The sequence below is a fragment of the Chenopodium album genome, chromosome 15 (genome assembly GCF_948465745.1).
Source record: "Chenopodium album chromosome 15, dcCheAlbu1.1, whole genome shotgun sequence".
Lineage (NCBI taxonomy): Eukaryota > Viridiplantae > Streptophyta > Magnoliopsida > Caryophyllales > Amaranthaceae > Chenopodium > Chenopodium album.
The window spans coordinates 52,322,065-52,383,012 of NC_137848.1; the positions used below are offsets into that span (position 1 = coordinate 52,322,065).

Here is a 60,948-nt window from a genome sequence, read left to right on the forward strand (position 1 = left end):
TGGTCGCTAAAGATCTTTACACTTAAGCTAATTCGAAGACAATGGTGAATTGGGGTTCGTCAAGTAGACAAACAAACTATGGTTCTAAATCAATGGATTAAAGACACTAAGGAATGGGATCCACTCAACCAAGGCAATTAGGCAAACGGGGAGTAAAATAGACAAGATATAGCAAGGACTATATGTAAAATCAACCTCATGTAATAAGAAAACAACTCACACTACTAAACTTAGATTCCTCATTAGTCTAGCAATAGATGATACATAATCAAATTGCAATAAGTAATGACATACTAAATTTACACTTCCATGTCAAATTAGGCATATCATGCTATCAAGCTCCTAAGTCAAGGGTAGCTAATCCTATCATGAAGAACTAACAAGCAATCTCATATAATCAATTTAATTGCAATACAAACATCAATGTTTCTCCCACATTTGCATAACTAACCCAAAAGGTTGAGCTTCACCCAACCCCTAGTAAGAAGACTACTCACAACTCATGTTTATCAACATGCTATCAACAATTAGGGTTCTAACTACTTCAATAATTTGGGAAAAGTAGTTAACAATTGAAATAACTATCATCCAATAACAAATTACCAAGAACTAAGAAGATTTAAATAACATGCAAATACCAAATAAAATTTGAAATTAAGTAGAAAAAGGTTGGAGAAATTACTAATTGAAGCTTCAAATGTTGAATACAAATTGCCAAACTTTGAGAATAATTCTTGAATTTCACTAATACAATGATTTGATTTGATGAAAACTAAGCTAAATTAATTAAGAGGAATGTTCAAACTAAGAGAGGTTTCTGAAAACTAGGCTACTGTCCTCTCCTTCTAAAAGACCTAAAGGGGAAGTATTTATACTCCCCGAAACACATGGGAAAATCCGTCAAAAGAAAACGGATTCCCAGCGAGGAGCGCCCGCTCCACTATGAGGAGCGCCCGCTCCTAAGCTAGGAGCGCCCGCTCCTTTCGGCTGCACGCCCTCTCCAGAATGCTTCAATGAAGGATCAGATTTGAAAGTGTCAGGGAGGAGCGCCTGCTCCTCACATGATGCACGCCCGCTCCCCTGTTCCAGCAGCATGGGCAGATTCAACTTCAAAGGGAGGAGCGCCCGCTCCTGGTGAGGAGCACGCCCGCTCCTAACAGCACCTAAACTTGGGCAGAATGTAGCTAGAGTCGAGGAGCGCCCGCTCCATGAGAGGTGCACGCCCGCTCCCCTGGAGCGCCCTCTCCAATCTTCAATCCTCTTGTCTTAAACACGATTCATGCACCGAAAGCTTGCCAAATTGAGTCCATAGACCTGCAAAACATGGAGAAACACAAACCAAGAGGGGGAAAGCCGAGACAAAACATTTTCATTCAAAATTGGGTTAGAAAGAGGGGAAATGATCGCAAAATCGGGTTTAAATTTACACAATAAGTGGTCAAATAAACCACTTATCAAATCCCCCCAAGCTAGCCAAATGCTTGTCCTCAAGCAATTCACATTGCCCAAAAACCAACCCAAAGCTCAATTTGCTCAAAGAAAAGCACATGCATAGATATGAGAATCCTTAAGCAATAAAACTCGAGCATGAGGTATATGCCTAAGATCAACCACGGTCATGACTAGCCAAGGCCTAGCTAACCTTCCCGAATGTACTAAACTTTGGTCCATTCAACCAATCTTACCGCGTCCCCAACACAAAGTTCAAATTCCCCCTAATGGTAGTGTCTCATGACTCCTCGAAGGAGCCGGAAGAAAAATAGACAAAAGAAGGTTTAGAACACTCGACATCTCAATGATAAGTACCCTCTCCATATGCTTGTGAACCAACTCCCTCCACCGTCTATGGCTTCAACTACTCTACTAACATTACAAGACTCAAGGATTACGACACAAAGTTAAGGCATAGAGAAAACTAGAAGTGCTTTGCAATTAAAGTCAAGCTAAGATATATAGCACTAAGAGCAAACCTAAAGAGGTTTCTAACTTTGACCCAAATTACAAACTATGAATAAACTTGAAACAAAAACGCACCCCCAAGCTTGTTTAATCGCTAGGGTGGTGGCTATTCATCACTTCTTTTCTTTCTTTCTTTCTCATTTTTTTTTTCAAACTTGGGCATTTGCATCACAAACTATTATTTATAACAGCTTAAAGATTGAACTAAGGAAACAAGAATGACATGCCTTAACTTTGTGCGAATGAACAATACATAACAACTTCATATTAATAAGAGTAGTTTAGGCCGCGATCTTGGGAGTTAGGACTCAAGTTCTCGATCTAGGTACTAAATCAAAGAGGATCCTTGCCACTCATTCAAAATGTAGTAGGCTTGAAAAAATATTACAACCTCACTTTTGGGAACAATGTGGGATCAATTACTACCTTTCGGGGTTCAAATTCCTTTGATATGGGCGACTCCATCTTACCACAAACCTAGACTTTAAGTTTCACACATTCGGGAAAGTTATTCTCACACTAGCCTAAACTAACCAATTCTATGTTCAACCAAGGGCATCTAAACCATGCTCGAAATTTTATTACGAAAAGAAAACAAACATCCACCACATACAATTCAATATCATCATTGCAAACCGATCAAAGGCAAACAAAAATCTCTTTTTTTTTTTTTTTTTTTTTTTTTTTGAATGCTGAAAATGGGGGAAAGAGAAACTAATTAAAGAATTTGGATATTAGGGTTTTGGATATTAGGGAATTTGGATGTTAGAGGGGTTAGAGGATAAGAAAAATAAATTTGGATAGAAGGGAAACCATCATCATAAATCCACACAAATCATCATCAAAATTCATCATCAAGAAAGACCAAGGACAATGCCAATCAACCATGATACCAACCAACAAGCAAACCTACCAAAGCATAATCATATCAAAGCCATAGATAAGATGCTCCAAATAGCACACACATAAGGAGAAGTGAGACAAAAAACATCAATATGCAATTGTTCTAGCCTAGGCATGCCATAAAAACGTGAAAAGGGAAACAACCAACCTAAAATAGGCATGCAAACTAGAACATAATACCATATGAATCCTACCTCAAGTCCCAAAGGCTAGACTAAGCCTTTCATGCCAAACATTCCACATACAAACTCAAACTTCTCCATACATAGCACATAAAGCATCATAAGAAAGCACATCTCCTATCAAAACCAAAAACTACCCTAGACACAAAGACCCCAAGACTTCCCCCAAGCTAGACATTTGATTACCGTTCCCATGATAGATGGACACAATGAGAAACATCTCCCCCCCAAGCTAGAACTCGACACCGGCCTCGGTGTTACACATGATGGGAAAAGAAGAGAAGGGAACGGTAAAAACAAATGTCCAAAGGCTACTCCCGATCATCCTCCCTAGGCGGCGATGGCATGTAGTTATAATTGAGGTCTACATCGCCGGAAAAGGAAGGTTGATCCACGTAGGGAGGGAGATCATAGTTGGGGCAACTACGGTAATGACCGTAGTCCGATGCATCACTAGTGCCCCAACCACCATTGTACCCGGGCGGGAACCCGAAGTATCCCCTTTGGGGGTGGTTATCGATCTCCTCGGGAGTCATATTACCACATGTCTCGGGGACGTGGTAATATGAAGGGTCCCCCCTAAAATCACAACCCCCGGGTTGTGTATAATCGTAGGGAGGGAAGGATCGTTGCTCCGAAACGGAGCTACGAGGTCCTTGCCAATAGGAGTAGGTGGGTTGGTTGTTGTTCCAACCCGCAACCGGCCCCTCTTGAACGGGGCGGTTAGGATAGTTGACATAGGGGAGAAAGTCTCCCCTCTCAACTTGGTTTTGATATGTCATTTGAGACACAAAACTTTGATATTCATTTTCTTGGAGGATTCTTTGGTTGGAAAGATTTAGGTGGTGAAAAGTCGATTCAAGGTCGAAGGAGGAAGAAGAAGAAGAAGAAGAAGAGGAGCCGCCGAAAAACCTAGGAGCGGTAGAAATACTATGGCGACGAGGTTGAGATGGTTGGTCAAGGGTGGGAACATTCGCGGGGAGTGGGTCAATTGGCACTTGCCAAGTGTTCCCCACGGTGTTCATTACCGTTGCATTAGGGAGAATGCAACGGTGCTTACCCTTGACCAACCAAGAGTATGTGGTGACATTGCCACGGAGCTCCACAAGCATTTGCATTGACGCAAGTCCGGCAAGGTCAAGGACATTGGACCCGTTCACCGGGGTTAATTGCTCAACCCAATCAGTGAAACCCAAAGCCTTGGCAATTATTGTGATCATGCCACCACATTTTATCTCCCCTCTCAACTCCGTACTCCTCTTAATCTCAAGGCACCTTTGGATAAACAAGTATCCCATGTTCACATTACCCTCAAGGTCCCCCTCAAATCGGGAAGCTATAAAGAGGCATTTGATCTCCTCTTTTGTTAGCTTCCCGAGATCTTGTTTCGAGAAACAAGCGTACCCCATAATTCTCATGAATATACGGAGTACGGGGTGGACAATGTGGCTAGCGTGGCTAGACCGGGTGGTGAAATTAGGATACCCCGCGATAGTATTCCACCAATTTTGCTCTTCGTAGCTAGAAAGGTAGAAACTATCGGGGTTGTCTATTTGATTATACACGGGCCACTCAAATATTTCATTGAGGCGAGTTAAGGTTAGAGTCTTTTCTTGATTGAAAAGTCTAAACTTAATTTCGCACTCAAGAGGCTCTCCCTCACCATTGATTCGGCGCATGGTTAAGGTTGAAAGGAACTCGAGAGTGATCGATTCGTAGGTTAGCTCCCTCTTCTTGAGGAAGTTTAACCATCCGAAATTATCGGCCACTCGCCGAATTCCTTCATCTATCCCTAAAAGATGGCAAGTTGTTTGGTCGTAAAATCTTGTTGGAAGGATTTTTCGTTTTGAAAGCTCGGAGTGATACTTTTTGAATTTTTCGAGGATTCTAATGGGAGGAGGAGCATTGTCTTGGTTTTGAGTTTGGGTTTGGTTTTGGTTTTCGGATATTTGGATGCCGGAAGTCTTTCTTTTCTTTCCTCCCGCACCTCCAAATAATCTTAGCACCATTTTGACAAATTTGGAAAAAGGAGTAAAGAGGGTTCACTCAAAACTCCTCACACAAACACCAAAATTCAATAAACACAACCTCCTTAACTTCAAACCCCCAAATTAATCCAAGGTACCTGCTCACAATTCAATAATAATTCCACACAACCAACCAACAATCTTAGCACAACAATTCTCACACAAAAATTCACAAATCCACAAATTATAATCAATTTTTCATGCACAAGCCATTCCCTTACTCCACAATTATCCACAAAAATCAACAATTTAATTATCAAAGGCAAGAAAATTTGTTTAAATCACCTAATCATGCAACTAATTACACAATAATCATGAAATAAACAAATTGAGAGAAATATTGAAGAAAAACCCTTAGGTTTAAGAGGGAAAGTGAAGTAAGGAAGAAAATTATACCACTTAGAGTATGAAAATACTCTAAAATCCTCCAATTCACCCAAATTCCTCCTTTACTAGCAAGCTTGCCCCTTTCCCTATTGATTTTCTTCAATTTCCACTTGTGGGTCTTCGAATTTTTTTTTTTGCCCAAATTTTTGTAAAATTATGGTTTTTGGAGAGAGAATTTGATGTAGATTAAGAATTTGTGAATTTTGGTTGAAGAAAGTTGAGATTTGATGATGAAAATGAAGAGAGAAGTTGGAGAATATGAGGTTTTTAGAGAGAGAAGTAGATGGGAAGGAGGAGAGAGAGTATGAATGTTTGAATGAGTGGTGAGAAATGAGGGGTAAAGTGATAAAAAGAGAGAAAAGTTCCTCCCTTTTTTTTTTTACCCGGACAGGTAGGAGCGGGCGTGCAGAAGGGTAGGAGCGCCCGCTCCTAATCGATTTAGAGTTCCTGCCCTTTTTTTACCCAGCTTGGAGCGGGCGTGCAGAGAGGATGGAGCGCCCGCTCCAAGCCGAAGTTGAGAAACTGACTTTCTGACCCAGCAAGGAGCGGGCGTGCAGGTGAGTTGGAGCGCCCGCTCCTAACTGAAATGGAGTTCCTGCCAGTTTTGCTTGACATTTGGAGCGGGCGTGCAGTTGAGTTGGAGCGCCCGCTCCTACCAGTCTTGAAGCCTACTGTTTCGTTCATTGAGCTTGGAGCGGGCGTGCAGTTGTGTTGGAGCGCCTGCTCCTAGCTGTTGACAGCTTCCTGTTTTGTTTTCTTCGGCTCTTTTTGCTTCAAGTACCTATATCAAAACCACAAGAACAAAATTCAACAATATTGGCCAAAATCAGATATTCCCAACACTCATATTCTTTTCTTCTCTCATTCATTGTTTTATTTTTCACTCATTTTATTTTCTTGACTCTCTCTTCTCTCTCTTTTTTTTTTTCTTTTTTTTTTCTCGGGTTGCATCCCGGAAGCGCTTCTTTAACGTCAATAGCTTGACGACCTCCACACTCAGGAGGTAAGATTACATTGAGTTGATTCTAAAACACCCACATGAGCACCCTCGTAGTAAAGCTTGAGGCGATGCCCATTCACCTTGAAAGATCTCTTGCCGTCCATATCCCAAACTTCCACGGCTCCATGAGGAAACACTTCCTTGACAACAAAAGGTCCACTCCACCTTGATAAAAGTTTCCCGGGAAACAATTTCATCCTAGAATTGTAGAGGAGTACCTTATCGCCTTTTAGAAATGCTTTCTTTTCAATGTTCCGGTCGTGGCAATCCTTAGTGCGATTCTTATAGTTGCTAGCACACTCATAGGCTTCCAACCTTAGCTCTTCAAGCTCATGCAAATCAAGCCATCTTTGCTCTCCCGCGCTAGCCAAGTCGAAATTAATCTTCTTGATCGCCCATTGGGTCCGGTGCTCAAGCTCCACCGGTAGATGACAAGATTTTCCATACACTAGACGGTATGGAGTTGTGCCTATTGGGGTCTTGTACGCCGTTCTATATGCCCATAGAGCGTCATCAAGCTTTTCCGACCAATCCTTCCTGTTCTTAGCAACCGTCTTCTCGAGGATTAGCTTTATTTGACGGTTAGACACTTCCGCTTGTCCACTTGTTTGTGGATGATAGGTAAGGCCAAATCTTTGGTGGACCCCGTGCTTTCTTAGCATCTTTTGAAAAGCACTATGAACAAAATGTGAACCATTGTCACTCACCACTGCCCTTGGAATACCGAACCTTGGAAATATGACTTTTTTAAACATCTTCATGACAACCTTGTGGTCATTAGTTGGGGAGGCAATGGCTTCCACCCATTTTGATACATAGTCGACCGCCACAAGGATGTATTGATTTCCATGAGAATTTGGGAATGGCCCCATGAAATCCATACCCCATACATCAAATACCTCAAGCTCAAGAATCGGTTGTTGGGGCATCTCATTGCGCTTGGATATGTTGCCGGTTCGTTGACACCGGTCACAAGTCTTCACAAATCCCCAAGCGTCCTTGAAGATGTGAGGCCACCACAAACCGCTATGCAAGATTTTCAATGCAATTTTGTTGGCTCCCATATGCCCTCCACATGGATCGGAATGGCACATCTTGAGCACTCCTTGCACTTGTTCATCCGGGACACACCTACGGAGCAAACCATCTACTCCTCGTTTGTAGAGAATGGGATCATCCCATACATAATGTCTTGCTTCCCTTTTTAGCTTCTTCCTTTGATTCTTGGAGAAATCGGGTGGGCATTCTCCACAAGCCAAGTAGTTCACCAAGTCGGCGAACCAAGGAAGCTCCTTTTCATTCAAGATGTAAAGCACATCATCTCTCAATTCATCACATATAGGGATTTCATCATCACTAGCTTGCACATTCTCTAGTCGGGAAAGATGGTCCGCAACCACATTCTCGGCCCCCTTTTTATCACGGATTTCAACATCAAATTGTTGGAGAGATAGGACCCACCGAAGAAGACGTGGCTTGGATTCTTTCTTTGCAATAAGGTACCTAATGGCTGCGTGATCGGTATAAACAATAGTTTTGGAACCAATGAGGCAGTTCCAAAACTTCTCAAAAGCATGAACCACGGCAAGAAACTCTTTCTCCGTTGTGGTGTAGTTCCGTTGAGCTTCATTCAAGGTCTTAGACATGTAGTAAATCACGTGAAGCCTCTTCTCTACCCTTTGCCCCAATACTCCTCCAATCGCAACATCACTTGCATCGCACATAAGTTCAAATGGCAAATCCCATCTTGGCCCTTGCACAATTGGAGTTGAGATTAAAGCCTCCTTTAATTTGTTGAAAGCTTGGAGACACTTTTCATCAAAAATAAAGATGGCATCCTTTTGAAGAAGAGCATTTAGGGGTCTAGAAATTTGTGAGAAATCCTTGATGAATCTTCTATAGAACCCGGCATGCCCTAAAAATGACCTTACTCCTCTCACATTGATTGGTGGCGGTAGCTTCTCAATCACTTCAACTTTGGCCTTGTCGACCTCAATCCCCTTGCTTGAAATCTTGTGACCAAGGACAATTCCCTCTTCCACCATAAAGTGGCATTTTTCCCAATTCAAAACCAAATTGACCTTCTCACATCTTGCCAAGCACTTGCCCAAGTTGGACAAACAATCCTCGAATGAAAGGCCCCCTACCGAGAAATCATCCATGAAAGCTTCCATTTCGGCTTCAAGCATGTCCCCAAAAATACTCATCATGCATCTTTGGAAGGTTGCCGGTGCGTTGCAAAGCCCGAAGGGCATCCTCCTATATGCAAAAGTTCCATAGGGACAAGTAAAAGTTGTTTTCTCTTGGTCATCCGGGTTTATAGGGATTTGAAAGAAACCCGAATAACCATCAAGAAAGCAATAATACTTGTGCTTGGTTAGTCTTTCAAGCATTTGGTCGATAAAAGGGAGAGGAAAATGATCCTTGTTGGTGGATGCATTTAGACGTCTATAGTCTATGCACATCCTCCAACCGGTCACCGTTCTAGTTGAAATGAGATCACCATTCTCATTTTCAACTACAGTCATTCCTCCCTTTTTAGGGACCACATGAACGGGGGAAACCCATCTAGAACTCGAAATGGGGAAGATGATGCCGGCATCAAGGAGTTTGGTGATTTCTTTCTTCACCACCTCCCCCATTTGAGGATTGAGTTTCCTTTGCCTCTCAATGGAAGGCTTAGCACCCTCCTAAAGTGTTATGTGGTGCATACATAAAGCGGGACTAATACCTTTGAGATTATCTATGGTATAGCCTAAAGCACCTTGGTGGTCTCTCAAAACACCACATAACATTTGAGTTTGGCACTCATTCAAAGAAGAATTCACAATAACCGGAAAAGTTGAATTGGGGCCCAAAAACTCATACCTTAGGTGTGATGGTAGAGGTTTCAACTCTACCATTGGAACACCCTTACCTTCTCTTGAAGTAGCTACTTCTAATGCATCATGTGTTGTGATTCCCATGCACACTTGCTCATCGCTTGATTCCGTACTTCCTTCAAGCATCTCTTCATACAATGCCATCTCTTTGCTTTGGTCACCTATCTTTTCCTTGTTCAAAAGGACATTCTCAAGGGCATCATTAGTAGTGAGCAAGTGCTCATGCATGGAAGTTACAATAGAATCAATAGTATCAATCATCATGCAATTATCAAGATTAGAGCTTGGATATTTCATGCTCTCATTCAAGTCAAATTCTATTACCTCATCTCCTACTTTTAGTGAAATTTTAGCACTTTTAACATATATTAAAGCACCCGAAGTAGCAAGAAAAGGTCTTCCTATAATTATTGGAATGTTAACATCTTCGTCCATCTCTAACACAACAAAATCCACCGGGATTACAAACTTTCCCACCCTTAGAGGAACATCCTCTACCTTACCCTTTGGGAATTTAATAGAGCGATCGGCCAATTGTAGGGTGATGTTGGTGGGTAGAAGTTCCCCTATCCCAAGTCTTTGGTATACCGAGTATGGGCATTAGGCTAACACTAGCCCCTAGGTCACACAAAGCATTATCAATTTGCATCTTGTATATTGCACATGGGATAGAAAAGTTACCGGGGTCTTTCAATTTGGGTGGCATCTTGTTCATGATAATTGCACTACAATTCTCGGTGAGATTCACCGTTTCAACCAATTCACACTTTCTCCTTCCACTCAAAATGTCTTTTAAAAACCTAGCATAATTAGGCATTTGCTTGATAGCATCGGTAAAAGGAATTGAAAGATGAATTTGCTTTAATATCTCAAGAAACTTTCCAAATTGCACATCTAATTTGTTTCTAACAAATTTATGAGGATATGGTAGCTTTTGCAATTGTTTTGTTTCCCTCTATTTTTCTCTTTTCTCTTCACTCTCTTTTTCAAAATCATTCTCTTTTTCACACTCTTTTTCTTTCTCACATTCTTTTTCTCTTTCACTCTCTTGATTTTTCTCTTTTTCTTACTCACAATCACTCTCAAGGGGAGGCTCACTCATGTTCACTCTCTCATTACTTTTCTTAGGAGCACTCTCTTCCAACACCTTCCCACTCCTAGTAGATATGGCATTAACGGGCCTCTTAGGATCTAGTCCTTGGGGTGGAAGTTTGGAAGTGCTAGCCCCTTCCTTCAAAGCATTGGCCAATTGTGAAATTTGAGTTTCAAGCATTTTATTATGAGTCATTACTTCATTAAACTTCTTGTCACTCGTGGCCATGAAAGTGTTGAACATTTTGGTTTGACTTTCCATCATTTCCTCTAGATTGGACTTACTAGGTGGTGCTTGGGCATAATAGTTATCTTGGGGAGCTCTATTACCTCTCACATTTGAATTGGAAGCACTTTGATTAGAAAAACCTCTATTGTTATTGTTGTTCCAATTATTCCTATTATTAGAGTTCCCCCCTTGGTGATATTGGCCTTGATTCCCATAATTCCCTTGATTATTATGGTTATGGTTACCATAACCACCTTGTTGGTTGTAGTTACCTTGGGGATTTTGGTCCCTTTGGCTCCTATTACCCCATTGGTTTTGGTTATGGTAATCATAATCATTTCCTCTTTGGTTATAAGCATTTCCCCCTTGTTCCCTTCGATTAGGTGGTAAATATCTTTGATTGTCATTCCTAGGTCTATTATCATAAAACAAAGCATTGACTTGTTCATTTTAATTATCATTACCCTCTTCATAATGGGATTGGGGTTGGGAATCATAATTACAAGAAGAGGTATCATGGTCATATGACCCACAATTTTCACAAAACAAACACCCATGTGGCATGTTATTAGATGTAGAGGGAGAAGAGTTAGAATTCATACCTCTCCCCTTAGATTGGGAGGGATGCTCTTGTTGTGAAGTGGAAGTCTCTAGCTTTGCCTTGATAGATGTCATCTCCTTGCCAAGATTGGCTATTTGAGATGTCAAATTATTGATGGCGTTGAGGTGATCGACGGAGTAGACCGCATTCCCTCCTTTGATTAAAGACTCCCTCTCTCCTTCTTGCCAATCCATGTGGTGTCTCACCACATCCTCAATTATCTCGATGACTTGCTCCTCCGTTTTGTTCATAATCGGGCCACCCGCTCCCGCATCCAAGCTAGTCTTTCCTTGTGGGATCAAGCCCCCATAGAAAATTTGAAGCACTTGATATGATGGAATGCCATGATGAGGGCACTCCCTTTGATATTCCTTGTATCGTTCCCATGCCTCATATATGGTTTCACTAGCCCTTTGACGGAAGCCTTGGATCAAAGCCCTTGCCTCGGTCATCTTCTTTTGAGAATAGAATCTCCCTAAGAAATCCGTGGTGACCTCGTCCCAAGTTCTCAAGGAGTTAGGCCTCACCTCCTTCTCAAGCCATTCAAGAGCCCTTCCTATCAAAGAAAAAGGAAATAGCTTTAGTCTCACAAACTCTTGAGTTACCCCATTTACCTTGATTGTGTTGCAATATTTTTTGAACTCGTTCAAGTGTGCAAGAGGGCTCTCATGTTTTGCTCCACTATATTGCCTCCTTTCAATCAAATTTATCATCGCGGGCCGAATCTCGAAGTCATTGGCTTGAGTGACGGGTGGAGCAATGCCGCTTGAAGCTCTATAAGCTCCTGGAGTTCCCAACTCCTTTAAAGGTCTTTGAGGTGGTGGTTCCGCGTCACCCATTTGATCTCGATCCTCCTCGAAATTGGTCTCTCTAGTTAGGGGAGTATTGAACGGCCTAGAACCGGCTCTTTTTCTCCTTCTATAAGTTTGCTCAATCTCGGGATCGTAAGGTACCAAGATCCTGTTATGAGTTCTGCGCATACACTCTCAACAAACGCAATTAGTACCAAGGCTACAAGTGTATCCAAAAAGAAGCAATCTTTTTGAAATTTTTGTGTTTTATGGTGAACTAGACTCAAGTAATCAATTAGCAATCAACAACACCGCTCCTCAGCAACGGCGCCATTTTGATGGGCGTTAGAACGGTAGCTCATTCCACACTCAATCAAACACATTTATTAACAAACACCTTACAAACCAAGCATAATGACAAGTAAGAGTTCGGTCCACAAGGAACGGGATATGGTCGCTAAAGATCTTTACACTTAAGCTAATTCGAAGACAATGGTGAATTGGGGTTCGTCAAGTAGACAAACAAACTATGGTTCTAAATCAATGGATTAAAGACACTAAGGAATGGGATCCACTCAACCAAGGCAATTAGGCAAACGGGGAGTAAAATAGACAAGATATAGCAAGGACTATATGTAAAATCAACCTCATGCAATAAGAAAACAACTCACACTACTAAACTTAGATTCCTCATTAGTCTAGCAATAGATGATACATAATCAAATTGCAATAAGTAATGACATACTAAATTTACACTTCCATGTCAAATTAGGCATATCATGCTATCAAGCTCCTAAGTCAAGGGTAGCTAATCCTATCATGAAGAACTAACAAGCAATCTCATATAATCAATTTAATTGCAATACAAACATCAATGTTTCTCCCACATTTGCATAACTAACCCAAAAGGTTGAGCTTCACCCAACCCCTAGTAAGAAGACTACTCACAACTCATGTTTATCAACATGATATCAACAATTAGGGTTCTAACTACTTCAATAATTTGGGAAAAGTGGTTAACAATTGAAATAACTATCATCCAATAACAAATTACCAAGAACTAAGAAGATTTAAATAACATGCAAATACCAAATAAAATCTGAAATTAAGTAGAAAAAGGTTGGAGAAATTACTAATTGAAGCTTCAAATGTTGAATACAAATTGCCAAACTTTGAGAATAATTCTTGAATTTCACTAATACAATGATTTGATTTGATGAATACTAAGCTAAATTAATTAAGAGGAATGTTCAAACTAAGAGAGGTTTCTGAAAACTAGGCTACTGTCCTCTCCTTCTAAAAGACCTAAAGGGGAAGTATTTATACTCCCCGAAACACATGGGAAAATCCGTCAAAAGAAAACGGATTCCCAGCGAGGAGCGCCCGCTCCACTATGAGGAGCGCCCGCTCCTAAGCTAGGAGCGCCCGCTCCTAAGCTAGGAGCGCCCGCTCCTTTCGGCTGCACGCCCTCTCCAGAATGCTTTAATGAAGGATCAGATTTGAAAGTGTCAGGGAGGAGCGCCTGCTCCTCACATGATGCACGCCCGCTCCCCTATTCCAGCAGCATGGGCAGATTCAACTTCAAAGGGAGGAGCGCCCGCTCCTGGTGAGGAGCGCCCGCTCCTGGTGAGGAGCACGCCCGCTCCTAACAGCACCTGAACTTGGGCAGAATGTAGCTAGAGTCGAGGAGCGCCCGCTCCATGAGAGGTGCACGGCCGCTCCCCTGGAGCGCCCTCTCCAATCTTCAATCCTCTTGTCTTAAACACGATTCATGCACCGAAAGCTTGCCAAATTGAGTCCATAGACCTGCAAAACATGGACAAACACAAACCAAGAGGGGGAAAGCCGAGACAAAACATTTTCATTCAAAATTGGGTTAGAAAGAGGGGAAATGATCGCAAAATCGGGTTTAAATTTACACAATAAGTGGTCAAATAAACCACTTATCACACCCCTAGCTTTTGAACTCATTGGTCCACACACATCTGTATGTATGAGTCCCAAAAGATCACTAGCTCTTTCACCTATACCCGTAAAGGGTGACTTAGTCTTTTTTCCAAGCAAGCATGACTCACAATTTTCAAATGATTCATAATCAAAAGAAGATAGGAGTCCATCCTTATGGAATTTCTGGATGCGCTTTTAGTTAATATGACCAAGCCTACAATGCCATAGGTAAGTTGGGTTTGAACCATCTGTTCTTTGCTTTTTATGATCAATATTGTAGATATGAGTTGCATAATCTAAGATATACAAACCATTAATTAATTTAGCATTAGCATATAACATATTTTCTTTAGAAATAAAACAACCTTTGTCTCTTATTTCAAAAGAAAAACCTTCAGTATCTAAAACGGAAACTGAAATAATGTTCTTAGTAATTGTTGGTACATAATAATAGTTATTAAGCACCAAAACAAGTCCAGAGGGAAGTCTCAAGTGATAGCTTCCAATAGCAAGTGCAGTAACATTTGCTCCATTTCCTACTCGAAGCGTTACTTCCCCTTTTGCTAACTTCTTACTCACTTTTAAGCCCTGCATGTTATTAACAATGTGAGCACCACAACCGGTATCGAATGCCTAAGTGGAAGATGAAGTAAGATTAATTTCTACAACAAAAACATCAACTCTTTACCTTCTGTTTTCACTAGTGTATGATGGGGACACCCTGGTGTATGGCTAGGCCAACCACCGCAAAAGAAGCATTCGCTTCCTCTCCTCTTCAGGTACTCTTCAGCATGGTTGAGTAGAAGGTTGATCAATGTCACCGATGACCCCTCATCATTATGAGAAAGTCTTACTACATCAAAGCCATCGTGGAGTGAGAACAAAATAACATCATGGGCGGAGTCATCATCAAACGGTTTCCCAAGGACATCCATCTGATTGAATAAATCAAGTTCCAAGACATGGGTCCTCACTGACTGACCAGGCATGAGTTTCTTAGCCATTATCTTACAATGCACTTTGTAAGTCTCATACCTTATGCTGTCAGTCCAGGAATAGTAAATCTGAGGCATCGAATTAACGACATCTCTTACATTATGATCGTTGAAGATTCCTCCACTTCCTAGTGCTCCAATGCCACCTCGAAAGATGGCACGAAGACACTCATACAAATTGGTCAACTCATATTTTCTGAACCTTATTCTCCAACCATTTGGAATAGATCCTAATATGAGATTCCTAATTTTCACTGCATCCGAAACATCGTTCGCATGCCTTTCAGGAGTAGAACCAACAGTGTATTTGCTCTCAATGGGTATGTATAACCGAGCTTCAAGCTTTTGAGAACATTTCTCAGCTCATTTTCCCATTCCCTGAAGTTTCTGAGATTTAGCCTTAAATTTAGTTTCGTTGGCAAAATAGTGTCGTCAATAGAGTTATTCATCCACAAACAAAAACAAAACGAGGCAAAGTTCAATAATTATGTTTAATAAATTTTTAAAGTACCATAATCGATATTATATTGGTAACTTTAAAACATTAATTCAATTTAAATGATCCCTATTGAATTTAATGATTCCAAGACCCTTTATTTGTGTAATAGTTGACCGGACTTTGGCCCTACCATCAAGCATTACATTTTCAAGGTGAGTAAACTATTTACTGATTACAACTCTTGTAATTCTTGGTTGAATAATTAATCATCACATGTTTAATTATTACACTTAGCTTCAAGGTTCTAAACTCTTTAGGTAACCTTGTTGAGTATAACCAATCAAAATTGTAAAATTTGTTTTACCCCCACTTCCCCAAGATATAATATGACACCCAACTTTGGCATGACCCATCACATAAGATCGAAGGTTTCGTCGGGTTTTTGATTGAAAAGCAACCTCAATATTACCGGGATCTAGATTTATTATGTTGTGATTATTTAGTGAACTCTAACGCATCATCAATCAACATAAATTAAATCTAAACATGCATAATCTACTAATGCATAAATAAAACATGACATAGTATGGCCCCTTAATCCTAAGAAGACTAATAAAGCAATAAAGCTCCCACTTGAATCTTCATGGATCTCATCCATCTATTCCTTTGGGCCTTCACTTCATTTGCTTCTTGGATCAACTGCAACCTGTAATACTATTCTATTCTATCTACTACTTAAACAAAATAAAATAGATTACAAAAATACTTAACGGTACGCAGACCGTATTTAGATTACAAAAATACGAAACGATGCGCAGATCGTATTTATAATCTATGAGCCATACTAGTCTATACATAGCAATAAATAATATCATATATTAAAAAATGCCACATAATAAATCACTCATCATGCTTTCCTAAACTACAACATCAAATGTTCACAATTAAGGAACACATGGCTCTAAATATCTCATATTTTAATTAAATTACTTGTAATTAGATAATATCATATATTATTCAATACCAATCATGAAATATCATATATTTTAATTTAGGTACGAGATAGAATCAAATCTTATTTTAATTATGGAAGATAAATCATATTTAAAATCCATGATTATCCTAACTAACTTAGGAGATTCTATCCTAATTACTAGCCAATCACATATTTTAAATCAATTATTATCCAAAAATAATTATGGGATAATCACATTATTAAATCAATTATTATCCAAATAGAATCTTTTGCTCCATCATTATCCAATCTTAACAAACTTTATCCAAAATTAACAACTTAATTTAGGATAATTATCAAAATAACAACTTTAATATTTGTACTTATCTTTTCAAAATCAAAACTTATCACTTTAATTTTAATTTTGAAAAAACTGATTTTATTAAAATAAAATAATAATTTTTTTTATTAAAACAGCGCCCAGCCACCATGGTGTGGCCAGTCGAAGCCAGCCACGGTGGCCGTACACCGTAAGGTGTACACTGCTTGTGCAGCGACGCTGGAAACAAGCGGCAGCAGCCCATGCAACGCTTGCGTATGCTGCTGTCGTTGCTGCTGTTGCTGCTGCTGCTGTCCACCTTCTGCCCTCCCTGCCCCGCCGCCTGAACCACCTGCAGCGGCAGCCGCCGTGGCTGCGCCACCCAGCCGCGGTTGCTGCTGCAGAAATTTTATTTTTTTTAATTTTCGAGTTTAATATAATTTTAAACAAAACAATTTTTGATAAAATTAAATTAACTTAATGTGGTTCAATTAATTCCAAAATTAAATCATATTCAATCTTGAAATTAGGGTTCTTCATGAAATTAATCCCCAATTTAATTTAACTCTTAAATTAAATAATTTGATCATGAAAAATTCATAATTTAACATGAAATCAAATAGATTAAATTCATTAAAACATGGGAAACGAATTAAATCAAAACCAAAACACAAATTTCATAAATTAGGTTTAGGGTTTCGAATTTTCGAAAAATAGGGGTTAGGGTGTTCGAATTTTTCGAACATAATAGGGCAAATTTTCGGACCTTTGATAATTAATTTGGAGCAAATTAAACAACTTTTAATGATTCTATATTGTTAAATCACATTTAAAATAATAATTGACCCATAATTAAATTATTCTCCCTCCTAATTGAATTAAAATTGTGGACTATCAAAGTATTAATATTCAATATATGTACATGCATAGGCTAACTGATACCACTGTAGGAACTTATAGGCACAATATGCGGAAAATACATGAATCATATTCATGAAGCACCTTAAACCCAAGATCATGCATAACACATAAAGAATTAGAATTAATACCTTTGAAGCGTGATTCCACAAGTGATCGAGCAAGAACAATAACAAGGGAGATAAAGAACCCCAAACGTGATTCCTCTACTTGGTCCACGGGCACAGATTAAGACCTCCACTAATGCTAATTAGTTGCAATTGAACCCTTCAATTGACCTTCTATGGAGAAGAACGCGCAACGAACCAACCACGAACCACCACGAACCACCACACGCGCCACTAGGAGTGGCCGGCCGTGAGTCTTGGTGAGGGAGAGAGAGAGCCGTGAGTTTGAGAGAGATTTTGGGATTTTGGGTGTTGGTTGCTTGATGCACAATTAACTGTTAATTGTTATCTAATGCAACCCTAGGCATGGATCTTATTTATAGATCCCATCTCCAAATAAGAGTCCATGTCTTAAGCCCAAATCCTAGTCCCAATCTAACTAGTCTAACTCTTTCCTATTCATGATTGATTAAGTGCTCATGAGGCCCATTAATGGGCCTCCAACTTGCTTAATCCAATATCCTTGTTGTGTGACCTTATAGGATCCATTCTAGTGGGCTTTGGACTATTTAACTAGCCCAAAGATCATTTGTCATATCTAGCACCAAACAAAGATGACCCAAAAGAACGAACTTATTATCTCCATAATAGTGATCCTTGATATATCTAGTAATTTCACTTATCGAAGACATAACTCCTTCCGTTTATGTGTATTATAACATGTGAGGTCCACTTTTCTTAAATACCGTGATAAAGTGTGTGTTGCAACTACTCCCTCTGTTTTTAAATAATTGCTCCTCTTTTCTTTTGCGGCCGTTTTTAAATACTTGCTCCATTTCCTTATTTGGAAAACTTTTATAATATTTAGGATTTTTTTGAAATAATCACCCCTTAAATCACCTATTTTGAAATAACCACCCTTTTTTCGAATATTTAAAATAACCACCCATTAAAAGAAATAAAGTTAGAATTCACCACTCATTGCCTGAGTGACTGAGTCCGACCAATTTTCCGTCAAGTGGGCCCACCTAACATCTACTTTTTTTCATTTTATATACTCCAAGTCTTGATTCTTTTTTCCTCACTTCATTTTTCCATTTTCATAAACCTTGGTTCTCAATTTTGGGTGAAATTTATTGTTGCATACAACAGTTAAACAATTGAGTCAATAATTGCTCGAACAACAACAAATATATTGTTGCTCATTAATTAGGGCTTCCTTTGTTTATTTTGTTGATTTGCGAAGAATTTAAGAGAATTTAGAGATTTTTCAATATTTTTGATTTTCTTATGGTTGTTGTTTTGGGGTTTTTCTGGTCCCTCGGGAGAGTTACAACACAAGGTATGATCCGGATGCGCGCCTGTACCTGCAAAACAACGAAGACTCCGGGTGTGTGGAGCTCCGCCTCCGACGATCAAGTTAGTACTTGAACAGGAAGGAAAAAGGTGCGGAAATTAAGGTGAGATTGTCTCGAATTCCGAGAAGATCAGGAGTTTTCTCTGTTTTCGAAAAAGTAGGTGATTTGTGAATAATTTGTAGATGCCCCCAAAATGGGGTAAACCTCCCTATTTATAGGGTCATGGGAAAACGTGCCCATGATTAGGTCATTTCCCTAATCATTGGTGGGCTACGCCGTTTTACGGTTGCCTCGGGAATTGGGCCTGAAGGCCGCCATTTCCCCAAGTCTGCGAGGTGACACGTGTCAAAGAGGCATTGGTCCCATTGAGGCCAATGTAGGAATTTACCCAAAACATTTGCCCCTCACAGATGTGACGTGGCGCGCCACGTGGCATCTGTGACATGTGTCACTCTTGCCAAAATAAAAATAATATATATTTTTTTTAAAAGACGACTTTTCACATTCCAGGGAAATTACAAATTTGCCCCTGAATTTACCCTTCTATAAATACGAGGGTCGACCGTCTCATTTGGACGTTTACATAAACTTTCTAGAGAGATAAAGCTCACAGATTCTTAGAGAGAGAACGTCTGACTTCCGCCTGATACAGCCGGTAGTTCTCCGTCTGACACCTTAGCAAGCCATCCCAGTTTAAAGAAAACAGATACAACCGGTCTTCAACCGTCTGTCCCCTTAGCAAGCAAGTTCAACTTTTAGGAGCCTATCACAGCCGGTTTATCAACTGCCTGTGACCCTTGCAAGCAATCCTCATTTTGAAGAACTAGACGCAGAAGGCCATTCCAGCGTCTGTGACCCTAGCAAGCAATCCTCACTTCAAGCAAATCCACTTTCAGACTTCTTTGTAAGGTACCGCCTCTACCCCTTTCAACATTTTTTTTTACATCTTTTTACTTTTAATAAATGGGCTCATCACCAACACACACGGCACAGCCTAGGTCAGTAGTCAGCCGGTCTCCAGGTACGGCTGAGTCTAGGACTGGGAGTGCCGGCTCTGGGTGCATGAAGCAATTTAGTACCCCTCCACGATGGCCAAGATTAAGCAGACCGCCTACAGACGGCGTAAAAGAGACGGTACAATGGAAGTGCCGTCTAGTGAAACTGCTCCGGTTGAGGAGGGGAGGGTAAGTCAAGATTCAGGGGAGTATTCCCCGTCTGGGATCCCTAAAACTCCCAGCGACTCAATCCTTGATGAGATTAAGGGCAGAGACGGTGAGGAAAACGTCTCGCAGAGAAGAGCTCAAGGAGCTGCTGCTTTAGTCTCTGGGTCATCCGGAGAGTCCTCCTCTGATTCAAGTTCTGAGGATGACGATCTTACCCCTCCCCGCTTGTGGATAGCGAGGCAGGGGAGAGGAAAAAATGGACAGAAAAATATGACCCCTTCAACATCCATGTCTCCGCCAAGGACAGGCGGAGTATGCTTAAAAATGTTGAGATTTTCTTCAAGACGCGACCCTTAGGCGAGGGACTCAGCGTTCGGGTGCCGCCTGAGATGGGCACCATTGCCTGGAAAGATGACCAGCCGAATGCCAATTCATATTTTGGCTGTTATGAGGCGGCTTTCCTAGCTGGTGTTCGCTTCCTGCTTCATCATGCGGTGAAGGCCATACTGAGGGGGTATGGTCTTGGAGTCTGGCAGTTGACCCCAACTCGTGGGCCAACATTTTGGGGTACGTTGCCGCCTGTGAGATGCAGGGCTTGAACCCCGGCTGGGAGGTGTTATCACACATGCACTATCTCATCCGTAACCCAGGCGGTTGGAGGGCTTGGTATACCCTGACTACTCTTCCCCAATATCAGATGATGCTTGACAAAGTGTCAAAATACAACAGTTGGAAGAGTAGGTTCTATCTTTTGTCTGCCTCAACGCAGAGGGAAAACCGGGAGCTTAGGCGGTATAATAAGAAGCCTGAACTTCTAGGCAAGAAAGCCGTCTTGCCTCGGATCCCGCCAGGCGATTATGACAAGATTCTGGAGACTAAGTTCTCCGAACTGCGGACTGAAACCCTGTCAAATGGGAGTGTGATAAAGGTCCCTAGAAACTGGATACCCATCTGCGCATGGTTTCGTGACGAGGCGTTCTTGTCCGCCTGCAGTCTAAGCACCATGTTTCCAAAGCGTACGTTTGCTACACATCCGGTTATATACCGTCTGTGATGCTTTCTTGCAAGTTTACTGATTAATGTTGTTTGTTTTGCAGAAAAGGCTTTGGAAATGGTTGATGAGAACAAGACCCCCAGGCGGTCTGCTGCCCAGATCAGGAGAGATCTGGCGGAACAAAAGGCAGCCAAGTAGAAGGCTGCGGTAAGCAAAGAACCGCCTGAGATCCTGTTTTTGAAAATTCAATTTTGCCGACTGCTTTATCTTACTTAAACTCTTTTTGCAGGGAGAGGAGACTTCAAGATCCCTCGCAAGGAACCTTGCGAAGAGGACGCGGGACGACTCCGCCTCCACCCCCCAGGGCACCAAGTCTGCCCGAACTGGCTCAGCCACAATTGGGCCAAACAGCAAGTCCGGAACCCGCTTGACGGTAGCCGGGAAAAGCCTCAGCCTTACAGGCGGGGTTGGCTTTGACCTTACAGGCGGCGCCTCAACACCCGGGGGTAGCATTGCCCCTCCACCGGAAGGTACATATAATCCTTTTATTACCCCTCCGGAGTTGGGATGGCCCCTTCGGGTGAAATCTCACTCCCAGCAGACATCTTCATCAGACAGTCGGCATCAAATTGGTGCCGCCTATATAGGTCACTCACCTAGTTGTACATTTGGTGCAGATCAAACGCCTAGGTGGCCGGACGTGTAGGCGCATGCCTCGGCTATGCTGGCGGCTGTCCCCAAGCGGGAGAAGGATGCCATTCCAGGCATTGAGTCATTCAACCTGGTACGGATCACAAGCCTGCTGTCTGAGGTAAGCTCATTTACTTGTAATTTTATGGAATAACATTTTATCCCGGATGCCTAATAAAAACTTTTTCTTCAGGCACTGCTGAGGGTGGATGGGCTCAAGCGGCCCTTCCAACGAAAGAAGGATGAGGTAAAAAGGGCCGAGATATCCGCCAGAGAGTCTCTTAATGTTGCTGAATATGAATGCACCATTAATAACTTGAAAACTAAAGCCAAATTGATGAAACAGGCGGATCGTCTCCGGGAGGCTGCTCAGGCTCTTAAGGCGGTTCAGCAACAACGCGACAAAGCTGAGGAGGAAGCTAAAAAGGCAAAGGAGGAACTCAAAACCCTCCAAGACGCTTCCAAGGAGAATGCTGATTTGAAAGCTGAGGTTGCCCGCCTGAAGGAGGATGAGGCGAAAGTCCAATAGAACCTCTTGGCGACCATCAAGGCCAATGAGGACCGCCTGATCTCTGAGCAGGAGGTGGACAACGCCCTCCGAATGGAGCTGGCTTGGACCGCTGTTCATCCCGACAGCGACTACAGCCATTGGGAGCAGGCTATCCAGTATGTTGAAGAGCTTTTACGCAGAAAAGACACTGGAGAACCTCTGCCGGAGTCCTATGCGGCCTGGATAGCCGAACAGTGGGCGGAGCAGCCGGCAGCGGGTGAAGAGGCAGCTGGTGCTCAGACGGAGTCTCAACCTCCTGAGAAAATTGTGCCTGAGCAGACCCAGCAGGCCCAGACTCAGCAAGCCCCAGGGCAGCCTTGATTTCAGCGACAGTATGCCATTTTTTTATGCTTTACTTTAGCTATTTCCGGCCTGTGTGCCGAGTATTCCTTGTAACTCAACAATTTCTTTTCTTTCCCGGACGAGGGTCCGGTATACATTTTCTACTTCCCCCGGTTTCTTGCAGCCGGGGTATTTTATGAATGTGCCGACTGAGTCGGTTTTCTTTCCATCCATTTGCTTTGAATTTTGCTTATTTAACTTATTTGAATATGTTTGTGCCTGAAATTTCCTAACTTGTTTGAAGCATACGGCGGTCTGTACACCGACTAATCTTGCCCCTGACGGCTGGGTGGTTGGTTTCAATACTATGATTGATTGGACTTGGGAGTTTTGATACTTTAAGGAGTATGGAATATTTCCAAGTTCAATCAATCACAATGGTGATTGCCCCAAACCAACACACAGTCGTCATGAAGCTAAAATTATACGTCTGTTCAGACGGTAGTTTGATTCTAATATAATCTTTACAACATTCAAAGACCAATTGCAGTCTCATGGTACAGCCGGGGGCATATTGCCCGCCTGACTTTGAGTGAGATAGGAGACAGGACAGCTTTAAGGCCGCCTGTGATACCTGCAATCCATTGCACTTATTCAGTTGCCCCATTGGGATAACTTGTGCAATTTCGCTGAATAGTCCAATTCTGAATTTAGGATCTCCACCGGCTGCTTTCGGAAAGCACCCGGTTTTAGACTATTTTGGTCAGACAGCTATGAGTTGACCAATTAGGCCGTTCAATTTTTGCCGTCTGCATACGATTGTAGAGCATTTAATAGAAATACCCTCTGTGACGATAACACCCGGAGGGGCGTCGCTGGACGCCATACTCATAGGGGAGCAGACGAATTTATAAATTTTAATCCGGCCATTGGCCTCACTTTATGCCCGTCTGTGTATTACACAGATGGTAAGATAAAAATTACTAAGTTATTAACTTAGTTTGCCCGTCTGTGTATTACACAGATGGTAAAATAAAAATTACTTAAGTTATTAACTTAGTTTGTCCGTCTGTGTATTACACAGATGGTAAAATAAAAATTACTAAGTTATTAACTTAGTTTGCCCGTCTGTGTATTACGCAGGTGGTAAGATAAAAATTACTAAGTTATCAACTTAGTTTGCCCGTCTGTGTATTACACAGATGGTAAGATAAAAATTACTAAGTTATTAACTTAGTTTGCCCGTCTGTGTATTACACAGACGGTGAAACAAGAGTTACCGCATGTATGTATAGATAACAACATTGAACCGAAAAGCTACTCTTTCATTAATAGACTTTTCAATTACAAAAATTTACAAAATCTCAGAAGTAGTACTTTTTCAGATTGTCTACATTCCAAGTTCTAGGCAGCCGCCTGCCGTCTGGAGTTTCCAGGCGGTAGGTGCCGTTTCTTACTTCCTCATAAATCCGGTAGGGGTCTCCCCAATTAGGAATTAGCTTTCCCTGCTCATTGGCCCTACCGGTTGCCTCTATTTTTCGTAACACAAAGTCCCCAATTTTCAAAGGACGTTTGTGCACTCTTTTGTTGTAGGCACGAGTCATCCGCAGACGGTAAATCTCATGACGCAAGGCGGCATTGCCCCTGCGCTCCGGGAGTGAGTCCAATGCAAGCCGCATGGCCTCCCAATTTGCCTCTTCATCATAAAGCATGACTCTTAGAGTCGGCTCATAATGCTCGATGGGCAAGATGGCTTCAGCACCGTATACCATGAGAAATGGGGTTTCACCGGTTGCCCCTTTTTCAGTTGTCCGGATGGCCCATAGGACATGAATTAATTCCTCAGCCCATAAACCACCGGCTCTTTCTATTTTCTTCTTTATACCGTCTGAGATGAGTTTCTTGAAGGCTTCAACTTGGCCGTTTGCTTGGGGTCGGCCGACTGATGCAAAACAATATGAGACCCTTTGGTCTCCCAACCAAGTCTTAAGCTGAGTCGTCTCAAACTAAGGACCATTATCAAACACCATAGACATAGGTACCCCAAACCGGGTGATGATGTTCTTCCAGATGAACGAGATGACATCCTTTATCTTGATGCCTTTTACCGCCTCAGCTTCCACCCACTTGGTGAAATAATCCACAGCCACCAATATGTAGCGTTTTCCGCCTGGTGCAGGCGTATAAGGACCCAAAATGTCCATGCCCCACTTAGCAAACAGGACTGGGTTGTGGATAGCCGTCAGATCAGTGGGCGGGCGATGGATTAGCTTGCCAAACCTTTGGCACTTATCACATTTTTTCACAAACTCCATAGCATCTGACTCTAGAGTGGGCCAGAAATAATGCCGCCTGGCTCTGACGGCCAATGACTTGCCGCCTGAGTGAGAGGCGAAGTACCCCGCGTGCAAGTCTTCGAGAATTTCTTTCCCCGTTTCAGGGGTAACACACTTCAAAGAGGTTTCAGAAAACCCGCCTTGAAGAGCTCTCCATTTCTCATCTCAAAGCTTGCAACACGTTTCTTCAGTACGGCCGCCTCCTGTGATGAATCAGGGAGCGTACCGTCTGTTAAATATGCCCGGATGGGATCCATCCAAGTAGAGCTTCGGTCGAGTACTCCAATGGGATTTTCATCAGATATACTTCTCTTTTCCATAGCATCTGATTCCAGAGTGGGCTAGAAATAATGTCGTCTGGCTCTGACGGCCAATGACCTGCCGCCTGAGTGAGAGGCGCAGTACCCCGCGTGCAAGTCTTCGAGAATTTCTTTCCCCGTTTCAGGGGTAACACACTTCAAAAGAGGTTTCAGAAAACCCGCCTTGAAGAGCTCTCCATTTCTCATCTCAAAGCTTGCAGCACGTTTCTTCAGTACGGCTGCCTCCTGTGATGAATCAGGGAGCGTACCATCTGTTAAATATGCCCGGATGGGATCCATCCAAGTAGAGCTTCGGTCGAGTACTCCAATGGGATTTTCATCAGATATACTTCTCTTTTCCATAACTTCCCAGAAGACTGACCGAGGCGTATCACAGGAGGCGGAGGATGCCAATTTTGACAGAGCATCCGCCTGATTGTTCTCCGACCTGGGCACTTGACTCAGATGAAATTCTTCATGTGTCCCAGCCTCGATTTTGACCGCCTGCAAATATTTGATCATAGCCGGATGGGTGGCTTCATACTCACCATGGTATTGGCTAACGACCAACTGAGAATCCGAGCAGGTGTCAATTTTAGTTGCCCCTGCCGCCTTACACATACGGATACTGGCTAGCAGGGCTTCATATTCTGCCTCATTATTTGAGGCCTGGAACTTGAACCGTAGTGCAGATTCATATTTATCCCCTTCCGGAGACTGACAGATAATGCCTGCACCACAGCCGTTCATAGTAGAGCTCCCGTCTACATGCACCTTCCAAACCTGATCAAGGTTATCCGGAGCAGCCGGCCTTGTCATTTCGACAATGAAGTCGGCGAACGCCTGACCCTTCACTGCCTTTCTTGGTTCATAGGTGATTTCAAGACTTTGCATTTCAATAGCCCGTTTGAGCATTCTACCGGATGACTCCAGGGTTGTCATCGGCCGCTTGAGTGGTTGATCCGTATAGATCACCACCGGATGTGCTAAGAAGTAAGGTTTCAACTTCTTAACAGCCATGAAGAGAGCGAGGCCAAATTTTTCAACCATGGGGTACCGGAGTTCAGCATTCCTGAGAACATGGCTAATGAAATAGATCGAGAGCTGTACACCGTCTCTCTTAGCAAGGAGAACGGCACTGAGGGCATGATCTGAAACGGCTAAGTACATGAACAGCGTCTCCTTTGGCAGAGGACTAACCAGCCGTGGTAAAGAATGCAAATGATCTTTCAATTTCTGAAAGGCCGCCTCAGCATCATCCCCCCATTCAAATCTAGTCTTCTTCCTGATTGCCTGGAAGAAGTAAAGGCACTTGTCACCTGACCGGCTGAGAAATCTCCCAAGCGCAGCCAAGCAACCGTAAGCCTCTGAGCTTCCTTGACAGAGCGGGGTGACTTCATGTCAATTACCGCCTGTATCTTGTCAGGGTTAGCCTCTATCCCCCTTTGATCAATCAGGAATCCGAGAAACTTCCCAGACTCAACACCAAAAACACACTTTTTGGGATTCAACATGACCTTGTGCCGCCTGAGTGTGGTGAAGGTTTCTCGGAGATCAGCAAGGTGATCCGCCTGTAGCTTGGATTTGACTATCATGTCATCAATGTAAGCCTCTACATTCCTCCCAATTTGATTTATGAAGACTGTATTAATCATCCGTTGGAAAGTAGCAGGCGCATTTTTCAACCCAAACGGCATTACCGTATAACAGAATAGCCCCTGATCTGTGACGAAGGCCGTCTTCTCTTGATCTTTTTTCCACAGGGGTATCTGATGGAAGCCCGAATAGGCATCCAAGAAACTCATCAAGGCATGCCCGGTTGTAGAGTCGACCAGACTGTCGATCTTTGGAAGCGGGTAACTGTCCTTTAGACATGCCTTGTTCAAGTCAGTGTAATCAACACACATGCGCCAGGTACCATTCGGCTTCTTTACAAGCACAACATTCGCTACCCAATCCGGGAAGTTACATGGCCGAATGAACCCAGCGTCTAACAGCTATTTAACTTCGGCATTTGCCGCCTGAATTCTCTCCTCGCCGTGATTTCTTTTCTTTTGCCGGATGGGCTTCTTTTTTGGATCAACGGCGAGTTTGTGGACAGCAAGATCCGGGCTGATGCCTGGCATCTCTTCCACTTCAAAGGCAAAGATGTCTTTGAATTCTTTCAGCAGTAGGTGCAATTCTGCACCTAACTCTTTGTGAGCAACCGTCCCCACCTTAACAGTTCGCTCCGGATGGGCTTCATCCAGAGGAATATCAATGTGCTCTCCAGCCGGCTGGGGACGGAGATCATCTGACCGTTCCCCGATCAGTGATTGCCATTTCTTTTCCTTCTTCACCTCTACCAGGTGATCAGCCTTTCTTTTCTTTCCGGCTGCTGGTGGGGGTGAATCAGGGTCCTTGACATCGTCAAGATTGATTGGCTCCTTCGGAGGACCGGCTGCAGCAGCCGTTGGTCTGACGTCCGAGAGATAACACTCCCGTGCCGTCTTCTGATCCCCGTAAAGGGAGCCAACAGAGCCATCATCCCTTTCATACTTTAAAAGAATTAGAGCCGGGATGATGACGGCCTTGCACTCGTTTAGAGTGGGTCGACCAAGAATGATGTTGTAGGCGGTCAGCTCTTTAACCACCAGGAACCGGACGACCATATGGCGCCCTTGGCTCTTCTGCCCCAGCCGGATGGGTAGATCAATTTGACCGACTGGGTGGACGGCTCCCCCTCCAAAGCCAACTAGAGGATGGGAGACCTCCTGCAGATTGCTCAACTTTTAATTGAGCTTGGATAGACACTTGTAGCTGATGAGGTCAGATGAGCTACCGGTGTCTATCAAAATGCGACCAACCAGCTGGTTGGCCACTTTACTTTCGATGACGACTGGATCGTCATGCGGTCGGCGCACTTTGCCCCGATCTTTCTCAGTGATGAGGACATCTGAGAACACCCCGCTTGAAGATGTCTGCCCGTCATCAACTGAGTGGATCATATTCTTGAGATGATCCTTGGTGCCCCGAATGGTCGGGCCACCGCATGCAAATCCACCGGCTATGGTGTAGACCGGATCCTTGTCGGTATCCGAGCTACTAGTCGGCTGGACAGTTTTTGAGGACTGCCCCGGATTCGTCTTAGAAGTCCCTTTGGACTTCGAGACATAGGACTTCAGCAAGCCCTTGTCAGCCAGACGGTCCAATGACCGCTTGAGACTATAGCAGTCATTGGTGTCGTGGCCCACTTCCTCATGGAAGTGGCAGAATTTATTCTTGTTCCGGGACTGGACGGAACTCTTCATAGGATTCGGCTTCTCAAAGGTCAGTCGGTCCTTCACCTCTTTAAAGATGGTGTTGCAGTCCTTATTGAATTTGTACCGTGAGACATACGGTTTGAATTCCTTCTTTTTCTTTTTGGACGGCTGGTCAGATTCTTCAACCGCCCAAACTTCTTTTCTCTTATTGCTCTCATCAGATTTTTTAGCCGGCTGAGCAGACCGACTCTCTTTTTTTCAGACTTTTTAGAGTCCGACTGATGGTTGGACGAGCAGAGGTCGGTAGCTTGAATAAAGCTCTCCGCCTCCATCAACGCTGCTTGAAGGGTGAAAACCCTCTTTCGGACCAGGTCGAACTTGAAAGTTGACCTGTCCTTCAGACCCTTAAAGAAGTTTGTATAGGCGACCTCGTCAGACAGCCCCTGGATTTGGATTCTAACCAGGTTGAACCGCCTGACGTAGGAGCGTAGCCCTTCTCTATCTCCCTGCCGGATGGTGCTCAAGTCTAAGCTTGTCTTTTTGGCAGGGATGTTCATCGAGAAGTTGGAGGCAAACAGGAAGGCAAGCTTCCTGAAGCTGTCTATGCACCCAGCCGGCAGATTACCAAACCACTGTTGGGCTATGCCCTTTAGTGTAGCTGGGAAGCACCGACACCACATGGCGTCCTCCAACCCCTGCATGTGCATAAGGTTGGTGTAAGCCATGAGGTGATCCTCCGGGTTGGTGGTACCATCATAAGCACCAACCAACACATTCTTAACCTTAGACGGCTGTGCCGCCTCGGTTATCTCCTTGGTGAACGCAGAAGTATGTTCACCAAGTTTGAGCAGACGGAGCTGCCAGTCCGGCGGAGGGACGTTGTATGCCGCCTGACCCCCGAAGAGGGCAGGCTGCATGAAATGAGGAGAATATTGCTCGTATACCATAGGGGTACATACGGGGCATTCCCTATCATCTGAGGTCCAGACAGGATGGTATTATCGCCTGTATAGCTCTCATGCAAGGATTGAGCATTCCTTGCAGATGTGTTTCTGAAGCTGTCTGGGAAGGTCGATGTAGATGCCGACTCAGACTGCTGCTGACTCCTCCAGCGCTCGATAATTTCCCGAGCGTCGGGGATTGATTTTTTGCTGCCACCCGGCTACTGCTGCCGGGTGGGTTTCCTTGGACCCTTCTCTGGGAGAAGGATCTTTGACCAATCAAAGGCATCGGCTGCCTTCTCCTTAGGATGTGGAGTTGGCTGCCTGTCCTTGACCGGCTTCCTCCTCTCAGCTTGAGGAGTCTTTCTTGCCGACTGACCCTTGCTTGAGCCAACCTTGTTCTTGTTGATCAAGTCCTTGATCTCACCATTGAAACTAGTCATGAATTTCATGAGTTCGTCTCTGGTGACGGGAGCTGATCCTCTGGCCGTCTGGGTTTCCCCTTCCGGCTGCCCAGGGGGCCGGCTAGGACCCGCCTGGTCTGCGCGTCGTTCTAGCTGTTCCCTAAAACGGATGTATCGTGAAACGAGTGACCCATCTTTGGTCACATACGTCTCAACCTGGTCATCATCCTCATGTTCGGTGTAGACCATTGTCTGAGGATCGTTAGAGTTTACCGGATGTATAACCGGTTGAAAATCATTAGGATTAGGAGGTGGTACAGACTCTTGAACCATCCTTGAGGTACTCTCCCCACAGACGGCGCCAAATGTTTTGGGGTTTTTCTGGTCCCTCGGGAGAGTTACAACACAAGGTATGATCCGGATGCGCGCCTGTACCTGCAAAACAACGAAGACTCCGGGTGGGTGGAGCTCCGCCTCCGACGATCAAGTTAGTACTTGAACAGGAAGGAAAAAGGTGCGGAAATTAAGGTGAGATCGTCTCGGATTCCGAGAAGATCAGGAGTTTTCTCTGTTTTTGAGAAAGTAGGTGATTTGTGAATAATTTGTAGATGCCCCCAAAATGGGGTAAACCTCCCTATTTATAGGGTCATGGGAAAACGTGCCCATGATTAGGTCATTGCCCTAATCATTGGTGGGCTGCGCTGTTTTACGGCTGCCTTGGGAATTGGGCCTGAAGGCCGCCATTTCCCCAAGTCTGCGAGGTGACACGTGTCAAAGAAGCATTGGTCCCATTGAGGCCAATGTGGGAATGACACGTGTCGCCCATTTATTGGCCCACGTGGCTAGGGTAAATTTACCCAAAATAGTTGTTGGTGAAAATAAATTGTGGAAAAAAGAATCAAGGTTTTGAGTATATAAAATTAAAAATATAGTCGTTAGGTGAGCCTAATTGACGAAAAAGTGGTCGGACTCAGGCAATGGGTGGTGAATTCTAACTTTATTTTTTTTATGGGTGATTATTTTAAATATTCGAAAAAAGAGGTGGTTATTTCAAAATAGGGTGATTTAAGGGGTGATTATTTCAAAAAAAATCCTAATATTTAATTTATTTTTCTCAACTAGTGGACCCAGTTTTATTACTTTTAGATTATCTCCTCCAATTTACCTTCCACCAACCCCACTATTTCTATATTTTAATACTTTCTCCAATTTCTCCTAAAATGAAACGGAGTAGGTATATTTACCCATATAAAAGCGAGGAGTTGAAAAATGACTGTTTATTAATGAATAGTGCATTTCCGAATTGCCCTTTGTGCTTTCTCCATGTATTTTCCAGCTGTAAAGCCTGTGATGTCAACTCCCACTTTGTGCTATTAAATTTGCTCTCTTTCTCTTTCCGTTTCTGGCGTTGTTTTTTTTTTCCTTCCATGAAGAACCAACCATGAAAACTCAACCTTCGACATTGATTACGACATCGATGATGGCCTCGAGGTACTCTCTCTCTCCACCATACGGCCTTTCTCTCTCTAATTACTTGTACTTCCTGCTGAAATGTGATGTTTACGCTGCACCTCTCTCTCTCCTCCATTGAAGCGCATACTCTGAATTCTCCACCGAAGAGGCTTCCGAGCTTTCTCCTCCATTAAAGCAGCTTCTGAGGTAAGATTTTTTAGGCATTTTTAAAAGTTTGATTTTTTAAATTTCTTTCTCCTAAATTTGATGCTCTAATCAAAATTATGAAGTTGGTATGTCTAAAAAAGTTTGATTTATTTTAACTTGCTGTCCTAAATTTGATGTTTCTTGTCATAATAATGAAGTGGGTGTGCTACATAAAAATTTGATTTTTTGGTTAACCTTCTTTCTCCTAAATTTAATGATTTTGAGCAAAATTATGAAGTGGGTAGTCTGAAAGTTTGATTTTTTTTTGATTGAAAATTTCTTTCTCCTAAATTTGATGTTCTGATCAAAATTATGAATGGAAGGAACAAAGCAGGAGCCGGAGACTTCGTGGATTTGATCAGTGACCAGCCGCAGCCTGAAGGCAGCTCCGGTGAGAAGACATACGGCGGCGGCGATGGACATAATCAGATGGTGGTGGCAGCGCGATGGACATAATAAGTAATTGTTTTGTGTTTAATTAGTTGTTTGCTGTTGGAATTAGTGCTTAATTCTCTTAAATTGTTTTTAGTTTTCTTTCTTTTTCCAGTAATCTTTTGTTTGTTTCAATGAAATTGGGTTCATGTGGCCATGTGAGAAAAGAGGATAAAGGGTTTTAAACTTGAAAAAAAATTGTTTATAATAGGGAATCCCTATTAATTTTTGGTGCTAATTGTTTAATGTATTTTGAAAGGCAAATAATAGACTAGAGTGATTGTAATTGTTTTGTCATCTCTAACAATTACAAATTAGAATGCAAATTATATCATAACAGAGATAAGATATGATTGAATTTTGGGGTTGATTATGTTTTTTTTTCTTGATTATATGAGAAGAAATGCATAATCACCCTTAATTGAAGGTGTTTCAAGAAATTTATTTATGGCGGATCCAATGAGTCCTCATACTATGTTTTATGTTTGTATGGTCAATTGATTGTTTGTCCTAAAAAGGAGGCCAGGACAGAAAAGGAAATAACACTGAATTCCTTCAGGGGTTACCTTGTTAGTTTCATAGGGGTTATCAAACAAAACAAGACCGATTGAATTCATAGAGTTATAGTTCTAATATTTAAAATAAAGTTCTTGAAGAGCACCTGGGCTAAAACCCATCCAATAAGCCAATCAATGTCACTTCTATGGTTGGAGATAAGAAGAGCATGTTCTTTACCTGAAAAATGCCATTAGGTTAAGCTTACTAAAAAAGTAATACAATATAAATTAAGTTAAATCTGGAAGCGATGTTAACTCATTGTGCAAGAAAAAGAGATACAAGATATTACTGTGGGACAGGAATATGTACTCTAGGACAGGGAAGAGGTAGAACATTTCATGTAAATGAGTGTTGATGGACCTAAAAACACTTTAGATCTCTTTCTCAGAAGGAGAATCAGATTTATGCAATCTCAGCCAGTCATTTGCTCATATAAAACAAGATTCCAGACATTGACACAACAGTTAAAAATAGTGTAGGAGGGGAGCAAGAGTAGGAATACCAATTCCTGGAACTTGATAATCATTCACAATTTCGAAGTTCTTGTAAGTGTAGCCCACAAAATACCTACTAATTCCTGGAACTTGATAATCATTCACAATTTCAAAGTTCTTGTAAGTGTAGCCCACAAAATTTAGGTCCTTGGATGAAAGCATCTGTAGAAAGGCCGTAATGACAAAGAGAGAAAGATTAGACATAGAAACAGAATGAAGGGACTAAGAAGGAAACAAATAGTCAAATACCGTGATACTTCTAAAATAGAGAAAAATAAAGAAATATAAGAAAACAGATTAACAATGAAAGATAGTATTGAAAATGACCAAGTAGAATTAGGTGTTTGCACTTATTACAAAGATAATGTAACTAAGTGAAGGATGGAATAGAAAGCAAAACTAATTGTTATTTGAGAGCTTCTTCTGTTTAGAAAACTGAGCTAACCAATAGTATTCTAGCTAGTTAATATGTTTAAAACCAGAGAAACAGAGCAAGAACATAATCCTTTATTGCATGGAGAATTAATATGAGACCAAAACCACCAAAGCAAAAATGAAGACCAAAAGTACAACCAATTACCTTTCTCCATGGACCTGTCTTTGATGTTGATTGAGCTTGAAAGTTAGCCTGTATATACCACACCACAAAAACTGTAAGTATATCACTCTATAAATGCAAAGAAGTTGTAAACGTTCCGCAACACTACAAGAGGTGAGAGTACCTCGTCAAACTTCTCAAAATTCTGCGTGTCTAGCTCATCAATGACCTCAGGGAGGAAAGTAGTTTCCATTTGGTATATTCTTTCCCAAACAATACCATCAAACCATGGATGAACCTAGCATTATAATTTATATAGATATAGAAGAAAGGATTAGCTTCTTATATTTTAGAAACTATTTATATCTCTTGAAGAACCAAGAATAGGACAGACCATACAACACCTTTATTTCATTAGCATCATTTGACCCAAGTCTCTAATTAACATTACACAACAGTTTTTCAATGAGATCTTTCGCTTCTGGTGATATTTTTGCTTCCCCAGGGAACTTTAAACAGTTCACTATCTGCACAGTGTGGAAGGAGAACCTATAAACCACCTCTTGCATATTCAATCTATTACTCCATAAGTTTACAATGGTTATATCAGCATTGGTAACTGAAAAAAAAAGCTTTTCCTTCCAGCTAGCATGTAAAAAAACTCATAAAGAAACGCCTAATGGTACAATGTATGGATACTGTCAATAGTTGAAAACAAATCAATCGCAAATTGAGCAACTGACATTTAGACATACGAGAGCATAAACTGATGAAGCAAATGAGTAAATTTCTACCTTCCTACATGTTATCATGGGATCATCTGAGTAAAAAGGGGGATATCCAACAAGCATTTCAAACATTATTGCCCCGAGTGACCACCTGTAGAACAATAAACATACAATTTCAGATGGCAACATAATTATATTTTTTATAATTGGGAATCCTGTAGGTTATTACTATAAATGATAAAATGTATGATTATAGAAAAGTGTTAAACATACTATTGTTTTGTTCCCTTTTGTTATAGTTATTATTAATTTGAGGAGATAATAAAGGTTGAGGGTAGAGAGATCAGTAAATAGGATGAGAGAGAGTGTGAGGGAGGGGAAAGGATCATGTAGTAAGAGGTTTTCTAAAAGTCGTAAAAGAAGAATTAGAAGTTACGGTGAGTTGAGAGAGATGTAAGGGTGGGGGAGATAGAAAACAAGGATGAGGGGGAGAAAGGATGCAAGGCAAGGAAGATAGGAAGAAGATAACCCTTTCAGAGATCTTTTAAAGTAAAAGACGAAAACATAAGCAAGTAGGAAAAGAGATCCATTTTGGATAGATATTGTTTCTTTGCATGAACTTGTAAATAATTTGTAAGAAATTGTTGGGTAAGCTGCATTCTTTTGCTTTCAACATGATTATTATTCTTTGTAAACTCTAAGAATATTATTAGTGGTCGCCATTGTTCGTGTTGGAACAATACGCCTTTCAATTTTATTTTCCCTTCAACCATACTTTTGAATTTCGATTAACACTTCTTTCATTTCTTCTGCATTCTAGTTTGGTATGCAGGAGCAATCTGGGTTTGTCTGTTTGGATCATATATATGATGCTACCAAACTAGGTAATTACCCAACAACTAGAAAGATGTATTATGGGTTAATATATTTTTTTTATGTATAAAAGTACCTTTTTGTTAATTTGTCGAAATTATTTGTTTGTTTATAGTAAAATGGTTTATTTCTATGATTTGAGAATTTATTGTTATTTTTTGAAATTTGATGATTTAGGCCTTGTTGGTTTTGCTCGTGCTTTGTTTGTGGTAAGAAGTTGATGTTATTCCATGTTCAGACAGAATGAAAAAATGGGTTTTATTGTGTTTTTGGTTTATTTAATATGCATTTATCTGATGTTTTATAATTTGAAATGCAGCCAAAATCATTTGGCGTAAATAGCGTTCAATGAGGTACTATTTCTAAGCAAACTAAGTTTGTTTACCTATTTTCAATTTACAATGTGCTATTTGATAAATTATAGCATTCAAAAGAGAATTTTAGATAGATATTGTTGTACTTGCTTGTTTGCTGGTCTATGTGATTTGGTTGAGTCTAGAGATTGAGATAAAAGAAAAGCAGGAACTGGAATAGTTGGTTGATGTGGTAAAATGGGATTCTTTACTTTTTAAGAATTGCATGATGTTATTGCTTATTAGGAATGTTACTAAGAAGGATATAAGTTTTTTTTGGTGAAGAGTTGTGCATGGGTAATGTTTTATGACATGTGGTCAGTGGAGTGGTGATCTAATGAGACTATTTTTAAAAGGGTTATTCATTCTCTCTCCTTCAAACCGCTCTTTCTCTCTCCTCAATTGTCATGAACCATGGACAGTTACACAAGAGTTGAGAATCCGAAGCTTAAAGTCCTGATTAACGAGAACGAAACTCGCATCACTACTGAAGGTCTCATTCGCAACTGCATTAGCTATGCAACCGCTCTTCTTCAAGTTCAGGTATCCCGCGTTAATTTTTTACCTCACTTTTTTGATTTTTTGGGTTTGAATTTACTTGGAATCAACTTTGTGTGTAGTTTAGCTTTGATGGAAAAGAGAATAGAGATCGAGTTTTGGTTTAAGAGGAGGAGGATGGAGATGAGGTTCAACTTCGTTGCTACACAACCGACATTGCATATTGTTTTTTTGGTAAAATAATCCCTTTTTTTTATGTCAAACTGGATTTTTTTTCTTCTTAATTTATATCCAAAATTAGCTACTTTCTGCATTTTATTTGCATATTTTCTAGATTTGTGTTCTGGTTCACTGCTATGATTAGGTAAAGAGAGGTTTCTGGTTAAAGTCTGATCTCTTTCCCTCAATTTTGTACTGCTAGAGCATCAATTTTGGGTTAGATTGATTTTATTTTCTGGTTAAAGTTTGAATCGGGAGATATGTGCAAGGAAGTGATAATTAGGGCTTGAGGTTCTTTACTAATTTCATCCTTCCTGAATTGCTTGCCGTTTCTATTACAGCAGTGAGCATGCGCAAGTCTCTAAATTGGGACGGATTAAATATAACTCTTACGATTTTAGAAAAGATTAGTTACAAATATAACTCTTACGAATTCTCGAGTCGGGTTTGGGCCGGGGATTAGGCGGGTTTGGGGCGGGGAAGATGAGGATTAGGTGGATGTGGATACCCAGGTGGGTGGTGGGGCGGGGATGATTTTATATTTGTACCCGCCATGGGGATGGATTTCGGACCCGCCGCGGGGATGGGGATGGGGATGGGAAAACTAACATCCGCCCCGCCCCGTCCCATTGACATCCCTATCCAAATGTGACTTGAGTTGTTTTGGAGTCAAAACTTTGGTTTGACTTGAATTAAAACTTAGATCATTGAGTTGTTTGCATTGTTGCAAATATATATACTCCCTCCGTCCTACTTTAATTTGCCTACTTTTCTTTTTCGTTTGTCCCACTTTAGTTTGTCCCTTTCTTTTTTTGGCAAGGACTCACCAATTTTTTTAATACGAAGTACTTCTTTCTTCCCACTACTAAAAGTTAAGGTCTCACACCCTCTCTCATTCAATTAAAAAAATACTCCACTATCTCTCATCACATCTACCTTTTCATTAAAATAACATGTAATCCCCCATATTTTTAATATATTTATTATTCAAAAAAAAAAAAAAATATATATATTTTATGTCGATTCCATTGAATAATTATTTTTTTTTTTATGAAAAGATTTAAGTAAACTAACATGTTTTGACTAATTTAAAAAAAAAATAATTTTAACTTAATAGCCCAAAACCTCAAGTTTTACACCTAATCTAATTAGGAAACCCAAGGCCCAAATAAAACCTCAAAAACCCTCACACTCCTTCCTCACTCTCACGTAAAAAAAAAAAGAAAAAAAACTTCAAGCTTCGCTGCCCAGCCGGAACACCACCTCACCGCCGCCGCCTGCCAGCAGCCGTCCCTTCTCTCTCCTTTCTCCTTCTTGGTTTTTCTCCTTCTTTTGTTTATTCAATCCAAGTTTTAATCTTTGTTCTTAAATTGTTATTATTATGGTTTGATTATACATATGAAGTATAAAAGATTATAAATTTATGAGTTTTAACATGTTTAGTTTATTATTGAAAATTTCAGATTTTGTATTATGTAAAAATTAGGGTTTATACCTTGAATTTTCATGTTTTAGGGTTTGAAAACGTGTTTAGCAAGTTAGTCATCAATACTATGATTTCATAATAATAGAACCCATAATTTCATAATTGAAATTAATTTTTAGATTATTTATTTTGTGAAATTGGAGTTTTATGTTGGTTATTTGAAGGATTTGAAGGTTTTAATGTGAAATATACTATTATAGTTATTGATTTATGTATGTAGATCTTTAAAAGCTTGAATCTTGCAATTTAATTTATTTTTCAGATTTTATATAATCTGATTTTTATTAGTTTTGAGTCAAAAATAAAGGTCTAGTATGCTTCCTTATGTTTTAAACAACTATTTATGAAATATGATGAGTATAGATTATTTGAATTGCAAAAAAACTACCAATAAAGTAAATTTTCAGCATATTCTAGTGAATTAAACTTGCTGGAATTTTATGTTTTACACTATATTTTCTTAATTTTGACATATAAACTTATAGTTGGAATGTTATATTACTACTAATGGCTATTGGGGACAATTTAAAGGCTTTATTATGACGATTTAAGAGGTTTTAAAGTAATTTAGTATTGCTGTAAATTTATTTGCTTGGGTATTGATTTATTTCTAATTGTTTGGTTTAGGAGAGGACTTTGTAGAAGGCGATTTCTAGTTTTTAAAGTGGCCAACCGGATTGTTTACACAAGGTACGTACAAGTTACGAAACCTTGCTTGTAGGTGCATGTTTAAGGACGGATCGAGAACTTAGTATCATGTATAGGGATGACTGGGTTAAATTGTATGGTTATACATTGTGAATTTTATATGATGTGCACTATCCTATATTGCAAGTATTGTTCATGCTCTAATTATGCAAGGTGCGCTTAGAGGCAAAGGTATGTGATTGGTGAAATGATTTATTAATTACTCATTCATGATTTATGAAGTAGGATGAGTAAAGGAGGAATTCAAGTCTTATAAGACGAGGTTTAGGTTTTGGGGTGCCTATTGCACTCAAGGTGTTAATACACCGAGGTAGTAAAAGAATAAATAATAAATGTTGCTTATCACTAATAAATCAAGAATTAGTATTGGAAAGTTGTTTTACTTGTTGAATTGATTATGAGTTGATTGTATTGTTTGCATTTGAGTTATCACCAAGTCTAAACCTGTAAATCACGTAAAGTGAAAGATGGATGAGCAATAAAACTTTGGATTGGTGCACATCTGGAGTAATGACAATCAGGGGTTGGGGTACATGGGGTATTAGCCGTGTACTTTTCTCGAGGCCGTTTGATCCACGAGTCTTTTATTTCAAATATATTTTCTTTAAAAACTAGGAGTTAGATGAGATCTCATACTAACTACGGTCACGGAGTCGCGCCTGTGGTCGTTGGATGTTTATTGATGTTTCTGAAAGGAGGCATGGGGTTTTTCATTTATTGATGTTCCACATGGAACATGGGTTGGACAACCTTGTCTATTGCTAATCCAAAGAAATAAATAAAGGAGTTAGTTAATACTAACTAGTGAAATCTTAATAAATTTGATAGTTGAGTCATGTGTTGAGTCTGTAATCTAATGATGTGTGCGTTTGGTTGTTAGTAGCATGTTAGGGATTTCTTAATTTATTTCGCAGCTTGTATGTACTCAGCTTTGCTGATTGCGTGCTTTTGTGTGTGTCTTTCTTTGGTCATGGCCTTCGCCTTTCAATGACCCTGTGACGATCCAATTTTTACACTCGTAATATTGGGGAGTAGATTAACCACAGGTTCTTACACATGCAGCATTCACATCAGGGTAGTGGGATTTGTGTGGATAGTTGGTTGACTACAGACTATTTCTTTTGCAAGTTGAATTTATTCTATTTCGGTTTTATTCTACACTACTTCTTCTGGTTTGAATTTATTTGAATACTAGTTTTAACTACTTATTACTTTTGATGGGTTTGAATAAGGGCCATGATGGTTCCAACTTGTATTACTTAATTTGGTTTAATCCTTTGGTTTGAAATTTATTTATACAACTGATTTAGTTTTTCCGCTGCTAATTTCTGACATAGCCTTAACGTTTGAACACGTGGCGGTAGCACGCCAGTAATTCTCTTGGAATTGTTCAGGTTTTCACAGGATTTTAAGAGAGAATTATTGGGGTGTTACATAACAATTGATAACCTTACTCTCAAACTCCTCCTAAAACTGCGTGCCCTGATGAGGAGGCAAATTATTGTGGGACGGAGGGAGTATATAAAAATACAAATATACATCAACAACCACCACCCAACGGATCCTTTCCGTAGGTAAGGTCTAAAGAGTTTTAGTCTAGATGTATGCAAATTCATCCTCAAGTAAAAGAGAGTGCACAACTAGAGAGGCCGTTTCTGATGGACCAATGCACCATTACTTTCCTTTTTTTTTTTTTTTAATTTTTTTAACACAACCAAGAGAAAAATATAGATCAAAAGATTATCCTTACATCATAAATATTACAAGAAAACTTGATGAAGGTAATCATCAACAACCATAAGAGAACAAGCAGACCATTGTTCAAAATAAAAACTAAGAGGTAATTATACAAATTAAACAAGTGAAACCACCCAAGTCACGCCCATAGCTACATCTACCAAGATCAAGAGAAGAGGCATTAGGCATCAGCCGCTTGATGATCCAAGTCTTTTTCATAAAGAGCCTTTGACGCAATCAGGAGTAGAGTAGTATCATTTCCAACTTCAGCAAGGGTGTGCGCAATAGCATTGAGGTCCCTACGAATATGGAAGATCTCAACATCATTGAATTTCATAGTATCAAACATGACTTTGATGGAGATGGCATCAGTAAAGAGATGAACCTTCCTCACTTCAAAAGCATCAGCCATAGCCAAAGCATCCCTAACCGCATACACCTCAGCAGCGAGAGCGGTGACAGCATTATACTTGCTTGAAAATCCGAGATACCAAGTGCCATCTTCATTACGAATGCACCATTACTTTCCAGGATAAAGAACTTAAGAATTTATCAATCAAAACCCTTTTTATAAAATATGAGAAGTTCTCCACTGTAGCCTTATAAACAGTAATGTGTGCTACTGTTGAAAATGAATAGTTGATTGGCTTTTTTGCCCTTCGACTTAATGACTAACTGGTGCGTCCCTTTTTGTATTGCTTTCACTTTTGCTTTTCTTTCTCTCTCTTTACAACCTCACAGCCATGTATTGTATGACCAATTTTTCATTCCGATTCTTTCATCAGCCTCCCTTTCTCTCTCATCAATGTCTACTGATCCTCTCCTAGAACTGAATAAACCAACTGTTCACTCAAATTGAAGTAATGGAGAGTTAGCTAGTGATCTGGAGGACCTAAAATCTTCACCGACCCCGACCCAGACCCAGACCCAGACCCAGACCCAGACGAGCTATTTGTTGAGAAGCTGGTTGGATTGTTGAAGAAGATGGTACTACTTATCGCAAGGTGAAATCTCTTTTTTTTTTGTAGATCTGATTTTGATTTTGGATGGTGTTTGATTGATTTTGGTTGTTTTTGATGTGGGGGAATGGTGAATCGTGACGTGGTGACTTTAAGAACCCTAAATTTGGATTGACTTGTTGCTTGATTTCACCTTAGGAAAGAGATAACCAGAGGAAGCCCGCTCATCACGAACCAAATCACCAGTAGAAGGGATCATGATCGTTGCTTTAATTGGGCTGATTATACTAAGAAAATTAATAATACTTAGCAACCAAGAGGTAATCTTTCTTTTTGGCCTTTTTGTTGATTGTTTTTGCTTACAAATGATCAATCTGGTGTTCATCAATGGTAACAATTTTATTTCGGACAAATTTCTCTGTTTGATGAATTTGATTTTGGTCATCTCATTGATGAATTTTATTTCGGACATCTCAATTTGATTTTGGCCTTATAAAGTGATTGTTACCAATTTCATCTTTGCTTACAATTCTTTGTTTCCTTCATTGATTCTTTTCGGACATCTCACTTTGATTTTGATTTATTTTCTATAAGTCTAAAAAATTGATTTTTTTTCCTTCTAATTTCTCTGTTTTTTTCCCCTTTCTGTTTATTTTTGGTTGAGATGTTATTCTTGTTTTGGATTAATGTAATTATTGTGATTTTGTAGTGTTATGTTGCGATTTTAATTCTGGAATAAGTAAATTGTTGTTTTGCAGGATCTTGAATTCTTGCAGTCACCCAACTTACTGTAGCTTACAAACAGTATCAGCAAATCACTATTGAAAATGAATAGTTGATTTCCTTTTTTGCCCCTGCAATCAGTGATTTGGTATTGTGTTTTGCTTCTTTCTCTCTCCTAAATTAGGTTTTTTTTGCTATCAGAAGAAGAGGCTGGGATGTTCGAGAAGACCAAGAAGCTCTTTAATTGAAAGTTGATATGCCTGGTTTGGCCAAAGAAGATGTCAAAGCTTCTGTGGAAGATAACACTCTGATCATCAAAGGTTCCTAGGGCTTCGTATCCCAAGCTCAAATCTGCCATTGCCGGCGGTTCGGCTACTGGATTCGTGAAGAAGACGAAAGGCCATGGTTTTCGTGAACAAGCTGATGCTGAGCGTAATAGCCGTATGGCTGATCGTGAATTTGAATCTCTTGATTCTGATGGTGGACCTGGTCCCGCTCGTTGTTAGTTTTCTTCTCTATGTTTTTGTTAATTTTCTTAATTTGTTTGTATTTATTGCGGTTTTCAGGTTTTGATTGTTGGTTGTTAGGGCTTTAGTTGATTGGATTTGTTTATGATTGTTTGGGTTCTGGTAATTGATGTTTTATTGTTGTGTAATTGGGGATTTAGTTTGTGATTTAGTTTGTTTTGGGGTGTTATGGGGTGTTAGAGTTTTTTGTGTGTTAATTTGTAAAGTGTAATTTCTGGGCTGGATTTTTCGTCCATTGAAGCAGCTTCTAAGATAATATGCTTGTTTTTATAATCATCGAAATCATTTTAGGTATTTTGTTCCGGTGAAATGATGAAATACGTATTTTGTTCAAAACAAAACGAGGTATTTCTTCAATTTTTATGTGTTTTACTTGCTGGTGAAATGAAGAAATAGATATTTTGTTCTGGATTTTGGTATATAATTGAGTTCGATTTTTTATTTTTGATAATTGTTTTTATGATTAAATTAATAGTTGAATGATCAGAGGTCTACTTGAAGGTTGTGATGATAAATAATCGTTTGATAGTAATCAATTTTTTTTTGAAGGCATTTCTTGTTTTGGGTAATTTGCCATTTGGTTTGGCAGCAATATGATGGGTGTTTTGCATGTTGATGGGGTTGAGATTTTCTCCCTCCTCAAATGCGCATCTTTTTAGGTTCAGTTGGCCGCCATGGTTGATTTTTTTCTTGCTTGAGTTGCCGCACCAAATTTTTTGTTTGAAGCTATGCTGATCTAATCAAATTTGGTTCATGTTAGCCGACCCCACTTTTGAGATTAAGGCTTTGATTGATTGGATTGGATTGGATATGCTGATCTAAGCCTCCTCTGTCAATTTTTTTTTAGTTAGAACTCATTATTTTGAATGATTAAAATAATTCGATGATTTGAAGATGTTAAGATGGACAAATTTTAGGTTCAGGTTGTTGAGTATTTTGAACTGCTGAAAGTTAGATGGCAAAGTTTGATTCTTTATGTTTGAATTTGATGAACAGGACTAGAGAAATTTCTGTTTCTTTTCACTTCAGCTCTCTGTTCAGTTTATTAATTTCTGTTGTGAGTCTTGTAACACATAAAAGCAGTCGAATATGGTCTCACATAGTACTGGTGATCAACAATTCAACACCTGTGTGTCTTGCCTTGTGTCCTATCAGTAAAACAGATAACTAAATAGACTGATAATCACCAAGTCTTTCTTTTTGTCATGTCATTATAACAAAGAACGACTATAATCTATTCATCGCATTGTTTACAGTCCATTTTTGGACAGGGATTAAGTGGGGAATGGATTTATTCAAGCTGTGCTTAATAAGAGCAAGCTAGGTAGATAACTATCACTCAATACAAAAGTAAAACCTTTACCAACACATGAACAACCCAGGCTGACATAATTCAACCATTAGCTAAAAGTTTTGATGCAACACTTGCTTTTTAAAGTAAAATTACAAATTTCTTGATGCTAGCCTTTTGAAGTACAATTAAAAACGTCTTGATGCTAGAACCCTAAGTTGGGTTTGATTTATTGCTTGATTTGATTTGGATTGATTTGGGGTTTTTGTTGTTGTTGCTTTGTAGTAGACAAAGTTTCTAGATTTGTGCTTTTCTGTTAGATTCAGATCTTTTAACGTTAAACAGATTATTTAGTGGATTTGGTATAGAGAATTAGATGTTTAATTCTAGATTCAATGTTCTAGGTAAGCATTGAATTGTTTAGTTTGTGACATTTTGTGAAATGGAATGAATGTGGCAAAGTAATGTGATTTTGATACATTTTCTCCTCTTCATTTTTAGGATCGCTATATTTATTTTTGGGTTTTCATTGTTGTTTAATATAATAATTTTGATTGGAGTTTTGGGTACTTTATTTGTTATTTGATTGATCGGTAAAGGAGTAGGATATGCGATATTTGTATTGAAAATCTTAACTTGAATGTATTGATAATCTTTAGTTCAAATTATTTATTAGTGGTGTTCTTTGTTTGTGATTGGGATTGGCTTGGCAAAAGTATGGCAAGAATAAAGGTTTTGGTGGTGAAGAGGAGGGTTTAGAGGTAAAATAGTTTTTTTTTTTTTTTTTTTTTTTTTTTTTTTTTTTTTATTTTTTTTTTTATTACTTACAGAATATCAATTTCATAATACAGTTTATTGATAATTTATTTTCTGTATAATCAGTTTAGGATTCTTCTAATTTAATGTGGAAAATTGAATTAATTAAGTTTACAACTTAGAGTGTGTTGTTAATATAGTTGTTGTCAATATTAGGTTTAGGCTTTGTGTATGATTTAGTATTTAAGATTGTCCATTTTTCAGTTGATAATCCATTTCATACTCTAGGTTCTTGAATATACAGTCACTTTAGGGAGCAAAAGTGAGAGGAAAAAAAATACCAATAACATTCACTGACAGCTTCATTTCTCTTTCACAATTGCTTTGCTTCAGCAATATACCAACTACATTCGCAAGATAATCTCATAGGAACATGGTTGGAAATTTGGAACTGTACAGAGTTTCCTAATGCGGAATGGAAATTTGGAACTCTTATAATTAATTCTGTACATGCCGATGCAGAATAGTAATCAACATGGAAGACCAGGCAGGACACCCAAATAGCAAGAAAGCACAAGATAAATGATGTATGCTGTAGAAGAGTAACAAGTGATACAATCTTATTAGCTGTCAGGTTAATCCTTTACATTTAGCTAATATTTCAAGAACTTTTGCTAGATGGCATCAAAGAAGTGAGGACAATGGTAAAACAATTGAAGAAAATGAGGAGGAAGAAAGTGAGATGAATTTCTCTAGGTCGGACAAAATGAGGTTTAGCACTGCTCGTCTTCATGAGGAAATCGAGGTATATCCTAGCATTTTCCCTTCTTTGATCAACATCAATTCAAACCCTAATTCCTAATACAGATTCGACACTCACGAATTTCTCAATACCACCTCCAGATTTGAGCTTTCTCTTCGTTTGAAGCGTAATCCGAGCTCTCCAATGAAGGGTACTCTACGTTTTGTCTCCTCCATTAAAGCAGCTTCTTGAGGTAAGATGTATAATCATTTTTAATAATCATCTAATATCAGTTCGAAAATCTAGGGTGTATCTTTAATTTGTTTTGGTTGATCTTAATCATCTTATGGAGTAATTTTCTCAATTTTCAATTATTGAGGTAATTTCAGATTCTTTTTGGGTTTAAGTTCTGCTTATTTTGATGGGTTTTATTCATCATCAGGGATTGTGATGGGTTTTGCTGATAAAATTGTGATTTTTTTATTTTGCGTTTGTTATTTGAAGAGCTATAAGAGGAGCCAAATACAATATCAGACTGACAGCTAAATACCCCCATACAGCAAAGTGTATATCACATCACATGTGCCTTAAAGCATGCCGTCTCATCTGCTCAATTTTTTCCAAACGAAGACCTAACTACGAGTAATTCAATTCTCTAGCCAAAGCAGTGATGATGTCTGACAATAGCAATCAAAACTCTCAATTTAGATCTAGCCTACCAACTATTGCAACACACTCAATGATAGGCCTACAATCATAGCTAATCAGACTCCTTTTTAGTCAAAAATGACAAAGTGGGACTTTCCTTGGAGGTGTACCTTCATGGATCTAGAGTACCATTAACAATAAAGAGAGAAAGCAAGAGAGAGGAATGTGGAAGTGAATAATGAAAAGAGAGAGAACAGGCCACAAGATAGAGTTCTAGAGAGACGATAAACAAGTAGGTTGTTGTTATAAGGAATCAAGAGTGAATGGAAAAAGAAACATCTTAAACATTTTTCATACTTGGCAAGAAATCTATAAGATATATAGGAACATATTTCCTGTGTTTGATCAAACAAAGTAACTCCCTTTCTTCTCTTCCTCAATTTTTAAAATAGATTTCAAGGATCAGTGCTCATAGGTCGTCGATGTATCCCTCCCTTATTTGCTCTGATTACTTATCTTCTTTAATTAAAGTTTGTTACTTAAAGGACTTGTACATTTAGTGGGAAGGTATGCTTGCTTCCTTAAATTATATTTTTTTTTTGAAAGAATGCTTGTTTCCTCTTTGCTTAGCCCGTCGATTTTTACTTTTGATTCTTTTTAGAAAAATATATATATGTATTTTTGGGAGAATACAGTTGATGTATACGAAATTTTTTCCCTAGACCAGTATTATGTATGGGGTGTTGTTGGCAATAAATAAAATAATTTGAAGGGGTCCAAAAACGTTGGAACCACATGAGTTCACCGGGCTGGAGCATTTTGTGATGATTAATAGAGGTTTTTTTGTTTAGTTGAAATCATTATCTGATTGGCTTGAGTAGTTGTAAATTGGTCAGTGATGCTTGGTGCTTGGAGTGTAAAAAAGGATGATGAAAGATTTTATATGTGGATTAGTTTGGGAGTAGTGGTGCTGGTGTCAATTTATGTCAATTTAAAGTACCTTTGTGACTGTACTGGTGTCACGATATTTGAACTATAATTTCCTGTATTGGGAACAGGCTCCAGATGGAGCAGAGATCTGTAGATGAAACTTCCAAAACAGGTGTTGCAAAGTCTGTGGCATTTCAGTGGACGATTGTGAATTTAGACCTACCCTTGAAGATATGGTGAGATCGTAAGATGTTCAACAAGTCTGCTTTTAGTAAACAAGAAGCTGTCAACAATCTAATACAATTGGTTTTACCCTGCAGGTAAATTCGAGCTCAAAATTTATAGTTGACGGCAAGTATGTAAGGTTGGCGGTTAACAGTTGATGTAAAGTATTGCAGCAATATATAAACCAGCGGATACAGCAGAATTTCACAAAGCAACCTTATGTGCATGCATGGGATGAGTATTCTTTCCTCTCTGGAATGGGAATTTTAACTAAAATAAGCATTTTCTAAGCAATTTTGTACTAGAATTGAAATTTTGTATTGATGATTACGTTGAACATTGAGAAGTAACTGAAGATGAAATTTAACATTTATTGTTAAGATCATGTTATGTGTTTGTCATGCTAAAGTACCTTTGTTGCTATACTGGTATGTTTCCTATTTACAAGGAACAGATGGAAATCATGGAATTCTGCTTATACTGGTACTGAAGATGAAATTGCCAATACTGGTGTTGAAAAGTTTCTAGGAGTCTAGCATCTCAGTAAACACTTATGAATTTAAGACTATCCACGAGGACAAGGTGAGATCAAAAGATTGTTCAACAGGTCTAACAAGCTGTCAACATCTGACTAAGTTTTATCCTGCAATTAAATTCGAGCTCTGAATCTATGGGATAAAGTTGATGATGGCATGTAAGGTTGGCAGCTTAACATTCGATGCACAACCAGCTACTTGAATATTAACTCAACCAGCACCTTACTCCAAAGCACTCTTAACTAGCAAATCACTATAAACAATAGGGTTTTACATAAAAAACACTAAGTAAATCAAAATTAAACTTTTACATAAAAGAGAATGAGATACAGACAAAATTGGAACATTATTAAATCTTCCTAATAACACAAAAAACACTAGCCTTACAATACGCAGAAGAACATAAACAGCCTGAATATTAACACAAAATGATCTAATGTTCACATTCATACAAAATTAGTGTATCACATACATATGTTGCGAATACAAATTACACATAAACTTATCTAACTATATCATAACATGTACTTAAATTGAATCAATTTAATCATTATTTTTTTTATCAAAATTTTATCATTAATTGCAATAAAAATAAATTACGATAACTTGGGCTAGCACGCGCGATGTCTCAACTAGTTTTCCTCAAATATTCGAAAATTATGATTTTATTAATCCAACCTTTAAGTGGTTCGTAGATAATAATCCTATCTTGTGATTTTTTTTTAATAATCCAACTTTTGAGGTGATTTGCTTTTACTGATCTCAACAGGTCAACCAACCACCTGCAATAGCAGGTCACCTCCACTCCACCACCTACAATAGCAAGTAATTATGCCATTGATTAGAGTAATTTTTGCTCAAATTCGCCTCAAATCGTGAGCAGAGAAGTAGGCGAATTAGGGTGTGGTTCATAATACCAAGGCGGCTGCGGATGGCAGGGGTTGTTGTGATGGGGTGTCGACCTTTGGGTGGTCATCGAAAGGCTAGAGTTTGCGATGGACTATCACTTTGATGGAGGGGAAGGAGGAGGATCGGAGAGAGGAGTGAATGAGTGTGTGGGAAAGGAGTAGTTGTGGAGGAAGGACGGGGAGGAGAGAGAAAAGGTGGTGTTGGTGGTCTGAATTTATCACCAAAACTAACAACTATGAATAAACCCTAAGCCCAGGATTTATATATAGTACTCCTAAGAAAAGGCACGAACCGACTTAAGTCACGCGGTCCCGATCGGGCGGTGTGCGGCCCGATCGGGCGCGCTATACGCCCAAACCTGAAGCTGCACTCGGGCCCGATCGGGCGTGTTATAGCCCCCCGACGAATAATTGACTTTTGACCCACCGCCCGACCAAGCAACGCCCGCCCGATCGGGCGCGCCTAGCACCAGATCTCCACAATATTTAAGGCATATCCTACAAAATGTATGAACAAATTCCAGAAGCTGTGTTTGTGTTTCAAAGATTTACGATATATTTGCAGACTTTGAACATAATTAAAATGAGATTTCATGGCAATTTTGGTTTTCAGGAAGGAGGGAAGATAGCAGCCGCCGAGCTCCAAAGCATTCCCGCTATACACATTTCCCGGGTGAGTGTTTTACCCTAAAATTTACCCTCTCTTTTTTTCATTACACCTTTTTTTTTACAAAAAAATAATAAAATAATGTGGTGGTCAAGCAATGTCCTACCAGGTAGTGGGCTATACTTACTCATAGGAGTAGAGTAGCCCAACAGTGTGAGTAATGAGTAAAGTAGCCAAATATAGTAGAAGGAAAAATGGTGGGGATGAGAAAGGGCTGGTGCACACATCTTTGAGAATAGAAATCAGGGTTATTTATATGTTGTTGTGTTACTGTTAGATGGCTTTGATGGAAGAGTATTATAGGGGATTAGGGGGTATTTTAAAGGGCAAATATATTCTTGAATTTACTCTCCCAGAGACGAGTCAATCCTTTCTTAGAAAAGGAGAGACGAGAGAAACAATTCCTTCAAAAACAGAAGATTAGAAGAAGGGGTGATGCTACCATAATGTATGCCTTGATACTTTTTTTTTGGTGTTTAGAGAGCCACAAGTGTGGGGTTGAGAATCGATCCCAGAATCTTCTGGAATCGAAAGAGAAGCTCTAACCACTTGAGCTATCCCTCACTCTCATGTATGCCTTGATACTTAAATGTACATAGATAATTAGATATTAGACGAGGGAACATCTTATAGTTATTGTCAACTTATCGATTAGCTCACAATAATTATAAAAAGCGGTTTTACTAAAAAAAAAAATTGCTAACCATACTCGTACAATTATCTGAACGTTTCTAGCATAAGCAATATGTTACAAGTAGGGCTGTGCACAATAGGTTAACCGTATCGTTAGGCCTTAACGGTACGGTTAACCGTTATGTCGGTTACTTAAAATTTCGAACCGTAACCGTACCGTTAAGGAACGGTTAACCGCTAGCGGTTAACCGTTCCTTAATGGTACGGTTACAGGTTAACCATTAACCGTTTAATAAATTTTAAACCCTGCATTACTTCCAACAGTTCCAAACATCCAACTCTAATACAAACTTAAAAATAAAGAAATAAACAATAAAATTCACACTACAAGAAAACGCTCATTTACCGATGGGATTTACCGATGGCTAGAAAAATCCATCGGTAAAAAAATAATTTACCGATGGTTTTACTTAGCCATCGGTATTTTGAGAATTACCGATGGCCTGGCTATCGGTATATTTTTTCCGATGGCTTTCTTCCATCGGTAAAATATTATATTTTAAAACAAAATTTAAAATTTTTACCGATGGCTAAAAACCATCGGTATAAAATAAATACCGATGGCTTTTAGCTATCGGTATTTTACCGATGGTTACAAGCCATCGGTAATTTTTAAAAAAAAAATTAAAAAAAAATGAAGTAAAACCCTTTTCTATTTTTCTATCTTCTTATCATCTTCTTTTTCTCACGCCTCTCTCATCTCTTTCTCTCTCCTCTCTCTCTCCTCCTTCCCCCCTTTTGCTCTTTTCGTTCTCCTCTCACTCTTCCATTCCCTTGTTTCTTTTTTTCTTTTCCTCATCACTCATCTCACTTCTCTACCCTCCCTCTAAGTTTTGTTCTTTCTCATGGTGTTTGTGGCTTTGTTCGACGGTGTTCATGGGCTATTTGTGGGTTTTTCGGCGGCAATGTGGTTTTTTTTGTCAAATTCGACCATAAAAACTCCAGATCTGGAGTTTTGATGGTCGAATTAGACCATTTAAACCTTGAGAAGTGAAAAGAAAATCTAAAGGTATGTTATTTGTGGTTGAATATTCGTTGGTTTTTTTTGTTTTTCGTGGGTTTTGTTGTTGATGTTCGTGGGTTTTGTGGTTAATTTCATGGGTTTTGTGGTTGATTGTCTGATTTTTGTGGTTGGTTTTTCTGATTTATTTGGTAGATTTTCGAGGGAGTTGTGTTTGATTTTCCTTGGTTTTTGGTTGATTTTCGATGAATTATTGTGGTTGATTTTCGATGAATTATTGTAGTTGATTTTCGATGAATTATTGTGGTTGATTTTCATTGGTTTTTTTGGCTGATTTTTGTTGATTTTCGTTAGTTTTTATGGTTGATTTTCATGGATTATTGGTTGTTTTTCTTGAATTTATGAGGGTGGTGGTGGTTGCGGTGGCTGGAACTTAGGTGGTGTGGGGTGGTTGGCCGTTTGGATAGGGGCTAGTAGCCAGTAGGGGATTGGGCCATTGGGGTGGGGGACTGGGGGTAGGGGTATGGGGCTGGGGCAGGGGCAGGGAGTAATAAGGTGGGTAGGTGGGTTTTTAATTTTTTTTTTATTTTTTAAAAATAATTACCGATGGCTAAAAACCATCGGCAATATTAATATACCGATGGTTTTCCGCCATCGGTAAAAAAAAACCGATGGTTTAAGCCATCGTTATTTTAAAAATCACCGATGGAGTTTGGCTATCGGTAAAACCATCGGTATTATTTTTACCGATGGCTTTTCCATCGGTATTTTCAGATTTTCCGACGAATTGTTATCCGATGGCCAAAATACCGATGGCAGCCATCGGTAAACGTGATACCGATGGTTTTTTATATATTTAACGATGGATTTTGGCCATCGGTATTAGGATTTTTTCTAGTAGTGTCATGTTCTAATTAAGATTACAAATCCACAAACCAAATACATTACAAAGTTTTAATTAGTACTAATTTTTTTTTAAAAGCATAATAAGTAATAACTCAAATATTAAGTGATCCTCTTCAAAATAAGACCGATGGTTACCATTATTGGGAAATAAGAGTTTTTTTGGGGTTACCATTAGTCCATTATATATTTTCCCTATAAAAATTAAAAAAATATATATTTATTATTTTAACGGTTAACCGATGGTTAACCGTTTACTAAAACTTGTAACCGTAACCGTAACCGTTAACCGCTATATTTAGCGGTACGGTTAACCGTAACCGTTTAATTTAAACGGTTTGGTAAATTAACCGTTTAAATGAGCCGGTTACACCGGTTAGCTGTTACGGTAAACGGTTACGGTTTTTTTGCACCCCCTAGTTACAAGTATAATATTAACAAATCTTCATTATTTACAACAGCTTTGATGCAAACACAAAATGCTTTGCCATGCATTTCATATTACACGTCCACATTAGTACTCTTGATAATACATATATAGCCGATCAACTAGCTTAAGGTCCAGCTTACTCTACTAGCTCAAGCCCTAAGAGTTCTTTCGTAAAACAACAAAAGAACAATCTATTCATGGTATAGCCTTGAAGATAATTGTTTTGCGAATATAACTTGTACCTGTCATCAACTTCTTGATTAACTCGCAATAAAAATCAAAAACGTTTTTGCTAAAGATTTTTAACTAACTTGGGGAAGCGCTACAGCGCGACCCCACAACTAGTTCGTACAAATATGCGCACCTCTAGGTAAGGAAGATTAAAGTCTAAAATATTATTCTTTAATCACATATTTATTTAAGAATTAATAAAAATCGTTGTTGCTTGTATAATTAATTGTTGTATTGTGTGTGTGAGTCATCACCAATATTAAATTGATAAAGCACGTAAAGGGAAAGAGAATATGCGTCAAAACTGTTAACATTTATACCTTGAGTATGAACATATGGGAGGAGTACACGGTGGTAGCCCGTGACTTCTAACTATGGTACAAGACGTTGTACTATCATTTTTATGCACTGAAATACCGTCACAATATTTGTGACACAGGTTTATTTATTTTACTAGTTTGGGTAGCTCCCAAATTAGGTCCCTTTGTGGACAATAGGAGATAAGGAAACTTGTTCGACGCGTAATCCAAACAAGGAAATTAAATTATGTCATGTCAAGAGTCAAGTTTTAGAGTCTAGAGGTTTTGTATGTGAATCTTAGTGAATGGTTATACATATATTAATTTATTTAGGGTGAAGCATGTTAGTTTTATTTATTCTTATTATTGTGTATATACTCAGCTTTGTTTATTTTTTTTTGTTTATTGGTCACAGCCTGTAACACCCTAGAAATTCTCTTATTTAAAATCCCCCTACCCAAATAAATATTTAAGGAAATAACTAAAGTATAACCTTCATCGTGATAACGGCTAAGACTTTTATCAAATAAAATATAGCGAAAGACTAACTTTAAAACTACTTTTTAAAACCCAACATCAAAATTAAATAAACTCCAAACTAATAAAACTTCAAACTCAATTGAAATCAACTAATACAAATTGGAACCATCAACTGCCAAAAACCAAATCCCAAAATAATAATTTATTCAAAGCCAATAATAGTAAAGACAATAACCCAAATCATTAACACTAAGACAGTTATATAAGAGAAATAATAGAAAAGTTTTTTGTTTATTGGTCACAGCCTGTAACACCCTACAAATTCTCTTATTTAAAATCCCCTTACCCAAATAAATATTTAAGGAAATAACTAAAGTATAACCTTCATCGTGATAACGGCTAAGACTTTTATCAAATAAAATACAGCAAAAGACTAACTTTAAAACTACTTTTTAAAACCCAACATCAAAATTAAATAAACTCCAAACTAATAAAACTTCAAACTCAATTGAAATCAACTAATACAAATTAGAACCATCAACGGCCAAAAACCAAATCCCAAAATAATAATTTATTCAAAGCCACTAATAGTAAAGACAATAACCCAAATCATTAACACTAAGACAGTTATATAAGAGAAATAATAGAAAAGCAAGTAGCTCTCAACACTCAAATCCCACATGCTTCTCATGCTTGACCAACTTGCAACTTCCCTTTATACTATCCACTGCCCATCAGAATTGGGTCGTCACAAGGCCAAGATAAAGACAAGGCTACAAAAACAAACAAAGTACTAATCAACAAAAGTTGAGTACATACACTAACAAGACAATGCATACACTAACATGCTCATCCTAACCAATATGAATAAATAAATAAACAAATCATACTTGCCAAACAAAGTTAACTCAACATACACTTGACTCGCATGACTCATTCATTTATTAAACTAATTTTTAATTTGGATAACGCATCGAACAAGTTTCCTTGCCTTACCTATATCTCAATAGAGTATCTAGCACGGGAGCTAACCGAACTAGTAACAAAACCTGTTTCACTCATAAAGTCACGGAATTCCAGCGCATAATAAATTATAAAGAAAATATAGCATCATGTACCCCTTGTAGAAGTCATGATCAAATTTTAGTATTAATTATTGATTGATGGATCTTGTGTTAAAACATTTTAAAACGAATTTTATGATGCAAAAATTGCAATTTTTTGAAATATGTATTTAAACTACAAAATCATATATAATCCCAAAAAAAATCTAATCTGTCAAGTTTATACCCAATTGTCATGTATGTGGTGGACACTTGGTGAGAAGTTTTATTTTTCTTGAACGAACACTTGGCGAGAAGTGAAAAGCCAATATCATTGTCTTGTGACCTGATTGCGTGACTTCGCTTAATTTATTACTCGTAGTGATTAATGGATTAGTGATATAATAAGATACATCTAGATTTAATTTTTCTAATCAAGTCTGCTAAAGCATTAATTGATTTACAAGTTCAAAGAAAGTTCAAAGTCTAAGCAAAGAACCAAATTAAAAAGTTTATCAAAATCACGAATTCTATTCAAAAAAAACAGAACAACAATTACTGCAATTCTTCAATATCTGTAGCAAATTGCTCAAAGTCACCGTTGTCTACTATTAGTATCGATTTAACTTATACTAATCCATTGCCGCAAAATACGATCTCATGGACCCAACAATATATACGGTGCACGCTCGCTAATCAAAGCCCATACAATTACATTATTAAAGGCAATAATCCATCCATCTTGTCAAAAATAGTCCTACGGATTAATTGTTTTCTTTAAATATTAATTGAAGTTGAGCACTTGAATATTACATGGAAATAATCAAATTAACAGACTAATGTACATGGGGTAGGTGGGTGGTAATGGATGTATTATTAATTGTTTGTGGGAGATAGAACCAATTAAGAATTTATACATGTGGGATTAGTGAAATATTAAATTAATAGTGCTCGACCAATCCCAAGCTAGAATAGGAAGTGTATGTTGTACTTGTAATTAATAAGGGATGAAAGAGGCAGGTGTTGTAAGTATTTATAAACAAAGGAGTATTATGAACGTGTACTTGTTGTAGAGGTGATCATTGGGTGATTCGAGCTGGGCCTAAGCCTAAAAATCCAAACCATCAAATTGGGTCAGACTAAGGTTCAGGCCGAATATGCTTGTCCAAAATCCATAAATTTTGAGCCAGACCAAAAAAAAAACAAAAAAAAATGTGTAGAATGCTTCGGGCTGAATTATTTTAAGTCCATGACTCGCCAAATCGGGCTAGGCCAGCAGGCCGGGCCCATCTTGAACAGGTTTAATATAGAGTGATACTTTAATTACTTACTGGTGATTTCGACATACGCGATGTGGCTAGTGGCTTGGAAAGAGTTTTCATAATTGTCCTTAATATTCTATCATTCCTATGCATATTTGCATGGTATTTTATTACAATTATTTGAATATAGGCGATAAATGTGTTTTTTTTGTTGTGTAATTGTGGCTAGTGGCTAGTGATAGAAGTAATAGCTTTGAATATAATTGAAATGAACACAACTTTTTATTTAAGAATGATCACTCAAATTAGCCTTAATTGAGCTTTTAATTTTTTTTAAAAAAAAACATAATAGGAAAACATAAAAGAGCTTCTCAAGCTTTTAAATGGGGGCAAATATATAAAGAAATATTTTTAGGGGTATATATATCCGCACGCACCGATTTATAAGAGTTCTCTCAAACTTTTTTTATCGGTAGGGAAGTAATAGGAAATAAATATTTTTTAGGGTATAAATATTCCTATACTATTCATCAAAGCACTCTCAAATATTTTAAAAGGTAGTTGTTCTTAAATAATACTCCCTCCGTTAATAGTTATGTGCAACCTTTTCCATTTCGGGATGATCGGGGTTATGTGCAACTTTCCATTTTCTTTCTGTTTTTAGAAAAAAAAAAGCTAGAAATTACAATACTGCCCTTATTTAAAGTGTTAAATTTCTTAATTACTACCCTTATTATACACTAATGAAATTAACCTAATGATTCCTACACTAATGATTCCCTCCTTTTATTTTCCCAATTCCCCATTTCTCTCCTCATTTACTCACATTCCCAACCACCAAAATTAAATTTCTGATGGTTGGTTCTCCCTATAACTTCTGGAGAGTTCATAAGATGAACCCTAGTTCATCTTCTTCTGGGTTCTTATCTCTCCTCTGTTCTTGCGACTTTCTCACTTCCTCCCTCTAAATCAAATCTTCTGGTCTTCAATCTCTCCCACAACAAAGTCCCCTCACACCAATGTTGAACTTAGATCCTTTAAAGGATGCTTACATGGCTACTAACGACAAAGGAGAGGAGAATCTGATCCAGAACCTCATCCACTGCTTTGAGACCGGTTCTCCTTTCCCTCGTCAATTTTACGAGTCAAGCGAATCGGGTCCCTACTGTACTTTATACACTTACAGGGCTCTGGGTCAAGTCCTTAAAAGTGTTGATGAGGAAGAAAAACTGAAAAAGGAGGAGGGAGAAGGTGAGTCCCGCCGTAAGTCGCTTGATTTCTCTACGGCTGCTGTAGATCTGGTTGTTGAGAGTGGCGAGGAGAGTGCTGTGGCTCCACAAAAACCTAGATCTAAGAGGGAAAGGCCACCCCCAAGGGTGCGTACTACGAGGAGGGCGGCGCGTGTTGCTCTCAGAAGGATGCGTGGGCTCCCTGACCAGGAGTTCGTCGTCCTGACTTCTGATGAGGAGTCTGCTGAGGAACCTCTCTCCAAGAAACCTGTAGTTTCCTCTTGTTCTCTTCCTGCCGTGGTGCTGTGTGAGGCGGATGAACCATACGGTTCAACCCTCTAAGTGACTGCACTCGTAACGATTCCTAACCCTAACTTCTTTAATTTATGTTTGTGAGTCCCTGTTATTTGCGTTTTGTGTGTGCTGGTGATTTGATATGCGTATGCTGGTTCTGTTTTGATCTTGGATTGTGGACGGTTAAGTTGTTGATTGATGCCTTCTGTGAGTCCTTTTATGTTCATTTACTGCTTCTGATATTGTTGGATGTTGTAAATAATTGGTGGATTATATTATGGTGGATGCTTGTGGTTCGTTTGGCCCTACTGGATTGTGTTGTTTGAGTTGGTTGCCTTATGTGAGATGTTGATGGACTCTGTTCACTCATGATGTTGTATTCATGTCTTTTGGCTTTTGGGAATTTGATTGTTGAATGATGACCCTAAACGATGGTTGGTTGTGTTAGCTTTTCGGTATTTGATGTGTAAATTGTTCTCAATGATCATTGTTGTAGAGAACATTGTATAATAGAGTCCCCCTTGCATGCATCTTGTTGTGGAAATAGTTGAGTCCCCCTTTTATTTGACTACACTATTGACATGGAATCCAAATGATGAAGGGACTCCTATGAAATACTATTTGGACAAAGGTTATGCTCCAACTATCACTATATAGTGATTGATGTTGAGGTAACCTTGTTTGAATCTTTGTGTTATGAAATTGTTCTCCTGATGGATTCATGTACAAGTAGTTGCCTTTGCCAATTTCATTCTATTCTAAATGTGGCTACAAAAAGCCTGTTACATGTGCACCAGAACTTAACCATCACTGCCTTTGATGTTGTTTCAATTACCTACATACAAAATACACCTAACCACCTATTCATTGGTTAAAAAAAGTTGAAAAAAAAGGAGAAATAAAAGCCAGCATTATAGACTCTTGAGTGGTTATGTGTGGCAGTGTTTGGTTGTCTTCTGTGTTCCTTTGTAACTAGTCTGCATCTACCTCCATGTCTTCTGTTTCTGCTTCCTAATTTCCCTGGGGTGCTGGTCTGAACATTGTGTCCAGATAATCAACAGCTTCCAATACTACACTCTTGTCCACTTCAATCAGATTTGGTAGAATGCCAAGATTCTCAAGTTTTTTCTTGTTCATATGGGGTAGTTTGTACTTGTTCCCTCCCTGTGCCTTGAGTATTTTGATCATGCATCTTTGTAATGTCACCCAGATGTACTTGTTTACTTCTGGTTTGAAATTGTTATAAGACTCAATAACCTTTTCAACAAGCTCATCTACATTCTTAGGAAAAGACTGGTATTGCAAAGATTGAATTGACCTGAATAGACCTAAGTCCAATACATTCAAATCTGGTGATTGTGCTGGTTGGAACACAAACTGAATGTTGAATCCATGTACTTGTGTAGCTGTAATGAACTCTTCATCTTTTGGTATTTGATGTGGCCTTGCATTATCCCACTGTATGACCACATTTTTGGGTAAGCTTTCTGGCCATTTTGACACTATTGCTGGTATGACCTTGTGTAGTAACATGTGTCTGATTGCCTCTTTGTTCACATTTTGGAGTGGTTTAGTGACCATTGTGCCAGCTGCTCTGTTTTTACTTGACTTCTTTGCTCTTTCTTGCACTGTGAATGGGAATATCCCATACTTCCCATCATGTAGGAGTTCCCCATTTCTCCCATACAGAGGCTTCCCTATAATGGCCATGAACATAGCTTTTAACTTGAACCTTCTTGATTGTTGAGCCATGTATGGATCTTCCTCACTAGGTAGTAGGTAGAATCTCCTCTTATCTGGGTTGAGATAAAACCATTTCTCATCTATGTGGATTGTATACTGCATGTCATCAAATGTGGGGTTCTCATTACATTGGATTGGGTTTATGTGAGACAAAACCCATTTCATTCTTGCAACCTTGTGATCTGATGTCAGTGCTGGCTTACTGCTTGCTGTGTGAGTTCTCAGCCTACCTTTTTTCTTCAAAAAATGAAGAGTGACATGTGAAATCTTGAGAGCTGCAGCATATGATCTTTCTGTTTGCCTTAAATGAAGTGGGACTGACTGTAGGAATTCATCAGAGAATTCCCTTGGCTTTGGACCTGTCCTCCCTATCTTTTTGGACCTGACATCAATCAAATTCCCCTCTGCCATTTGCTTTTTAATGTTTGTGAAAATTCTTGTGATTGTTGATTTGTGAACTTTGAAAGTGATTGACAATTCCATCTTGTAGCCTCTAGGTAAGTTACCATCTTGCATTTTCAGCAGCATTGCATCTACTATCTTCCTCCTTTGTTGCATGCTGAGTTGTTTTCTGTTTGGTTGGACAGTCCCTTCTTCAAATGAAAGTTCAGTGTCATCTTGCTGTGTGTGAGTGTTGTTGTGCATGCTTGAGTCTTCTTCTTCTTCCTCTGCTTGCATGTTCTCATTGTCTGAATTGTAGTGCTCAGAGTCTGCATCTTGCATTTGTTCTTCATGCTCAAAATATAAATCTGCCATCTCTTCCTCTGTGATCAACTGATCAATGTCGAAGAACAGATCATCATCTATGTCTGCCATGTCTTCTGTTTGTTGTTTCAATTTTCAGATTGCTGTGGTTGATGTGGGGGTGGCTGATGACGGTTTTTTAGAAGATGAAGCTGCCCTACAGATTATGCAATGCTGATTTTGAAGACTAACTGCAGTGTACCACTAATTTCAGTTTAGGGATAATTTTTTGGGTAAATGTGGGCTAATCGGGTGTAATTAGTGCTAACTTTTGGATGAAATTAAACATCTTTTGAAAAAACTTGTTCTGTAATTAATGAGGAGCATTGAATGCTTCTTGAATAGTGAAGGGTGGAATTTATAAGCCTCTATAATTATGAATGTACTGAGAATTTTTTGAATGTTTGCTGTCCTTTTTTTTAAAAAGCTAGTGGGAAATTTAAAATTCCCAAATTCAAATTTTTTGGGTGAAAAGTTAGAGGGGGAAAACATAACCCTCCAAAAATTTCAGAATTCCCCTCCATATTTGCAAGTGGGGGTCCTACTTTAGCTCTCCACTCATATTAATTAACTCCCTTATTTTCCTCTAATCTTTGCCCTCCATCTTTTGCATTGGTATCCGTTATCTCTTTCAAAGTTGCACATAACTATTAACGGAGGGAGTATATAAAGATTGTATGACTAAACCCACAAAATTTTTTAATCCAAAATCTATAATTATAATTAAGAGAATTTGATCATGTGACCTTAAATTTTCAGGACTGCACAAACATGGATACATTGCTGCCATAATTTTGGCTTCAGCTCATCAGCTGCAATGTTCATTTTCCTTTGCTTCTCTACTTATTTGGCCTTTATCAGATACTCCAAATGGAAAAAAGGTACCCACCAAATCAAGATATACTAATCTGTTGCAATCCAATAATCAGATTATCATTCTTTTTACAGTGACTAGGTCCTCATAAAAACTTTTTTTCATACATTTGACAGAAGAAAATGAAGTCAGCAGAAGATTAGCAAAACTTGGTCTAAAATTCAACTATAAACTCCTTGAGGAAGCAACAAATTTCGAATAAACTCGGCCAAGGTGGAGCAGGAATACTTGTATTCAAGGGGACACTCCCAAATGGTCAAGCAATCGCTGTTAAACGACTGTACGTTTTTCAACACAACACAGTGGGCAAATGAATTCTTCAACGAAGTAAACTTAAATTAAATCAGAGACATTCAACACAAGAATCTTGTTAAGCTGCTAGGATGTAGCATTGAAGGGCCTGAAAGTCTCCTGGTCTACGAGTTCATGCCTAAGAAGAGCCTTGATCACTATCTCTTTGGTATTGCTTATTTTTATTCCCATCCATATACAGGTACTTGCATGAGATTTTTGGTTCATATTATAAATTGTTTATTCTGTAAAAAGGGGGTCAGAATCTGAATTGGAAGCAAAGA

At 39.2% G+C, this 60,948-nt stretch overlaps 2 long non-coding RNA genes and 1 other non-coding gene across 5 annotated transcripts; all 3 read left to right on the plus strand.

The window, feature by feature from the left end:
- The first annotated feature begins 11,601 nt into the window (after positions 1-11,601).
- Positions 11,602-11,707, plus strand: LOC145583519 (small nucleolar RNA R71). Its single transcript, XR_014100161.1, has one exon. It is a non-coding gene; the product is annotated as a small nucleolar RNA R71 (small nucleolar RNA).
- A 19,647-nt stretch (positions 11,708-31,354) lies between these two features.
- LOC145583368 (uncharacterized) lies at positions 31,355-47,461 on the plus strand. Of its 3 annotated transcripts, XR_014100116.1 has the most exons (14): positions 31,355-31,483; positions 31,586-31,651; positions 31,975-32,110; positions 35,222-35,285; positions 35,594-35,627; positions 36,050-36,170; positions 36,248-36,359; positions 41,993-42,458; positions 44,492-44,536; positions 45,054-45,118; positions 45,210-45,336; positions 45,435-45,526; positions 46,980-47,087; positions 47,172-47,461. It is a non-coding gene; the product is annotated as an uncharacterized LOC145583368 (long non-coding RNA). The 3 variants fall into 3 exon arrangements; XR_014100118.1 differs by lacking the exons at positions 31,355-31,483; positions 31,586-31,651; positions 31,975-32,110; ... (2 more) ...; positions 36,050-36,170; positions 36,248-36,359 and adding exons at positions 40,606-41,279; positions 41,433-41,554 and having other exon boundaries at positions 42,159-42,458; XR_014100117.1 differs by lacking the exons at positions 31,355-31,483; positions 31,586-31,651; positions 31,975-32,110; ... (2 more) ...; positions 36,050-36,170; positions 36,248-36,359 and adding an exon at positions 40,606-41,279 and having other exon boundaries at positions 41,433-42,458.
- A 1,128-nt stretch (positions 47,462-48,589) lies between these two features.
- LOC145582569 (uncharacterized) lies at positions 48,590-59,879 on the plus strand. The gene is made up of 3 exons (XR_014099908.1): positions 48,590-49,027; positions 49,134-49,193; positions 59,600-59,879. It is a non-coding gene; the product is annotated as an uncharacterized LOC145582569 (long non-coding RNA).
- Positions 59,880-60,948: the final 1,069 nt, after the last annotated feature.